Source organism: Culex pipiens, chromosome 3, assembly GCF_016801865.2.
Source record: "Culex pipiens pallens isolate TS chromosome 3, TS_CPP_V2, whole genome shotgun sequence".
Taxonomy (NCBI): Eukaryota; Metazoa; Arthropoda; class Insecta; order Diptera; family Culicidae; genus Culex; species Culex pipiens.
Genome location: NC_068939.1, coordinates 11,610,348 through 11,677,706, shown reverse-complemented (window position 1 = coordinate 11,677,706; position 67,359 = coordinate 11,610,348). Strand labels below are relative to the sequence as shown.

General features: G+C 34.1%; 1 protein-coding gene and 1 non-coding gene across 2 annotated transcripts; one reads left to right on the top strand and one right to left on the bottom strand.

Annotated features, from left to right (window-relative positions):
• Positions 1 to 8,095: 8,095 nt before the first annotated feature.
• On the top strand, positions 8,096 to 55,606 carry LOC120432611 (uncharacterized). The gene is made up of 10 exons (XM_052711292.1): positions 8,096 to 8,772; positions 49,844 to 50,237; positions 50,332 to 50,742; positions 50,933 to 51,169; positions 51,430 to 51,578; positions 53,373 to 53,571; positions 53,684 to 54,469; positions 54,524 to 54,750; positions 54,808 to 54,991; positions 55,050 to 55,606. Exons 1-10 carry the CDS (start codon positions 8,661 to 8,663, stop codon positions 55,357 to 55,359), a joined length of 3,009 nt encoding a protein of 1,002 aa, XP_052567252.1. The 5' UTR covers positions 8,096 to 8,660; the 3' UTR covers positions 55,360 to 55,606.
• On the bottom strand, positions 22,271 to 22,342 carry Trnap-ugg (transfer RNA proline (anticodon UGG)). The gene has a single exon. It is a non-coding gene; the product is annotated as a tRNA-Pro (tRNA).
• Positions 55,607 to 67,359: the final 11,753 nt, after the last annotated feature.

Genomic DNA, 67,359 nt, shown 5'->3' with positions numbered 1-67,359 from the left:
TGGTCCATACTTCTAAAAGGCTTGAAAGATGCGGATTTTTGTCAACTAAAAATATGAAAATATTCTATAATTAAAAAATACGTATTTTGGGAATAAAGTTATTGTGAAAAAAGGCTATTAAAACAATTTTTTTCCAGAGTCCTCATCAATACCTACAATTTTGCCGAGGACACCAAATTAATCGAAAAATTCCTTGAAAAATTACAGATTTTCGAATATTCACGGTTCATTTTTGTATGAACAACTACCAAAATTGTATGGAGATTTGTAGGGGAGAACCAATGACACAAAATGGCTTCTTTGGTGATAGGAAAGGTCCCTAAAAAGTTTGAGTAAAATAATAATAAAAAAAAAAACAGAAAAATAGAAATGGTCGAAATCGGCCGATTTCGTAAAGGATTGCTAAGGGTTAATTTTTGTTATCTGACAGAATCGTCCCCGCCGAACTTGATCACAATAACTTGAGAAGACTCTCGGCTGCAGCAGCACACTTGGAAAAGCGAAAAATTAAGATTTAATAAGCCAAACGTTCGTCCTCCTCCTCGACGATGGTGGGATTAAGGTGCCCGGTGCCGCGGAGTTTGCCTCACTTTCACCCTTGGCCATAATTGCCAAGTATTAGATGTAATGAAAGATGGAGTTGGTTGATAAATAATTTATCAAATTAATTTGGAATTAAGTTTCCATCGCGCTTGGTTTGCGAGGCCCCGATTATGATAAACTGGCCCCGAACCGTTTGAGCTTCATTAGGCTGCAAAAACAACAGCAAAATCCAGAAAGAGGAGTAGAAGAATTGGGGAGTCATCTTCATCATTCCAGGTTCAGAAGGGTAAAGATTTAGCCCTCTGGGGGGGAAACAAACGCGAAATAAAGAAGCTTTTGGACTACTCGAGTCGGGGATCTACCCGAGATGATAATGAGATTTTCCAACGAATTTTCAATTCATTTTCCTCGAAAAAGGGGATTTTAGTTGGTTTTGTTTGCTTGATGAATGAAGGACTGGTTTTGCTGCTAATGATGTCTTGAGATTTTGGGTAAATTAAATCAACAACCTTCAAATTTCACTGAAATAATATTAAAGGTTGATGGACTATTCAGAACTGAATCACAAAAAACAGCAATCAATTTATTTTCAAGTTCCGTTATGTACAAGTCAAATATGGGCCAAATCTCGACTTCGAACTTCGAACAACGTGGAAAAGTGCAAACAGCATCACGCCAACATAACAATCAACGTGTCCGAAATACACCCGCCTGGACTGAGTCGCTGTCAGCATGAATGAACGTTGCAAAATTTAGCATAAACACCGTGCCGCAATCCAAACTGGGTGACACACTTTGCATTCCAACATAAACTGTGTGAGATTCACACATGCATGTTTCTAAACTTACGAAAAATCCAACACACGCAACAGCTTGAACAGTTTGGCGATTAATAGTGGGATTATTTTGAGCATAATATTTGCATCATGTAAACAAACTAAAACACACACACATTTGCACAACATCAAAGTCATTGTACGCGAGCATAGCTTTTCCAGAACGAAATCAGTTCGAAAAAGAGCGGAGCGGTGTGGAGGAGGAAAATAAAGACTTCACATTCCGGACAGCAATTCGATGATCTCGAGAGGTATCAAACGCGCACACACTAACGTACGACATACTTTGCATACGCCACGTTCCGAAGGAGGAGGGAAAACAAAACTATGCGCTTGTATTTTTGTGGTGGTGCCATGAATGAGGGGAGGGAGGGGGTGTTTGTCGATGTTGTTGCGATGTTTTTTTTTGCTTTTTTTTTCTCAGGTGCATTTGTTTTGGCTCGTTTTGTACGTAGTTTACGAGGAGGGTTCAGCTTGGTGTACACTGGCTAGGGGTTTTCATTAGTGATGTGGTCACGTAGAAACAGTTTTACTTTACTTTAAAACTTTTGTTATAACATGAAATGTAATAAAAGATATTTTTGCAATAATAATCTTATTGTTCAAATTGAATTTATGATATTTCTATTAAAACCTAGAAGAATCGCCCAAAAGTGACTCGTAAACTTTACCCGATTGGCTTAAAATCGGCACATATACATTATTTTACGCTCAGCATCGCAAAGGAAAATAGTGTACTCAATTTTTTTTCTGTCACCCTAATATCACAATATATCCTTTGACAAATTTAAAACCATTACCTTGGAAAAATGTCTTCCCGTACTTCTTAGACCTAGACTTAAAGAGAAAAAAAAAACACTCCAAAACATATTTGCTACGGGTTTTATTATATTTAAAAAACATAATTTAAAACTGATTTGTAACAAATTTTAAACAAATAATTTTCTACCCTTATTTCAGGGATTTTTCACAGTTGAAATAAAGAATGAAACAAATAAATGATTGATTTTATGAAATCTGTCTTAATTTAATACAAACTAAAATGAATGACTGCCAAGTCTGGATCTACATTCTCGCTAGTTTTTTTTTATAATAAAAATTCCACAATGTTATCATGTTTTAATATTGAAAATTTACCCAACAGCCTTCGAGACACGACCAATTGAATAATGAAGGCTCATTTTTCTAAAAAAGATTTTTAGTAGGTTGATGAAAATCTGTTATTTGAAAGTATTTTTCAAAATGAGTCAATCTCCACCAACTCAAACAAAAACGTAAAAACTTGCCATGACCCAACAAAGATTTGCGTGAAGCTTGCTGAAATTTCGGTCCATAAAATCCGTTATAAATTATTAGCCTGATTTTCGATCTATTGTACAGATTTTTACCATACATACCAATTTTTGGTTTTAACCAGCCTTCAACATTGTATAGCATGGTGAATACATGGACAAAGGTTTATCCAAATAACTTATAGAGCCGACAAAAATAATAAAAAAAACGTTTCAAAATTCAGTCTTAAGCGAAATTTGATCAACTTTTTTTATTTTTTTTTAAAAGCTAAAAATTGATTTTTAAAGGAGAAAACTTCAAGAAACTGGTCAAATTGGCTCAAATTATTTTTGTAATGAAAATTCGGAAAAATCGTTACACATTAGTAACAAAAAATAAAATCTGAAATGAAAATAGATGTTGAGTATTATCTATGATACGAAAAATAAAATTGAATTTCCCATATACTTACATGTCATTCGATTTATTTTTACAGTTTAAAAAAGGAAATAGCACAAGTTTTAAAACTATTTTTGTATTTTTTTTATTCAAAATACGGCTTTTTCGATATTTTACGAACGCTATGAAATGAAACGCAATTTTAGCATTAGCATTAGCAATAAAGGTCGCACAATTCCGGATGGCTGCACAACGCTTATCTTGCTGTTTAACTGTAATTAAACGTATAATAGCACTAGACTCTCATCCGGTTACAATATTCCAACACGGGAGATACCATGTTTTCATCTTTAGATGAGCGTGTAATACTATCCAGTAAGATAAGGGGCTCCTGGCCGGTACCTTGCTAACCTCGGGGATTGGAAGGCATGTTAGTAAACATCTATCTAGAATGCGCAGAGATCTCTACGTCACCTAGTGGTATAGATGTTTGTAGGGAGGTTTTGGACTCAATGTTAGTAAATTGAATGTTCTTATTATTTTACACCATCACCACCACCACCAAAAACAATTCCATCACCACAAAGAACCAAGCTAGATTTTAACACAAATACATTACAAAACGAACACGACAATAAAACCATCATCCTGGTACTGCTGCTCACACGATCCTGACGCGCATTAATATTCATTAGCACAATGATCCCCCACCGCATGCATGGCATGAACATGAACACGAACACGAACACAGCACAAAGAGAACACCACAAAAATCCATCTCCCCATCACCACTGCTTGCACGATACTCCGCTATGAAATGAAACGCAATTGTTCATAAAAATCTTTTTGACACACAATTTTGGGATATCAATCATTAAAAACCATTAGGGCATCTAATGTGTGGGTTTGAATTTCTCGCGAAACAGGAATAATATTTTTTGAATCCGGGGATATTTTAAAATAATAATAAAAAAACATTTTTTAATCCATGTGTATGGATTTTAATGCTTAAAATCATAGAAATAGTGATAATCTAGACTACAGTCATCCCTCATATTCGGAACAGTTTACAGATCGGCCAATGTTCAAAAAATCATAGAAAATCGATAATTGAACTCAATGATTCGCTTTAACCTTCATTTGAAAGCTTTTCTTGCGATCTTTCGAATGCTGTATCAAACAACTGCAAATTTTACCTTTTATATCAACTTTTTGAAGAAAAACTTTGACCCTTGAAATCCACAAATTCGGAACACTTTTTTCTTACGGATGTAAACAAACTTTGATTCTCTCCATAAGTACATATTTTTTACAAAATAATGACTTCACGCACTGAAACCAACGAAACTCAAGCTGAGTAATGTTTTATGAATGGTCTGATAACTTTTTGCCTTCCTCACCTTACTGAGGAAAGGCTATAAAATCACTCGAAAAATGAACTTTTTAATTTGACCTTGTAGACCCACCTTCACGTATACATATCGACTCAGAATCACCAGCTGAGCAAATGTCTGTGTGGATGTGTGTAGGTGGGTGGACAAAAAATGTCACTCGATTATCTCCGGACTGGATGAACGGATTTTGACCGTATTAGTCTCATTCGATCCGTCTTGGGGTCCCATAGGTCTCTATTTAAAATCAGCAAGTTTAGTTAAGTTCTTCAAAAGTTATGCTAAAAAAACGATTTTGGTGTATGTCCGGAAGATTGTAAAAAGGGTGGTTTTTCAAGAAAACTTATCATGTTATACATTTTCAGAAAGGTATTAAAAAGACCTTTCCAATGAGCCCAAAACATCGAAGATCTGACAACCCTATCAAAAGTTATTAGCACTTAAGTGTTATTTATACACTTTTTGGAGGCCGGATCTCAGATATTTCAATGAAAATGATGTCCGGGTCTCTTATGCAAACAGTCGTTAGTTAAATAATACAAATACCTTTCAAATGAGCCTAAAACATCGAAGATCTGACAACCCTGTCAAAAGTTATTAGCACTTAAGTGTGATTTATACACTTTTTGGAGGCCGGATCTCAGACATTTCAATAAAAATGATGTCCGGGTCCATCATGCGACCCATCGTTAGTTAGACAATCGAAAGACCTTTCAAAATAGCCTAAAACATCGAAGATCTGACAACCCTATCAAAAGTTATCAGCACTTAAGTGTTATTTATACACTTTTTGGAGGCTGGATTTCAGATATTGTGATAGAAATATTGTCTGAATCTTCCATGCGAACTATCGTTGGTTAGGTTTTTACCAGACCTTGCCGATGAGCCAGAAATATTGAAGGTCTGCGAACCCTATCAAAAGAAATGAGTAATAAAGTTGATTTGTGAAACATGTTAAGGGGGAATGTTGCTATTTTTACTGAATGTATTGACTTTATGAATGTGAGGAAGGCACCAACCACCTAAAGGTGAATAAAGTAACATTTTTCAAAAATATCAGTTAAATTTAGGTGTTCCACAATTGTGGGAGGCACAATAACATCCCACAATTATGGAACAGGCAATTTGGAGGCAGTGTTTTGCTGCTCTGAATAAAATAATCTCAAAATGCAGTTTTTTGTTCAAAAAGAACTACTTTTACTAGTGAAATAGCAAGAGAATGTCCAAATAAAGGTCCTAAAAATAGTAGGGTCGACAGAAAAGATGCATTTGGCATGCTATTGACAAATTATCACAAAAGTGTTCCGAATTTGTGGGTGTTCCGAATATGTGGGATGACTGTACAATCTGAACATAGACAACAGTTTTAGACAGCTTAAGATCATTCAAATGTATTGTATTGTAGCATTGAAATAAGTTTCTTGTAAATGAATTTCTTTTCTTCATTCAATCATAATTTAATTGATGTCTTTGATAGTGAAAAATAAATATAATAAAATAAAGATTTATATAAATTTGATGTTTGGAACAACACATACTTTTCAAATTATCTTAAACATTAATTTAAGTGACTAATACCAACTGGGGCCATTCGAGACATCAGTCTAAATAAAGACAGGCAAATCAGTATAATTATTTTGTTGTATTCTTCCTGTTTCTGCCTTAATCAATCAAAAATAACACAACAAAAAATATATCTTCAACAACTGTCCCAATTTGTTAAGTTTGACCTGATTCCACCAAGATGCCGGTTTTTAAGGAAGGTTCCTTTTACGATTTTTTTTGGCCCGCCCGTGTGGATAGATCGGACCGCGCACTGGACCCACAATCCAGAGGTCGCCGGTTCGAATCCCGCGGCGGGCGCTCTAAAATTCTTTGTGTAAATATGGGTATTCGGCGCCGTCGCTCCGTGCCATACTTTCATACACTTAGGAGCCCAGGGCGGCGAAGTCCTTGTAGATAAAAAGGAAGACACTAGTGGTTGGTACTAGCAATGGTGGCCGACAGCTATAAAGTCAACTTCGTTTTTCCTTTTACGAATTAAACAAAAATTATACTGAAATATAATACCCAATCTACTCAAATTTTAAAATAAACATTGAAAATATTTAAAAAGCTATGTAATAAGCTAGACTAAAATTGAAAAAAAAAACAAGTTAATGCCCATATAGGCTCAAAACATTGTCCCGGATTATTTCAAAAGGACGCATGAGCCATTGGTCAAAAAAAGCCCTTTTTGCATCGGTATTAGATCAACTTACAAAAAAAAAAAAAAAATCAAAAATGCTTGGTATTGTTCATAAACACGTCCTTCAAACTAAACTGAACCCTAAACTGAAAATAAATGAAATTTTGATTCAATTTAAAGATACATGAAAACTAGTGTTGGGGTCAGGGTGGCGCTAACGACCTTTTGAAAACTAACCTGAGATTTGCCCAATTTTATTGCTTTAAAAGTTCACTCAATTACTTAGTATTCAAATGTTGCACAATTTTAACAACCAAATCTTTAATTTCAGACCAAAAAATCATATTTTTTCATTTTCGGGAGAACAGGGACAAAATCTTTAAAATTTACAATTTCTCGGTTTAAGAAAATCATGGGAATAATGTTTACTTTCATCCATTTTATCCCTTTTAAAAATTAAAGTTAAAAAATTTTTAGATGCTGCTCTTCTTCTGGTGACATCCAGTATCCTTGGAAACGAACTTGATTTTCAATAAATGTGATTCGAAGATTTTTTTAAAAATATGTTTTTTATGTTTTTTTTTAATTTTTTAAGGGGTTAAAATAAATGAAAATAAACCGTTTTATGCATGTTTCTATTGTAAAATTGACTCAGGAGCACGAATATGATAAAATTATCGCCAGAAAATGAGATCTAAGGGGTCTCCCGAAAGAAAAAGTATCTATTTTATGTGATAAACTGCCTTACCCAAAGCGTTCTTGGTCTCAGATGGTAGTTCCAGACGCTCCCTTCAAGCTCCAGGTCGAATCGAGTAGATATCTGGATGAAATACTTTTTTATTTGAGTTTCAAAATTGTGCTATTTTTCACTAAAATGCCAATAACTCCCTTTAGATTTAACCAATTTGGATGTACCACCCCGCATTTTGTTGTATTTTTAAGCCCGTTCAGATGCATTTTGAATTTTGAAATTTTGACTCACTTCCCGTTGAAATAGAGTGCTCATATTTTTACCAAATGCTAGTTTTATATGTGAAAACAAGCTCTGAAAATTTCAGGCAAATGTTAGTTAAAGGGTTTCAATAAGTACAATTACAATATTTGTCATCTAACAGAAAAGTAAACTAACAATAATTTGTATAACACCGTAACATAACATTATCATAACACACTCACACACACCGACATCAAAAACCCATCATGTTATTCATGTAACGCACCTTCCAACACTCGTCGTTGAGCCGGTCCCGTCCGTAGATGGTGGGTGTTGTTAACCCTGCCTGTGTACTATCGCTCGCTACCATGACAACAATTGAATTAAACAACACAAACAAAGCCAAACTTTGAATCGCAATGGAAACCTGAATGGCGAACGATGGGGGGGTACGGGGAAAAGAACCATTCATTAGAACATACAGGTGAAATTTGGTTTGGTTGTGTTCAGAGCGTTTTTCCCGTGTTGCAATTGATGAGTCGCGTTCTACAACTTGATGTGTGTGGAGGAGGTTCAGTTTTTTTTTTCGCGATATTTCAAACTCTTGTTTGAAGTTTTGGGACGGCCGTCAGTAGGTTCTGGTAGTTCGGCGTAGATTAGTCGTTCCGTGAGTACTCGGCTGGAAGGTTTGTTCGGCAAGAATCGAGGCAAGATTAATCTGTTTACCTGAAATCAAGCTAGATTGGGGGTGTATGTGTGTGCGTATTTGTGCATTAATCAGAGTAACGAGTGTTGACTAACTAAGACTCCGGCTCCTGTTCCGGATTGTCGCGTAGCAAGTGGTTCCAAAAGAGTGTCCTTTTTTTCTCTCGTGAATCTTCCGCCGAAAAAGTGATCTCTCACCCTGTTAATTGGATTAATTGAGAGTGAACAAGTGTCTATCGACTCAGCTTCGCCGTGAATGTCGTGGCCATCGAGTTGGAAGATTCCGTTCCATCTACCGGAGGAAAGCAACTAGGAGATGCATCCGGCTCGGGATGGTCAACAAGGACGCCGCTGAAGTCGGACCAAATTGATGACGAAAGCAAACAGGAATAATGAAGCACAATTTGGGCGCAGTCCGGACGATGGCCACCTTGGCGGGTCTGGTCCTTGCCGGAATGGCGACGGCCGGGTACGGCAGTGATCCGCATTTGTTCGAGAATAGAGGTAATTTTTTAACACCCTCGTGGGGTGGAGTTGAGAGAGTGTAGTGCCGGGACACGTGTTTGACCGGCAAACAGGTGAAATTAGGGAGGGGGTGGTCTTTGTTTTCCCAAATGAAGCGCAGATTGGACGCCGAAAGGATTTTGCTGGGACTGTTGATATGCAGCGCGTGGGTGTGGGTGTGGATATGTAGTACAGATTGGACGAACTTGATGACGATGTATCCCTAGGCAGAGAGAGGTGTTGTTTACATTTCGACGTGACGGAATAATATTTGATGAACATATCGCACCCCCACGTGCTGTCGTGTGCTATCCAGTTGTGATAATCTGATTAAATTTCACTGTAAATTGTAATTTTAAATTTGCTGACGATTATGAATGAGTTAATTCAATTGGTTTCTGGTTTGGTTGTTTACTGACCTCTAAATATTTAGTTTGATGCATGCACTTTGTTTCTTCAATATTGTTTTTAGAATATTTGTGGTTACTTTTTTTAATGTCTCCATTCCATTCTAATTTTAATAAAAATTCAGAGCATAATTAACAAATTTGTGTTTCAAAACATGACCAAATTTTGCTTTATTATTGAAAATAATTTGCAATTAATTTGTTTCTCTTTGTTTTTCAAGGTTAATCTGTCACTTTTAAATCAAATTTGTTTAACTTTTGTCATTTTAAAAATAAAGAAATTTCAGTTGGCAGATTGTAAACTGAAGTAAAACCTGATGATTTTTTTATAATCTCCGAGACACTTTGCAAACATATGGCAAGTGTTAAATTAATTTATTTCTAAGGTAATTTGTGACAGTTTGGCTTTATTTTTTTTACTAAACCCTGACTTTTTTAAAGTTTTGAATCATTAGGCATTGGAAACAGTCACTTGTTTTTTTTCCTGAAAAACTAAAATTCTTTTTAAATTTAAATAAGCCTTTTTCTATGTTCATAATTTTTGGTAACCTGGACTTTAATCAATGCTTTCTTAATTATGTTTTGGAATAATTATTGATTTCAATAAAACCTTCAACCCTTTCAAGCCTGATGGGTCATATGACCCGAAAATCAAAATCAAAAAGCCTATAATTTTCGTATTGTCCTCTGAATCATTTTCCCATCATTGAAGATTTTTTTTTTGAAAATTCAGGCCTGAAAGGGTTCATGGAAATTGTAATGAAATTATTTTCTATTGTATATTTCCTATTCATTATTGAAAAAGAATTCCAAAATTTAAATGAGAAATGAGAGCAGACATGACATTTGATTATTATTAGTTTTTTTGCTTTGTTTTTTTCCTTAGCAAAACGACTTAAAGGGTAATGTTTCCTTGGGGTCAAGCGAAAATTAAAAAAAAATTCATCACACAGAGGTTGGATCAAATGACAGGGAAATTTCTGTAAAAATTCAAATGCTCATAAGTTTGCGAATATTTAACTAACGAATATTTATTTGAATGGAAAATTAGAATAATTTTGGAATATGGTTATTTGTTGAATGCTTATTAAAATATTTTAATTTATTTTTAAAAATTCAGCACTTTATTTCTATTGAAATAACACTTTTGAATTTACCTACATATCTGGAGTAACACGATAAAGGGTAGATAAGCGTTTTGACAGTTTAAACCATTTTGCTAACTCTCAAGCTTTATGTAACTCTCTTAAAAAAAAAAAAAAAAAAATACCATTCAACTTTGAGGGATTCTTATTTGTCTTGGAATTTGGAAAGCAGTTCTAGCTGTCAAAATGTTATGCGTCCTTTTCAATTACTGCCCCAGAGTTGTAAATCTTCACCTTTTGTTGTTATTATCGTGAATTTTTACATAGTCAAATAAGGTCTATGTTTATTTAATTTTCAACTTTGTGACTTCACTGAAAAGTAATGGGGTCAAAAACTTGAAAACTTCTTTTGCAATAAATTGAAACATTCATTGAGTTAAATAACTTTTTTTAAACATTACATTTTGATAGTGAAATGCAAAAAATAGGGGTTTTAGTTTATTAAGTTAATGTTGCTTCAAAATGTAGAAAATTATGATTAAAATCATTTAAAGTTTTTTTTTTCATAGCTAATAATTTGAAGCCTGTGTGCTCTCTTGAGCAAAACATTAAATTTCACGGTATTCTAAAATCTGCATGAAAAAAGGCAAAAAATATTTCAGAATAATATCGTACAGAACAGTCACTGAAAAAATTAGCAGTAGTCCAAGCAGTAGTTCATGATACAGAATTTAACCACTTGACACAAAATATTCATCGTAAAAAATCCTTTATGAGAGTTCAATTTTGTGAAATTTCATTCAGCTATCCTTATTTTACTGAGATTTTAGACAATTAATTTGCTTATATATCTCCTAAACAAAGAGTCACATCCTAAACAAAATAGTAGTTTATGCAACAAGTTGCAAAAAGAAGATTTTTTCAGCACGAGTTGTACATTTATCCAACGAGGTTTACCGAGTTGGATAAATACGACGAGTGCTGAAAAAATCAAGTTTTGCAACGAGTTGCTTACAACATTTTTGATAATTCCGAAAAGCGCTTCATGTGTTTAGTAAATTCACCGTTCAAAACTAAAACATATTGAAAAATGTAACTTTTCGATACTAGTGTTGAAAAGTTCAACTTTTCAGCACCCATTTCAGTGCTGAAAAGTAGAACTTTTCAGTACTGTTATCGAAAGGTATTAATTTTCCATTCTGTTATTTTTGGTAAGGAAAAGTAGGCCGTTTCGGTTCTCCAGAAAGACAGGAAAAGTTGACAGTTTCACAGTGGAATTGCAAAAATAAAATTGTGTTTGTTGTCATGGTTTACAGCAAACGGGAAATTTGAGTATTGCAAAAGCTAAGACAAAAAAAAATAATGATTGCAAAATCCTCAACAAATTACATAAAAGAAAATTTGTTGTATGTTTTTTTTTCTAAATCATAAGTAACACACATATATTTATTTTACTTTCCTTGAATTTTATTTAAATTGTTCCTCCCATTTTAATAATTTTTAAACTTAAATATCTCAAACTTTGCGTTTTCTCTCGCTGATGTTTGGAATAACGTTTTTACACATTATTTTGGATTTTTTTTGGAGGGCCTCGTGGCACGGTGGTTAGCGGCTTCGGATGGGGAAGTAAAACGTCGGTCCATTTGCGTAAAAGAGGTTTTGGTTGACTCACCACACATAACCTTCGGAAGCCTAGAAATGAGCAGAAACTTGCAACAGAGACCACTAAAGACTCGGGGTCGTGAAAGTGGATTGCTTTGCTTTTTTTGATTTTTTTAGTAATAAAGAAAAAAAAAAATGTCATGTGTTTTGAAATGCTGGAAACTGCACATTTTATAATCCATGGCATGAACATTCAGCGCTATGTTCACTAGAAATTTGCAATCAATTATCTGCATATCGTAAAATATTGAAAGTAGTTAACAATGTCTTCAAAAATAAGTTTTAAATATGCCATACACTTTTTACAACTTCTTCAAAAACTCGTCTTGTGAATCTTGTAAAGTGTTTCAATCAAAATATAAAATGTTAAATACACTGAGGAGCAATTTGACAGCAATTTGATAGCAAATTTCATGGCGACGAGCAAGGTTACCAGGTCAAAATTTTAAAAATCTTGCAAAGTATCGATCAAAAATCTGGAAAAATCTGGCAGACGAAAATCTAACATTTCGCTTGTGTGCTATCCTCAATGGTGAAGGGTAGAGAGGATATGAATTGATTCAAAAGCTTGTAGAATTCAATTGGTTTAATGAATTTTATGGCCTCAAAAATGCTGAATATACGTTCTCTTAAAGAAAAACATATTTTTTTTTGTTTTCAATCAAATTCGTTCATTTTAATCAAAAAGTTGTTCAAATTTGGGCCGAAAGTGAAAAATCTGGCAAAATCTGTCGATATCTGGCACTGAGAAGGATGAATCTTTATTCTGGCTGACACTTGAAAAATCTGGCATTCCCAGATTTATCCGGCAACCTGGCAACCCTGGCGACGAGCAAATTTGACGAGAAATCGTGGAAAATCACTAGTCCTAATTATCAAGTGTAATGTTAACTAATGATCAATAATAAAAAATGTGTAAGACAATCAAGTTGAGCATCTTTAAAGTTTATTGCCCTCAAAATGATGTAAAGATGTAATTTAATTTCAATAGCCGTGTCGGAATGTCACTGGCATTATTATTTTTGCAATTCTGTCAGTGCCATAGAGGCATTTTCGTGTCATTTTGTCTGTTTGTTATCGCGCCACCACGGGTTCGGTGCCATCGATGCTGACTGTGACAGATGAAACGACACCCAGATATGGAGGTACCATCCACAGGTGACCCACCCACACACACCCTAACAATAGTAGCGGCCAGATCAGATCAGATCGAATCACACACAAACACACACACACACACGTGAGCAGACACAATGGCGATGAGTTTTATTTATGAAGAGATCTAAATAGAATAATAATGTTAAAAATAATGCCCCGGAACGCCGCTGCTGCCATTTCCAGCCAGCACACCTGGAACCGATTGTCGAGCCCTCGTGTGTGGTGGCATCACGTGGCAATTTTGGCGGTTATTTGGTTTCCGAACAGATTTTTCTGGTGCCTCTCTTTTTTTAAAGGTCAATCTGTTTTTGCAGTGACAGTTTTCTCTTTTCACACACTCACAGTGACAGTGTCGCGAGCACATTTGGACGGAAAGTTTTCGTTATGCTTCGTTAAGCCGAATAATTTGGAGGTTTTCACTTTTTTGTTTGCGGATTTTATAGCAGTAATGAACTTTAATGAAGTTCACGTGGCCATCAAATTTGGGGCAGGGCCGTTTGGGAGCTGTTTTTACTTTCGGATTTGGTGTTTATGACTAGAATTGGAAGAGACTACTTTCTGATGATTATTTTATATAAAAATCAATTTAATCTTTTACTCATAGTTTTTGATTACAAAGTTTTTTGATTCAACTTTTGATCAGTATTAATTGAACTTGTTTATTTGATTAAACTAACCTTTTTTTGAAATTTTTTATATCCCCTGTATAAAACAACAACGTAATTAAATCCAAAAATATTGTAATAGGGATGTTCAAAACAGATGTTAGGGTATACTTTCCCTTAATGTACCCTCTGAAAGTGTTTTGCTGAAAAATTCAATAAAATCACAATTTCAAGCAGATATTTGTCTACAAATCTTTTATTTGGCTTTTCCGCATAATTTAAAACAATATTGATTGACATTTAACCCTCTACTGCCCAATTTTCATTTCGATTTTTTTTATTTTTCCCAGGTTCAGGAGGTCATTTTGAACAACTTTTGTTCTACGAAAAACTTTACTTCTCTTTTTTTTTATATTTTTCTTGTTTTATTTTTAGTATTTTAATTTGCATTTATCTAGAATAGTTTATCTTTGTTTTTGGTAGTATTTGGCTTATGCTATCACCTCCTATCATTACATTTTGCCTTTTTTTTTTCGTGTTTTTAAAGTCACTTTTTCAATGTTTTGCTTGTTTTTCATAATTTATGCTCTAGAATGGCACCATTGTCATTTAAATTTTAAAAAAATGCGTAGAGGCTGGGACACTGCATAAGTTGCTGCATACTTCTTTTTACTTTAAATATAGAAAATGTTAGTGAAATACACAGCCAAAATTGACCCTTAAAAATGACATTTTTTAAAAAATTGGAAAGGTCACATAAAACAAGTAAAACTTCCAACCCATGAATTTTCTAAAATTTTAAGAGTAATTCTTTCCAATGCTTTTAAAGATCAAAAATTGGTAAAAAAATAGATTTTTGGCGATTTTTTAAATCGAAACCCTTTTACAGGCGGGGTTGGGTTTTCGAAGGTTAATTGTCCTTTTCGCCAAATTAACTGCATTTTATTTTTATGATAATTTTTGGACTTATTATTTCACACCAATAAGTCGAAATAGTGAAATAACACCAGGAACTGCACACTTTCGAGCAAAATTAAGGGGGTCCAGTATAGGACAACGAAAATGACGGATTTTTCTAAAGCTTCCAAAAGTCCAAAACCCTAACATTTTCTAAAATTTTAAGAGTTCTTCTATCCGGAGCTTTTAACCATCAAAAATTTGTTGAAAAATGATTTTTTGGCGATTTTTTAGATCGAAGCCCGTCTAAAGGCGGGGTTGTTCTGTAAAGGGTTAATTGTCCTTTTCGCCAAAATAACTGCATTTTATTTTTAAGATAATTTTTTGCCTAATTATTTCACACCAAGAAGTCGAAATAGTGTAAATTAAAAAAAAAAACATTACTGAAATAACACCAGGAAGTGCTAACTTTCGAGCAAAATTAAGGGGGTTCAATAAAGGACAACGAAAATGATGGATTTTCCAAAAGAGGACAAGAATTTAACCTACAAAAATGAAAAATAAATGTTTTTTTTTGCAATTTTAACAGCAACCTATAAATAATTATGAACAACCTAATTGCAATTTTTTTTAATCAAGAGTATAATGTAACTGTTTTTTTCACGTTAAAAGTACCAAAGGTGATGAAACCATAACAATTTATAATGAATCAAAACAACAGTTTATTGTACTTAACTGAAACATCATAATTGATGTTTAAAATTATTTTATAACAATACATTAATAACATGACTAAAATATGTTGTTTTTTCAGTAACTGTAAACAAATTTATTGTTATTGTGTTAACATGTGTTTAAAAGTCTGTAAATTTGTTTTAAATATTTTTTAGCCATGTTTGTTAACAAAATTTTTTTTTTCAACGAAAAGAGAGCAAAAGCTCTCATTTATTGATTATATGTTATCATAAAAGGGCAAAAAAAACTTTATTTTTAATTTGCAATTTTTCTGCATAAAAGCAATAAATTGATGAAAAAATAGTCAGAACTGTTGAAAAGATTTCAGATTTCATTTCTTTGCAAAGAGTTATGAAATAGTGCTTAAAATATTGAAAACTTGTGAAAAATGCCCGTGAACTCTTCTAGGGTGTCCAATAATGGTTAAAAATAATACCGTAAACTGGGGTGACTTTGATAGCCCGGGGTGACATTGATAGAAATTTGATTTGGCCACAAATTTCGATACATCCAATGTAATAGTCACATTTTTGCATATATGTTTGATAATAAGCTATCCCTTAATGCTTACATACCCAAAATTCTCAAAAATGTTTAGATATTAATTTGACAGGCATTTGAAAAACCTATCAAAGTCACCCCGGGCTATCAAAGTCACCCCAGTTTACGGTAAATGGATAAAATTGTGCTTGGATTTATCCGAGTCGTTCAAAAATGTTTATTTTGGAAAAATTGTAACTTAGGCCGATGCAAATATTTAAAAAAGTTTTTGTCCCTCGGCCCTGGCAGAGGTCAGGGGGGGGGGGGCAAAAAAAAAAAATAAAAATTTAAATAACAAGCCATAGTCTTTACATTTAAATGAAAAAAGTGTTTTAAAATGCATTTTACACTAGTTCAGTTGTTTTGCAATCATTAGTTTTCAAAAAATCTAAGATCTGACAAAAACAAAAATTGTATCGAAAAAAAAGATTTTGCATCGAAAATTTTCAAAAAATCTTAAGATTTTTTAATAAACCCAAACATGCTAAAAATGATTTTAAACGCAGGAGAATGTTTTTTAATTTGATTTCAGCTGGTTGCACTTGAATTTTCATTGAAATTTTGAAGTTTATTGCAAAAATATGTTTTTTGCCCCCTGATTTTTCGGGACAATTTTGAAGGGGGGGGGGGGGGGGGGGTGACAAAAACTTTTAAAAATATTTGTACCAGCCTTATTTAAATTTTGTGATTTCATTTATCAATACAACAATGCGTCAACGAACAATAAAAATCAATCAACTGAACTACTTATTTTAAAAGATTTTAGTTGAGTGGACTTTGATTCCAATAAATTTTGTAATCGCTTGAAAAACGCAATCACTGTTATCTTGGAGATTATAAAATTAATTAAATAAAAGGAAACCTTAGCTTTTTAAAATAATTTTCATGAATAACAAAAAACACTATAATTATAATATTTTGTTCTGATCTCATAAACATTTCTAATTTTTCAAATAAAAATTATTCTATTTTTTTTAATGAATTTTAGGAAGTGTAAACTTGATTTTTGAATTTTATTTGAAAAGGCTGAGCTTAGCATGCAAGTATTATTATTTCTCTTTTCAGATATAATCTTGTTGGATTAAAAAACATTACTCATTTAGAGAGTATATTTAAAAAAATTTGATGATTCTTAATCACATTTTGAAATTCATGATATACTTACACTGCCCATGTTCGCATAAATGTCCCATATGCAAAAACAGCAAGCTGAGAAAAACGCAAGGGAAGTTTGTCCCACACATAAGGCTACGTGTTAAGTTTTCACGAAAAAACAGGATTTCCTCCTGATTTCTAGAACAAAGTACTGGATGTTATATGCTCTTTTGAAAGAGCACACGATTTTTAACCAAACTGCATCAATAACTCAAAAGTGATGAAAATGCATATGGGACATTTATGCGATCATGGGCAGTACATAGGTTTGAAGTTTCTTCCAATTATAATTTTTCTTCTATTTGATTTGGATGAAATTGGATATTTAACATTGATTTGACTAGGAATGGAACAAAACACTTTAAAAATCCATTTTATAATTGATTTTGCTTTTTTTTTTTTTCAATAATATTGAATAATTGTAATCGATCAGAACATTAGCAAATAATTCTGTTAAAAAAATTTAAAATCTGTAGTAGTCACAAAAACATCTATTTGCTTACAGCTTTTCAAAAGACATTTAAAAAACAATGTTTTTGGGGCCACCGAATCTTTGACATTGTGGAAAACTAGTTTCGACTCCCCGTAAACATCACCGGAGCAACACATACACGCTCATTTGGCGAATCAGGAAAAAAGTTTTTCTTTTTGAGCTCCCAGATGTGCACGCTAAAAAGATGTTGTTCTTTTTTTGTTTAAAAATTATTTTTGGTTGGTTTGGTTTTTATGTCCAATTTTTACTAATTTTTTTTCAAGGAAAGTTGTAAAGATTTAAAAACACTTTTTTAAATATTTTCTGTTATTTTCGGGAGGGGAAGGTGCCCTTTAAAAACCCCGGAAAGAGGGGGGAGTCCCAGCCGCATCACGACGGAATTTTGTTTACTTCCCTAAAACAAATAGCAAAATCACGGTGGAAATGGTGGCTTTGCGTTGGGGCGTTGAGTCTGCAGCCAAAAAGCAATTCTTCATTTCGGCCCAAATCGGCCGGAACCATCTCCGGGTGGGGGCCAAAGTAGAAGACTAAGGAAAAGAAGACGAAGAAAGAAGTTCAAACAACAAAAACTCCAACGCAACCAACCCCCGAAAGTTGCCATGGGGAGGAGGTTGGTGGCAGCGGGGGTGCAGAAATGAGTTTTGTGACAATAGCCCATAAATAAGCACATAAATGAATTTCCAACCCCCCCTGAAAAGCGCGAGTTGGGTGGTGAATTTTCCGCGGGTAGATATGATATCCGCGCACGGGGAAGTCATCAGTTGAATGGATCTCGCCCCAGCCTATATAGGGGAACTATACCCTTTCTCAGCCTATTTCTATTATCGGCCTATCAGCACTTTGATCATGAATTACAGCTTTCATAAAGTGTTTTTGACTGTTTCAAAGTAATAAATAGCTCAAATAAAAGTGAGCAAGCAACTCTCCATTGTTGGTACATCTGAAAATGTTGATTTAATAGCGGAAAATGGCAAAAGTGATGATAATTGGTCGAACGGCTTAGAGTGATTAAAATGGGTATATTTCCCCTACTGAAGAGTTTGGGTGGGGGTGGTTGTAAAAAGGCAAGGAATCACTCTGAGGGTCGTCCCGCGGGCCGCCAAAATTGGGATTGATTCGGGGCAATAAAGCAATGTAAGCGGTTGCGCGGAAATTCCACCAAACTTGTTTATGTTTATTAGGTCAAAGGCAAACTTTGAGATTGGGAACGCGGGACCACAATTTGGAGCGAGGATTTCGCCGGATTCAACAATTGTGTTATTTTGCAGGAAATTGCTGGAAGTTTTGCCAACAGTTGAACAACGTAAACAAATGAAATAATTGGACTGATTTATTGTTAGCTTATTTTTAAAGTTTTATCTCATAAACTGATTTCATCGTTCTAAAGCTACAAGTTTTCTTTTACATAAACTTGATGTCATTTTCTAATTGATGAATTTGTTGTTTTTGTTGAAGAGCAAATCTGAAGAGTGTGAATGTCATCGTTTTTTTTTTATTTTGACCAAAAACTTTTGGGAACTTTATATGTTCTAGGAGACTTAAAAGACATATTTTGCGCAAGAGTTTAGCATGGTACAAAACTGGTACTGGAGATTAGTCTGAAATAATTTTTGAAAAAAGTGATTTTGATAAAAAAATTGTCAAACCGAATATCAAAAAATAAATTTTCAGTTGCAAAATCAGATTTTCAATCAAAAATTACTTAATTTTGTTTAATAAAAAGATCCCTTTTATAGTTATAGGCTTTTTTCATAAAGGATAAATTTTCTGAAACTAAAAATTTTTCGTGGAGAAAAAGTATCAATTATGATGTCAATTATGAAAAAAAAAAACACTTTTTAAGGGTTAAATCCCATTTCAAATTCGAATGCAAAACGCTAGCTTCCACAGGCCAATCAAATGGCGTCTATGGCGTCGCGAGGCGCGACGCATATCTTTTTTGCCGGGGCCGATTTTTCGAAAAAATGACAAACTTTGAAGGTCTGTACCAAGCTCCAGGGTGCTCCAAATTTCAATGTTATATATACCAAAAGATGCGCAAGGTTCAGGCCTACACGCCAATGATGTTGAAAAAAAAAACGCTTCAGTGGCCAAAATGCCTCAAAAAGTGACATTTTTGAAAAAAATCTTTTTTAACGGGTTAAATCCCATTTAAAATTCAAATGCAAAGCGCCAGCTCCTGTTACGTCCAATTAAGCTCATATTTTGGCTCAATACGCCCACCGGAACAAACCCTTGAATGCCCGCCAAAAAGTCATTTTTGTTACATCCTAGTGTACATCTTTTATGTCAGAAAAAATCTATAATTTCACATTTGAAAATGTGTAATTTTGCTACCGGTGTAATTTATTTTTTTCAGTCAAAATTTTGGTAAAATTACATAAAAAAGATGTTATTTTTTTTACTGTGTAGGCTAACATTTTGTCCAAAGTGTCCAAAATCAGTTTTTCAAAAAGGGTTCAAAAAACCTTTAAAAAATTTACAAAAGTTTGATTTTCAACATTGAAAATCAAACTGATAGTTTTTGAGATAGCGTGAGTTGATTATATAAAGAAGTACTCATTTTCATAATCTAATCTAATCTAATCAGACCCTAGCGCAGCCAATCTTTCGAAGGGATCCTGGAGAGTGCCTTAGGTTAAATGACGCCTAGCACTCTTCTTGTCATTTATTAACATTTGTAGTGCGCCATTGCATCGGAAGTCTATTTGCAAAAATGTATAGAATCACTCAATCAAAAAAATTACAATGTGTACCTCATTTTGAGATGAATACTTTAATTTGAAACGAAACTTGACTTGACTCTGATTGCAGAAAAAATGTTACAAAAGAAAAAAAAAACATGAAAAATGGGTTTTTGTTTATTAATTAAATTTTTCAACTTTTTCATGAGGATACCTCAGCGACTATTTAATATTTTTACAATTTAATAAACCTAAAACTTGTGAGAAATTTTCTGATTTTCCTTTCAAAATTTGAAATTTTAGGTCCGCATTTGAAAATTGCTAAAATTGCAAAAAGGCTGACCTCATAAAAAATATAAGAATACAGTATCATTTTCTTTTTTTTTAATGAACTGATCCTACTAGAGAGAATGATTTTTTTTTCATAAAATTTGAAGAATGATTTTTTTTCATAAAATTTTTGAAAAACATGTTTTAATTTTTATTTATTGTTTTTTTTTTCGGAAAAGTTTTAATGCCACCATACTTATTTGTTGAAAATATTATTCTTTTCAAGTAATTTACCAATAACTGCTAATTTTTTTTAAATAGAATTCAACTCATAGATAACAGAATCTTCACTCCTAAAATATAAAAACTTGCATGTTCTCTGATGTTTTTTGTATAAATATTTTATTTTTTAAATAATGATATCAAAGCTGTTGAGTCGAACAGCTTTTCAAACAACTCCAAGATTTTGACCATTTTTGGCCACATTTTTGACCTCTTAAATTCAACCGTGTACTTTTACATTCATTTTTTTTTCGGAAAGTTCAGCAAATTTTGCATAACAGTGACGCTTCGGATATTTGTTGTGGGTCGTGCACTGCTTGAATGTGGGGATTTTTCTAAAATAAAGTAAAAAAAAAAGATAGGTACTGTCACTTACCATAAAATATTTTTAGAAAAAACCCTCTCATTCTAGCATAACGTAAACGTTCAAAAGAGCCATCTCCTTATGCAAAATTGGCAGAACTAAAAAAATATCTTTTAAAAGTACACAATTGAATTGAAGGGGTAAAAACTTAAAAATCATCACTTTTTTAGAAAATATTTTCTTAGAATTTTTATTACTCGCGAAGATTACATGCAAACCCCTTATTTTTTAAAAAACTGATACCTTCTGAAAAGTATTGCAGGGTTACATAAAACACGAAATTTTAAAATGAAAAAATGTTTTTATTGCAGATTCGAGAAGTAACGGAAAATGGTATCGAATTTACAACAATTTTTCAACTTTTTTACATGAAAATACACCCAACTGGCAGTCGCATGATTGTGATGCATGGTGGCATGAAAGTATATCAGAATCTGCATGAAAACTGTCCTCATGCATTTTTTGCGATATAGGAGTATGACATTTTTGCCCGTTACCGACAATTTTCGACATTACCGACGGCTTTTTGGTTGTATTTCACAAAAAAAACACTTTGCAGTACGAGGATTGAACAACCAACTTCTTGATTATTGATCCGACACGCTACCACCGCGCCATGGACGCTTGATGAAAAGTTAGTGAAAGAGCACCAACATATGCTTCTCTTTGGAGTGTTGCTCGGGGACGGGCCAGCATTATATGTGTTGGTGAGAACTGCAGATCGCTGATTTTTTTACACGCGGGCAAAAATGATCTACGGGCTTGCTGCAAAAAATGTTATAAAATGTGACATTTTCTGCAGCAAATCCAATGTTGCAGATTTTGAGATATATTTTTCCTTTGGGTGTACAATACGGAATTTTTAGTTCGTCATTGAATCGGTCGTCAAATTTTACACAAAAATTCCATTGACACCACATTTCTATCTTTTTACGGTTTCGAGCTACAAATCAATAAAAACGTGTATTAGTAATCCAAAAATATCCTAGAAGTCGTACCACCCCCCGTCACGAGATATAGAAAAATGGACCTTGGATTCGTGATTAGGAATCAAAATTGCCCCTTAAAGCAAAGTTTCACGGAAATCGAAAAGGGGTGTACAATTAATGTTTAGTAAATCATAGTCAAACGAAAAAAAAAGAAATAAAAAAAAAGAAATCCGGGCTCAACCGGGATTTGAACCCGGGACCTCTCGCACCCAAAGCGAGAATCATACCCCTAGACCATTGAGCCGCTCATGCTGGTTCAATTTAGTTAGTCACTCATAAATTTCAAGTTTGGCCCCCAAAAGCTCCCACCATGGCATGTGCGCTGCAGTCGGTTCGGTTCGATTCAAAAGTGAAAGTAAACTTGAACGCGACCACTTTTGCCTTCGTGCTTTCGTGGTCTCTCCAAGAGATTTGACCCGTTGTAATAGACCAGTCATTTCGATTGAAACCGTTATGACTTTGGTTGCAAGAAAAGAAAAGTGAATGTGAAATGTTGTCGATCGGTAAGGTAGGTTTATTTTAGTGACGGTTAATGCACTGTTGTTTGCAAATTGAAACGATTTGTAGTGATTTAAATCTGCCTATTGTGTGCAAATTAAGCTCGGGAAACCGATACCTGCTAATGAGTTTCAATCACGCAATAGAGTCAATCCCGCAGCAGATGTCGTGAAATGAGTTTTTCCATTTCCACATTAGAACAGGCCTCAGTCATAGTATTTTTAAGTTTGCTCCTAACACAAATTCGTGCATAGAAGCTTTGTTGTTCGCAAAACCACATTGAAGCGTGGCTTTGAAAAACTTTGTTTTTCCACTCTCAACGTGGCCAAAACCACAATTTCGCTTCACTTAGTATACCACGTGCTTCCACAGCAGACAAAAAAACAAAAGTTCGCCTCAAAAGCGTCGATTCGTCATAAATTTTAAACCAGACCACCGCCATCATGAATGATGAAAAATGTCACAAAGCGTTTTTTACCCGCTCTCTCTCTAAAATTTGTGTGTGGTCAAATTAACTTCCGGCTGGAAAAGTACCACCCACCCCGGTCCAAAATCTGGTACGGTTCCGGTCCACAAAGCCACCGGACTATGTTTGGCTCATTAATACATTAATCCGCGGTGTGTGTTTGGTCGCGCCGTGGCGTGCAGCAGCATCATAAAACGACCTAGAACCACTTTAGAACGCCCGGAATCGATGCTGGATATAGGCACTCGAAAAAGGGCACACACACACACAAAGCCTCATCCGCTCGCACACAGCATCCGTATGGTGCATTTCAAGCTTGCAGTTGCAGTGGGTTGTGGTGGTGGTAGTGCAATTGGAGCACACTCGTGGTTTTCCCAGAGTGTGAGGGAGGAGAAAAAAATATTGTGACACAGTGGGATGAGATTCGATTAATTGTAAATGTATTTTTACCCGATTTTAGCCGTTTTGGTCGCAAATAAAAAGTGATAAGTATGACTTACAGAAAAATAGTTTGTTTCTCGCCTAACGTTTGAAAAAATCATATGAAAACTACAAATGCCATTTTGGCGGTGCCTGGATCAAAGAGCCTTTGTCTGAAATATGTTTATCGGATCCTTTAAAATTATTTATCACAGCTCGAGGAGAAGGGAGAATTTCCTTACGAATTCCCCATTTTTCATACTCTCAACTAGGTGTTAAACGCCATGCTTTCACGTGATTCAATTTGAAGTGTTTTTTTCTCACATTTTGTTGCATCCCTTAGAAATGCTCTACGTTTTCGAATTCTGATCTAACAAAGGTTTTCTTTTGTAAATTTTCTCAGCTATTCGATCACATTGTTCTGTGGTTTCGCTAGATTTAACTTTATATCAAGGTTGTTAATCGATAGAATTATCGTCGATAATATTATCGTCTAACGATAACGATAATTTTCAAGCTTCCTATTAGGCTTCATCCATAAAGTACGTCACGCTAAAATCAGCCAAAATTTACCCCCCCTCCCCCCCTTTGTCACGCTTTCCCTATACTTATAACACGCAATGTCACACTTTCTCAGACCCCCCCTCCCCCCCTAGAGCGTGACATACTTTATGGATGACGCCTTAGTATTTTTTTGATATTAAGGTATGTTTCAAAGTATAAATACTAACAATAATCATAATATACCGTATTTTTTGAAAGTACTCATTTTATTATAATTTGCAATATGGGTATCAAACGATTCGAAATTTTGCATGCATTTTCACTGTTTCAGAGTTTTTTGAATGAAACACTAAAATTTTCTCAAAATACCTTATTTTCTTAATATTCTTTTTTTTTAATTCAAACGATTTGAAATTTTGCATGCATTTTCACTGTTTTAGAGTTTTTTGAATGAAATACTTAAATTTTTACAAAATACCGTATTTTCTCGAAAAAACTAAAAAATTATAATTCGCAATATGGATATCAAACGATTTGAATTTTGCATGCATTTTGACTGTTTTAGAGTTTTTTTTGAATGAAATACTAGAATTTTCACAAAATACCGTATTTTTTGAAAGTACTCAATTTTTTTATAATTTGTAATATGGGTATCAAACAATTAAAAATTTTGCATGAATTTTCAATGTTTTAGAGTTTTTGAATGAAATACTCAAATTTTCACAAAATACCGTATTTTCTCGAATATACTCAAATTATTATAATTCGCAATATGGGTATCAAACGATTCGAAATTTTGCATGTATTTGAACTGTTTTAGAGTTTTTGAATGAAATACTAAAATTTTCACAAATTTTCGCTTTTTTTCGTAAATTCTCAAATTTTCATAATTGGGTAATTCTCTACCAACTCACACGAAATCGGGAAAAGTTGCCCCGACCCCTCTTCGATTTGCGTGAAACTTTGTCCTAAGGGGTAACTTTTGTCCCTGATCACGAATCAGAGGTCCATTTTTTGATATCACGTGACGGAGGGGCGGTACGACCCCTTCCATTTTTGAACATGCGAAAAAAGAGGTGTTTTTCAATAATTTGCAGCCTGAAACGGTGATGAGATAGAAATTTGGTGTCAAAGGGACTTTTATGTAAAATTAGACGCCCGATTTGATGGCGTACTCAGAATTCCGAAAAAACGTATTTTTCATCGAAAAAAACACTAAAAAAGTTTTAAAAATTCTCCCATTTCCCGTTACTCGACTGTAAAAAATTTTGGAACGTGTCATTTTATGGGAAATTTAATGTACTTTTCGAATCTACATTGACTCAGAAGGGTCATTTTTTCATTTAGAACAAAATTTTTCATTTTAAAATTTCGTGTTTTTTCTAACTTTGAAGGGTTATTTTTTAGAGTGTAACAATGTTCTACAAAGTTGTAGAGCAGACAATTACAAAAATTTTGATATATAGACATAAGGGGTTTGCTTATAAACATCACGAGTTATCGCGATTTTACGAAAAAAAGTTTTGAAAAAGTTACTTTTTGCGTTTCTCTTTGTTTCGTCGTCCGTATCTGCCGCGGGTGACCATGAACGGCCTTGATCGATGACGACCAACTTTTTCAAAACTTTTTTTCGTAAAATCGCGTAAAATTTTGTAATTGTCTGCTCTGCAACTTTGTAGAACATTGTTACACTCTAAAAAATAACCCTGCAAAGTTAGAAAAAACACGAAATTTTAAAATGAAAAATTTTGTTCTAAATGAAAAAATGACCCTTCTGGGTCAATATAGATTCGAAAAGTACATTAAATTTCCCATTAAATGACATGTTCCAAAAAATGTTACAGTCGAGTAACGGAAAATGGGAGAATTTTTAAAACTTTTTTAGTGTTTTTTTCGATGAAAAATACGTTTTTTCGGAATTCTGAGTACGCCATCAAATCGGGCGTCTAATTTTACATAAAAGTCCCTTTGACACCAAATTTCTATCTCATCACCGTTTCAGGCTGCAAATTATTGAAAAACACCTATTTTTTCGCATGTTCAAAAATGGAAGGGGTCGTACCGCCCCTCCGTCACGAGATATCAAAAAATGGACCTCGGATTCGTGATCAGGGACAAAAGTTACCCCTTAGGACAAAGTTTCACGCAAATCGAAGAGGGGTCGGGGCAACTTTTCCCGATTTCGTGTGAGTTGGTAGAGAAAAACCCCTATACTTATAACACGCAATGTCACACTTTCTCAGACCCCCCCCCCCCTCCCCCTCTAGTGCGTGACATACTTTATGGATGACGCCATTAGTATTTTTTTGATGTTATGGTAAGTTTCAAAGTATAAATACTAACAATAATCACAAAATACCGTATTTTTTGAAAGTACTCATTTTATTATAATTTGCAATATGGGTATCAAACGATTCGAAATTTTGCATGCATTTTCACTGTTTCAGAGTTTTTTGAATGAAACACTAAAATTTTCTCAAAATACCTTATTTTCTCGAATATACTATTTTTTTTAATTCAAACGATTTGAAATTTTGCATACATTTTCACTGTTTTAGAGTTTTTTGAATGAAATACTTAAATTTTTACAAAATACCGTATATTCTCGAAAAAACTAAAAAATTATAATTCGCAATATGGATATCAAACGATTTGAATTTTGCATGCATTTTGACTGTTTTAGAGTTTTTTTGAATGAAATACTAAAATTTTCTCAAAATACCGTATTTTTTGAAAATACTCAAATTTTCATAATTCGCAATATGGGTATCAAACGATTCGAAATTTTGCATGCATTTTTACTGTTTCATAGTTTTTTTTATGAAATACTCAAATTTTCACAAAATACCGTATTTTTTTAAAGTACTAAAATTTTCATGGTTTGCAATACGGGTATCAAATGATGCAAAATTTTACCTGTTTTTTCATTCAAAAACTCTAAAACAGTTAAAGCCCATGCAAAATTTTGAATGTTAGATATTTTCCAAAATTCATATTTTTTGACATTGAGAGTCAAGGTGACTTTGACATGCTTAAGATTTTTTTTTTGCAAAATAAAAAATAAAAAAAAATAATTCAAATGGAATCGTATTGAACCAGGCTGGCTAAAGCGTGACAATTCTGGACATTTTCTTATTCTCGGGAAATGCGAGTTGAATTTTGTTATTTCCCGGGAATTCCCGGGACCCAAGAGTTTTAGGTTCTATGCGATGTTATTGATAAGCTGGGAATAATTTAAAAGACATTTTAAACATTTATAACAATGAAACAAGCAATGAAATGATTTTCATTAGTTTATGGTTTTCTTCATACTTGTTTTGAAAACTTTCAGCTAATTTTCATTCCATAGCCTGCAAAGTTCATTTTAAAGCCTGTTGGGATTCAAAACTGTACTGCGTTTTTTTTTTGCGATTCATTATCCTCACTCCTCAATTAATTTTTTTTTGCAATTTTTAATGGATCTGTCTTTTCGTAGTTCGTGATAGACATAATGTTGTTTTTGTCCAAAAGTTTTGTCCACACACAAATAAAAACAGTTTAATTTGGTTTTAAGTTACAAGTTTTGATTATTTTTGAAACAGAATTCTTAAAAAATCTTAAGATTTACAGGCATTTTCAGTTGTGTGTGTGTGTGTGTGTGGTCCAATCCAATACCCGCTAACCGGTAGCGATATTATGGGAAAGTATAGTTTGTATCAGACTTTGTATATGCCGAATGCTGATACAACTTATCTCAGTCCCGGGTATTAAGGTGATGATAGCCCTCGCGCTGCTTCCAACGACCCGTTTCAGAATGACAGAGCTCCTTGCGGTCCAATTCCGAGGTCGCTGGGCATTGTTCGGCCCCGCCTAAACATAAAACAAGCATCTGAAGGAAACTCGATCTATATTTAGACTTCCAATCCCCTCAGGCAAATCAGGGATCAGCGCGTATTTATGAGAAGATAACATGTTTCAACACTACGGATTATTTCACTGCTAGAGTGTTAACCTTCTGATGGCCGACTGCTTAGCGTCCCAGACCACCAATCCAAAGGTGTGAGTTCGAATCCCACCTAATTTATCATCGTTTTTGTTCATATTCAAAGTTCAAATTCCTGATTCCAAATTTCAAAGGTACCGACTGGGATTTGATCCCTGAACCTTCTGCTTGTGAGGCAGATGCCGTAACCATTAAGCCACGGAGCCGGTTGAGATTTATAGGCATTTTCAGTTTGTAGTAAATTTATATAATTTTATTAATGCTTCAAAATTGGTTTTAGTGACAACAAAATTAGATCTTTTTATGAAAAAAAAAAATGTTGTTAATTTTAATAAAGGTAAGTAAATCTTTCCCAGTTCCTGAGAGTAACACTCGTGAAGAGTATCGGAGCCGGCATTTACAAAGCGGATTCAGTGGCAGTTTTTCACTCAACTAATGTTAACATGTTTAGGTTAATGTTAACATTCCATAGGTCGCCTCCCTAAGGTGTCGTGATAAGGTCCAGTTTGTGACGATACACTACCTTCCCTTTACTAAGCAATCGAATCCAGAAGGGAAAAGATCACCAGTTGTGTTGGTCCGAGCCGGGATTTGAACCCCGATCTACCGCTTACGAGGTGAAAGCGTTACCATGAGGCTACGTGGCTCGGTCAATTTTAATAAAAGCTTTTTATTTACTCGACCAACAATGTATAAAAATTCTTAGAAAGTATTTTTTTTCAAGTGAAATAGATACGCTTAAAATTTGTATTTCAAAACTGGTGTGGCTTGACAGTTATTTTAGCCTAGAAGAGTGCAGTGTTTTAAAAATGCCCCTAACATTAACATCATTTTCTCTAAAACTTAACCCTTAATAGCCACAACATCCTTCTAGAAGACAAAAAAAAAACCAAAAATATTCCTGAAAAGTTGGTTTTTTAAAATCACCCTAATCGTTAACAACCCTAATTTGCAACAAACCCTAATATTGCTCCTTTCTATTTGCAACAAGTTTTCTGAAGACAACAAAGCTCCAAAACAAAAAAAAATCGGAAAAATTATTTAAAACTTTATTTTGCGATCTGGACAAGTCTTACCGTTCCAAAAATATTCGAAAATTAATTGAAATCCTATCAATAACTCCTCGGTTACTAAAATTTACAACATCTTCGACATATATGCACTTTCATGCTGGATTTTAGTAAACTGGATGAAAATTGAAGCCAAATCTATTATCGTTCATCGTTGGACAGGAAATTGAGAGAACATTCCCGAGAACATTGAAAGATATGGTCATACTGACAAGGGCCCTGTTTCAAGTTATTGCCAGTAAAGTGATATTCATGTACTTTTTTGAAGCTAAATCTTATAATTTCATGAAAATTACGGCTGATTTAGACATTTGACCCGTAATTTTCTGGTATTATACATTAAATAAGTTTTGTAATAACCTTGAATGCATTTGTAAACATTACATTATTCAATTCAATTCAATTCGGTTTTATTAGTGAATAATCATGTTACAATTTGTTCATTCGCAGTACATAACAGAGTTTTGGAGTTCCTTTCAGCTGTGTGTTAAATCTCAATCCATTTTGGCACGTTTATTGCTTATCACTAAGAGATTACCAAGAGTAAGAAAAAAATTAGAAAAAAAACTTACTGAAATTGCAAAGGAAAGGGGATAGAAATAGAAAAAGCTAAACTAGATCACAGTTTTTTTTATCTATTGTAGATGTGCTTAATCATTAGCTCCCCGAGGGCCAGAAATTGCTCCGCCTTGTTACGGCAGGTCCGAAACCGCGTTATCATCTCACCCGCTAGAGCAAAAAACTCCGGCAAGGAGAAGAGATCTTCTCCGGTTACTTCTTGCTGGGCCGCATCGCCGCTACCGGCAGCGACCACGCTGGCGAACGATCGCCCCCATCCAGGAGGGAACGCTGGGTTGTCCGCTGGAACCGTACGCTGTCCAGCTGCAGGAACGGTAGAGCTCGTATTCCGCTGAGAAGGGTGGGATGCTGCTGCGACGCATCCGCGGTAATTACCGGTATGGTTGCCGTCACAATTGGCGCACTTAATGCGCGCCTTGGTTTGCTCTGCCTTGTCCCCCAAGTCCGCCTTGCACGGCAGTGCACACTTCTCCGAGAGGTGTGTTTCACCGCACTTCACGCAGCGGGGCGGGAGGTTGCAGTTCCGCGAGCCGTGGCCGAACTTCTGGCAACGGTGGCATTGCGCTACGTCCATTGGGTTTTTGGAGTAAAACCGCCAGTTTACCCAAAAACCGTCCAACGCCTTAGTCCGTCGCAGGTCTTGGATTTTGACGGTGCCGCGGTCGAAGTACAACAGGTACAGAGTGTGCGTACCTGTGACTGTTGTCTTGCGCGAGAGCACTTTTATCTCCCGTGGCGTTATTCCGGCACCCGAGAGGTGTCCCTTCAGGTCGGCGATTGGGCGGTCTTGGTAGCCCTGCAGGACTACCTTAACAGCGGTCTTCTCAACTGGATCGAATGTGTAGAACTTGAAGTTGCTACGCTTCAGTTCTTTCACCACCAGATCGAAATTCTTTTTGGTGAAAGTAATCACTTGAACTTTCGATTTGCCAATTTTCAGACTATATTGGAGGCCTTCCAGCAACTCGTCAACATCGTCCGCCAACGTATCCAAAACAAAAATTGGAGGTGGTCGCCGTTCCTTCGGAGAATTAACTTTTTTTGTCGTACTACCTTTTTTGCGTGCACGTCCATCGTCGTCGTCGTCGTCGGTAGTGCTGCTACCGTCGGTGTTGTTGTTGTAGCTTTCCTCGTCACTCAGTCTCGCGAACTTGTTACTGGTGGGAATGTTGGCGGATGTTGATGCGCCACCGGTGGACAGATTGCCGGAAGTACCTGAACGGAGTCTGTTTCTTATACACGGATAGAAATCCGGTCCGCAATACCGAAATCAAATTGTGTTGAAATCGAGAACATCGTTTGTTTTCGATTTCGATTCAAATGTTTTCAAAAACGACAACATTTGCATCACTTTCGAAACATTTTGTTTTCGAAAACGCCCCTCGATTTCCTCAAAGTTTTTTCAAGCGTAACAACTGTCAAACGCAACCAAAACCGCAACTCAATTCTACATGGACGACTGTCAGTGCGACAGTTTGTTTATGTTTGTTTTTATTCGAGTGCTGGCCAAAAACTTGGTGCGCGTTGGAACCGGTGGCGAAGGTACCTGCACTGCCCTCCAAAGATTGTTCCGTCGACACTGAAGCCCGTTGTTACCGGCGATTCCGGAGGGCCCCGCGGCGATCGCGATGACCGCAAGAGAGGCTCCTGCAAAGAACGACAGGCGTACCGCCAAACGCAGCTGGCCAGACCGTACAAGACGAGCAATGTCAGTGCCGAAGCTAGCGGCGTTGAGTTCCGCGGAGCCCGGCCCCTAGTAAGCTCACTCTTAAGGCAAAGTGGACACGGACTGCGGAATCAAAAGAGGACGGATTCGGGCCTCGCGACACAAGGAGCGTCCAATGCCGTTAAATCGTGTTTCCAAAAAGTGTGGTAAGTTTGACAGATACTAACTTCCTAAAATCTCACAATTTAATCCACCTTTTCCCTGAATATACAGCGACACTGCCTTTTCCAGATGCCTTTAACCATTGCCCAGGGACATCCTTGAGAAGGCGGACAACGGAATGATTTCTCGCCGTGACAAAGAACAGACTGCCACCGTCGAAAGCAACGAGATTGGATCCTCCTCCTCCTCCTCCTCCTCCTCCTCCTCCTCCTCCTCCTCCTCCTCCTCCTCCTCCTCCTCCTCTTCCTCCTCCTCCTCTTCCTCCTCTTCCTCCTCTTCCTCCTCTTCCTCCTCCTCCTCCTCCTCCTCCTCCTCCTCCTCCTCCTCCTCCTCCTCCTCCTCCTCCTCCTCCTCCTCCTCCTCCTCTTCCTCCTCCTCCTCTTCCTCCTCTTCCTCCTCTTCCTCCTCTTCCTCCTCCTCCTCCTCCTCCTCCTCCTCCTCCTCCTCCTCCTCCTCCTCCTCCTCCTCCTCCTCCTCCTCCTCCTCCTCCTCCTCCTCCTCCTCCTCCTCCTCCTCCTCCTCCTCCTCCTCCTCCTCCTCCTCCTCCTCCTCCTCCTCCTCCTCCTCCTCCTCCTCCTCCTCCTCCTCCTCCTCCTCCTCCTCCTCCACCGCCCCCACCTCCTCCTCCTCCTCCTCCTCCTCCTCCTCCTCCTCCTCCTCCTCCTCCTCCACCGGCCACCGAGGAAGAAGTGGTTGTACAGCGGGAGGAAATCATCAATAAGCGATTAAAATTGGTAAAATTTGAATGAAAAATTCTCTCAACATTCGTTATCGATCGATCTAATCAACCTTCATCCGCCACAGGCTGCGACGCCGACCTCTTCCACCAGATTGGAAGATCATCTACCTCGAATTGAACCACGACGACGGGCCGGGCGGCCAATATCATCCACGTACCAATCTGAGTTGTTCCACGACACACCAATCTGAGTTGTTCCAAGACACATCTACCGAATTCGAGCTTCGTCGGCATCTCGGTCTCGGTCTCGTCGGCCTTCGGTCGTGCGGAAGGCGCTGAAAACCCATACTCACTTTGTTACACTCTACCACCACAAAACACTAAATTTCTTCAATTCTGCCATTTTAATTTCTAAAATTCTATAATTACAAAATCCTAAAATACTCAAACCTAAACTTCGGAAATTCTAAATTCTTAAGTTCTTAAATTTTATATGATTCTTGAATCCTTAAATTATGAACATATAAAATTCCAACATAAACTGAAAATATTAAATTCTAAAATTCCATAATTTTAAAATTCTTAAACTCTAAAACTCCAAATTTTAAAATTCTTATATTCAATAATTCTAAAATTCAACAGTTCTTTTATTCTAAAATTCTTTAACTTTAAAATACTTAAGTTAAAAAAACCCAAAATTCTTAAAATCTTGAATTCTAAAATTTCAAAATTCTAAAAAACTGAATTTTTGAATATCTAAAATTCTAAAATTTCAAAATTTTAAAATTCTGAAATTTAATCTCTAAAATTCTAAAACACTAAAATTCTGATATTCCTTAATGCCTAAAACACTAAATTTCTAAAATTCTAAAATTCTTGAATACCTAAATTCTTTAATTCTTAAATTCCAAAGTTCTAAAATTTCAAAATTCTGAAATTCTAAAATTATAAAATTATAAAATTCTAAATTTCTACAATTCTAAAATTCTTGAATACTTAAATTCTTTAATTCTTAAATTCAAACTTCTAAAATTCTAAAATTTCAAAATTCTGAAATTCCAAGATTCTTAAAATCTTCAATTCTAACATTTCAAAATTGTTGAAATCTGTAATTCTGAAATTCCAAAATTCATGGAGTTCTTTAATTTTAAAATTCTAAAATTAAAAATTCCATAATTTTTAAAATCTTAAATTCTAAAATTTCAAAATTCAGAAATTCCAAAATTCTAAAATTCTCAAACTATAAAATTCTAAAATTTTAAAATTCTTGAATTCTATCATTCTATAATTTGAAAATTCTTAAAATCTACAGTTCTTTTATTCTAACATTCTTTAATTTTAAAATACTTAAAATAAAAACAATCTATACTTCCATTCTAAAATACTGAAATTTTGAAAATCAAAAATTCTAAAATGTCAAAATTTTAAAATTCCAAAATTCTAAACTCTAAAATTCTAAAATATTTAAATTCTGATATTCCTAAATGCCTAAAATTCTAAAATTCTGAAATTCTAAAATTATCAAATATTTTATTTTTTTGATTCGTTAATCCTAAAATTCAAAAATTTTAAAATTCTTAAATTCAATAATTCTATCATTCTATAATTTTAAAATTCTTAAAATCTACAGTTCTTTTATTCTAAGATTCTTTAATTTTAAAATACTAAAATTTAAAAAAAATCCATACTTTCATAATTCGTAAAATCTAAAATTCTAAAATACTGAAATTTTGAAAATCTATAATTCTAAAATGTCAAAATTTTAAAATTCCAAAATTCTTAACACTAAAATTCTAAAATATTGAAATTCTGATATTCCTTAATGCCTAAAATTCTAAAATTATAAAATTCTAAAATTCTAAAATTCTAAAATTCTAAAATTCTAAAATTCTAAAATTCTAAAATTCTAAAATTCTAAAATTCTAAAATTCTAAAATTCTAAAATTCTAAAATTCTAAAATTCTAAAATTCTAAAATTCTAAAATTCTAAAATTCTAAAATTTTAAAATTCTGAAATTCTAAAATTCTAAAATTTCTTAAATTCTAAAATTCTAAAATTCTAAAATTCTTAAATTCTTAAATTCTTAAATTCTAAAATTCTAAAATTCTAAAATTCTAAAATTCTAAAATTCTAAAATTCTAAAATTCTAAAATTCTAAAATTCTAAAATTCTAAAATTCTAAAATTCTAAAATTCTAAAATTCTAAAATTCTAAAATTCTAAAATTTTAAAATTCTAAAATTCTAAAATTCTAAAATTCTAAAATTCTAAAATTCTAAAATTCTAAAATTCTAAAATTCTAAAATTCTAAAATTCTAAAATTCTAAAATTCTAAAATTCTAAAATTCTAAAATTCTAAAATTCTAAAATTCTAAAATTCTAAAATTCTAAAATTCTAAAATTCTAAAATTCTAAAATTCTAAAATTCTAAAATTCTAAAATTCTAAAATTCTAAAATTCTAAAATTCTAAAATTCTAAAATTCTAAAATTCTAAAATTCTAAAATTCTAAAATTCTAAAATTCTAAAATTCTAAAATTCTAAAATTCTAAAATTCTAAAATTCTAAAATTCTAAAATTCTAAAATTCTAAAATTCTAAAATTCTAAAATTCTAAAATTCTAAAATTCTAAAATTCTAAAATTCTAAAATTCTAAAATTCTAAAATTCTAAAATTCTAAAATTCTAAAATTCTAAAATTCTAAAATTCTAAAATTCTAAAATTCTAAAATTCTAAAATTCTAAAATTCTAAAATTCTAAAATTCTAAAATTCTAAAATTCTAAAATTCTTAAATTCTTAAATTCTAAAATTCTAAAATTCTAAAATTCTAAAATTCTAAAATTCTAAAATTCTAAAATTATAAAATTATAAAATTCTGAAATTCTAAAATTCTAAAATTCTAAAATTCTAAAATTCTAAAATTCTAAAATTCTAAAATTCTAAAATTCTAAAATTCTAAAATTCTAAAATTCTAAAATTCTAAAATTCTAAAATTCTAAAATTCTAAAATTCTAAAATTCTAAAATTCTAAAATTCTAAAATTCTAAAATTCTAAAATTCTAAAATTCTAAAATTCTAAAATTCTAAAATTCTAAAATTCTAAAATTCTAAAATTCTAAAATTCTAAAATTCTAAAATTCTAAAATTCTAAAATTATAAAATTCTAAAATTCTAAAATTCTAAAATTCTAAAATTCTAAAATTCTAAAATTCTAAAATTCTAAATTTCTAGAATTCTAGAATTCTAAAATTCTTAAATTCTAAAATTCTAAAATTCTAAAACTCTAAAATTCTAAAATTCTAAAATTCTAAAATTCTAAAATTTTAAAATTCTAAAATTCTAAAATTCTAAAATTCTAAAATTTTAAAATTCTAAAATTCTAAAATTCTAAAATTCTAAAATTCTAAAATTCTAAAATTCTAATATTCTAAAATTCTAAAATTCTAAAATTCTAAAATTCTAAAATTCTAAAATTCTATGATTCTAAAATTCTAAAATTCTAAAATTCTAAAATTCTAAAATTCTAAAATTCTAAAATTCTAAAATTCTAAAATTCTAAAATTCTAAAATTCTAAAATTCTAAAATTCTAAAATTCTAAAATTCTAAAATTCTAAAATTCTAAAATTCTAAAATTCTAAAATTCTAAAATTCTAAAATTCTAAAATTCTAAAATTCTAAAATTCTAAAATTCTAAAATTCTGAAATTCTAAAATTCTAAAATCCTAAAATTCCTAAATTCCTAAATTTCTTTATTCCTAAATTCCTAAATGCCTAAATTCCTTAATTCCTAAATTCCTGAATTCCTAAATTCCTAAATTTCTAAATTTCTTAATTCCTCAATTCCTAAATTCCTAAATTTCTAAATTCCTAAATACCTAAATTTCTAAATTCCTAAATTCCTAAATTCCTAAATTCCTGAATTCCTAAATTTCTAAATTCCTAAATTCCTAAATTCCTAAATTCCTAAATTCCTTAATTCCTTCATTCGTAATTTCCTAAATTCCTAAATTTCTAAATTCCTAAATTCCTTCATTCGTAATTTCCTAAATTCCTCAATTCCTAAATTTCTAAATTCCTAAATTTCTAAATTCCGAAATTCCTAAATTCCTAAATTCCTGAATTCCTAAATTTCTAAATTTGTAAATTCCTAAATTCCTCAATTCCTAAATTCCAAAATTCCAAAATTCAAAAATTCCCAAATTCCTTAATTCCTAAATTCTTAAATTCCTAAATTCCTAAATTCCTAAATTCCTAAATTCCTAAATTCCTAAATTCCTAAATTCCTAAATTCCTAAATTCCTAAATTCCTAAATTCCTAAATTCCTAAATTCCTAAATTCCTAAATTCCTAAATTCCTAAATTCCTAAATTCCTGAATTCCTAAATTTCTAAATTTCTAAATTCCTAAATTCCTAAATTCCTAAATTCCTAAATTCCTAAATTCCTAAATTCCTAAATTCCTAAATTTCTAAATTCCTAAATTCCTAAATTTCTAAATTCCTAAATTCCTAAATTCCTAAATTCCTAAATTCCTAAATTCCTTAATTCCTAAATTCCTAAATTCCTAAATTCCTAAATTCCTAAATTCCTAAATTCTTAAATTCTTAAATTCCTAAATTTCTAAATTCCTAAATTCCTAAATTCCTTAGTTCCTAAATTTCTAAATTCCTAAATTCCTTAATTCTTAAATTCCTAAATTCCTAAAACTTTAAAATTCCTAAATTCTAAATTTTTAAAATTCTAAAATTCTCAAAATCCCACATTATCAGGTTCTTGAATCTCTAATTTTTCTAATTCCCATATTCCCAAATTTGTCAAATAACATAATACCGAGTTCCTAAAATCATTAATTCCCTAATTTGGATTCGGGATTCCCAGATTCAGAAAATCTCAAATTCCCAAAAACTCCACATTCTTTAAATCCCAGATTTCCATATTTCCTGATTCTCATAACACTTATTTCTTTTATTCCCATATTTCCAACACACACACACACACACACACACACACACACACACACACACACACACACACACACACACACACACACACACACACACACACACACACACACACACACACACACACACACACACACACACACACACACACACACACACACTCAAAGATTAGTTTTTTAATTAATGATGTATTTTTTGCTTCAATAAATAAAAATAACGAATAAACTTGAATGCTTTTACTGAACCAAAAGAAATATCCAACGGTCAATTTAAAAACCAAATCCAACGGTCAATTCAAAATCCGAATAAACCGCAACCCGGATGGCTGCGTGCTTTTTGTTTTGTTTTGAGCCAGGCGTCACCAAACCGTAACCACTCAAAATCGACAACATTGTTCTCGATTTTGTTGCAAATGTTACCGGACGACTGGTCGACAACATTCTGAAACGAATTTCAGAACGAATCGAGAACAATGTTGTCGATTTCCCGGACAGGATTTCTATCCGTGTAGGGTTGCGATCCTGGACACGGTAATTAGCGTGTAATAATTCCGGATTGAATCCATCAGCGCACACGCTTCCCTGCGCGATGGCGGACGACGCGGCGGCGTTGTTTTGTTTACCTTTTTGCACTCGACCGGTAGACGAACTTCGCGGGTTTTTCGAGGCCGCACTCGAACTGCCACGGCCACGGCCGGCCTTCGGCATGCTGGTGAAGCAAACTCGCGGGTAATCACGGTCGATTGCGGCGGAAAATTCGAAAAAACTTTTAGAGCTCTGAGCACTTCACTGCTGCTTGCTCTGGAGGATACACGCAGAATGAACATTACATTATTTTAAAAGAATTTTAAAACAGTTTAAATTGAGGTACACTCACTGTGATTTTCGAAGTCACTCGACCATCACTGACACGTGCGAGACGGTCGCGCTTAGCTAATATATACACACATTCAATCGCACACCATCACACATTGGCGTGCGCGCCATGTTATTGCCACTTGGGTGATGCTGCGCAGCATATCAGCATAGAATTCCACCACTGCATATAAATATGCTACAGATTTTTGTTATCGCTGTTGTTGATGTGGGCGTGTGTGTGTGCACGCAGTGCGCTTTAGAATTCAATTGAGGCAGTGTGTGTGCGGTGAAACTGCGAAAAACTCTGCAATTCCTGGCTGGCGTCGTTGTGCGTCAATATTGTATGCAAAATGCCGCCCAACATCCCAGAAAACCGGGTATGAATGTTCGCTGAAGCATAATTACATGCATGTGGTGGCGGCGGCCTTCAATTCACACGAGTGCCAGTGCTCGCGCCTCGGTGTCAGCGCAAAAACATACCGCCACCAAACATGACAGCGCAGCAGATTTAGCCACTCTGCTGAAATAGCTGTATGGTGTAGAGTCGCACAGTCAATGCAGTTTAGGTTAGTGGAAATAGGTTTTGGTAATGTTTAAAATTTCATATATTTTGTAGGAAATTTACCAAGTTTAATTACAGTAACAAAAAGATTACTAGTGATCTGATAATTTTGAAAAAAATCAAGTAGTTGATTTTGACTAGACTTCAAGTCTTTAAAATAGAGTTTGATCTGAAAAATAAAAACCTAAAACCATCTTAAATCACCCATCTCCACGTGTACCGATTAAGCCTGTAACTCTCGCAAATCACGAATGGCAGTTCCGCCAACTTTCAAACCGTTCTCACACGTGTCTGGCTCGCCCCGCCGAAAGTAAATTTGTAACCAGTGTCGAAGACACCGCTCGTCGTCGTCGAAAATGAGTTTGTTGAATCGATAATCGCGTAACATGCGGAAGTTAAGTTATTGCACCCAGGTACTACATTGAACGCAAAACTTACGCGTATCCTCCCACACCGGGGCCAAGTTTGGATTTGTAACTGGGTGGTGTAGGGTGGTTATTTGTATTTTTTACGATTTTTTTTCCTGGGAAATAAAATTACCTAAAATCACCAAAACAACGCAAATTTGTAGCTTCATGCGTATCCAACTGGGAAAAACAAATTCGTCCCTAAAAGTAACGCCAACCCAATTCTAGAGGGACCTCCCTCTCTGAGCAGTTCGCGAAAAAAAAAGATGCGTCGCGACGTCCCGATCAAAAACACCGTGCGTGCATGTTTTACGAGGCCAGCCCTCGGGGCTCACCAGTTGGGAAGTAAAATTTTCTGATTGCTGCTATCTGGGGAAATCGTAGCCAAATCAACAGGGGTAGGATTGGCAGCCGAGAGAGAGAAAACGAAAACTTTGACAAAGTTGGGAGGGAAAAAGTTTTTCCCGCCGGCAGACAGGTGATACCTGGATCTGGGCGTTTGCTGGTTCAATTCGCGTGTGTATAACAATTATAGGGCTGTATTTTTGTATTTTTGTATTTTTGTATTTTTGTATTTTTGTATTTTTGTATTTTTGTATTTTTGTATTTTTGTATTTTTGTATTTTTGTATTTTTGTATTTTTGTATTTTTGTATTTTTGTATTTTTGTATTTTTGTATTTTTGTATTTTTGTATTTTTGTATTTTTGTATTTTTGTATTTTTGTATTTTTGTATTTTTGTATTTTTGTATTTTTGTATTTTTGTATTTTTGTATTTTTGTATTTTTGTATTTTTGTATTTTTGTATTTTTGTATTTTTGTATTTTTGTATTTTTGTATTTTTGTATTTTTGTATTTTTGTATTTTTGTATTTTTGTATTTTTGTATTTTTGTATTTTTGTATTTTTGTATTTTTGTATTTTTGTATTTTTGTATTTTTGTATTTTTGTATTTTTGTATTTTTGTATTTTTGTATTTTTGTATTTTTGTATTTTTGTATTTTTGTATTTTTGTTTTTTTGTATTTTTGTATTTTTGTATTTTTGTATTTTTGTATTTTTGTATTTTTGTATTTTTGTATTTTTGTATTTTTGTATTTTTGTATTTTTGTATTTTTGTATTTTTGTATTTTTGTATTTTTGTATTTTTGTATTTTTGTATTTTTGTATTTTTGTATTTTTGTATTTTTGTATTTTTGTATTTTTGTATTTTTGTATTTTTGTATTTTTGTATTTTTGTAATTTTGTATTTTTGTATTTTTGTATTTTTGTATTTTTGTATTTTTGTATTTTTGAATTTTTGTATTTTTGTATTTTTGTATTTTTGTATTTTTGTATTTTTGTATTTTTGTATTTTTGTATTTTTGTATTTTTGTATTTTTGTATTTTTGTATTTTTGTATTTTTGTATTTTTGTATTTTTGTATTTTTGTATTTTGTATTTTTGTATTTTTGTATTTTTGTATTTTTGTATTTTTGTATTTTTGTATTTTTGTATTTTTGTATTTTGTATTTTTGTATTTTTGTATTTTTGTATTTTTGTATTTTTGTATTTTTGTATTTTTGTATTTTTGTATTTTTGTATTTTTGTATTTTTGTATTTTTGTATTTTTGTATTTTTGTATTTTTGTATTTTTGTATTTTTGTATTTTTGTATTTTTGTATTTTTGTAATTTTGTATTTTTGTATTTTTGTATTTTAGTATTTTTGTATTTTTGTATTTTTGTATTTTTGTAGTTTGTTTTGCAACCCTGCCACTAAAACTAGTAAAAACTTTTCCTCTTTTCCTCCCGAAACTACACATTATAGTTCGTGATGGCCCGACTCGGTTATCCGTCTGCCGATATGCCGAAAGAGATACGCAAGAAACCCCTTTTCCCCTTTTCCCGAAGACGAATTGTTGTTTACCTTAGTGATTCGATTTTAAATAAATCAAGCAGCGTGCGCGGAAAAACTTTTAGCCTCGGACTCGTGTCGGGCATCTTGGCGTGGGAAAACTCCCGCGTTTTCCTCGTCGTTTTTCGATGCCGGCAATGAATGATTGCCGGGAAAGTGCGTGAGCTGTTTACGGGTGCGGAGTTTGTTCCCCACTTGGAAACTTGTTTCGCCGTTGTTGTTATACAACTTGGGAAAATCCTTCGAAACCGGGGGTGGTGTGTGGCACGTGGATTCCTAGCAAAAGAAAACTTTCTGACAACTGAAAGATGGTTATAGACTTTATGGCGGAGGATTTCCAATTGATTCCGTGTACGTGACAGATTGGGTAATGATACCTTTTTTTGCGAGCAGATTGGGAAAGCGAAAGGATTCCGGAGTTTGTTGGAGTTCTTGGAATAATGTATAAAAGATTCAATCAAATCGTTAATTTATAGTTCAACAATAAACGAATTTTGCCAATTTTTAGGTTATGGTAAATTATAAATTTGTGGTTTTCGAGGTATAGAAGGCCGATAATGTCGATTAAAATAATCTTCAGCGAATGTAATAACATACTGTATTTCTCTCGTTTTATGGCTTTTATCTTCACTTTTTTCTTTAAGTACATAATTCGCTTGTTTTTGTAGTATTTTACAAAGTGTATAATATTTTATTTTAAGTTTTTTGTTTTTACAGTACTGTTTTTAGGAATTTGAAAGACTGCACTGACCTACAAAGAAAAAAAAAAGACAAAAATGACTTCGCAGGCTCAACTCGAAGCATGAACTTTGGGGTTCTCAAAAAACACGTGCTCTTTGAATTTTTCAAAAATATTTAGACAGGGCCGAATGGTTTTTCTCCAAAATTTTTGGATGGAGAATTAGGGCTGTTTGTCGCTCTTGCATACAACTAAAAATTCTAAAAATACAAGTCGTGTCTCGTAAATGAAAACGTTAACAGTAGGGGAGAGTGGGGAGACTTGATCCCCTTTTTTTGTATCGCACATAACTCTGTCAATTTCTCACAAAACTATGATCTTTTTGCATGAATTGAAAGCTTAAACATTCAACTATGTTTGGCGGATAAGGGTACTTCATCAGATAAACTCTTCGAATCATGCCAAGCGTTTTAAAAAAATATTTTAAACCGGCACTTTCAAAATGTTGGGGGTAACTTGATCCCCCTTTCAACATTTTGAAGAAATCTTAAGCAAAATGTTTCTTATTCATCCAAACTTTTAATTTTCTATAAGTTACACAATTTCACATTAAACCTGTACGTTTGTGTTCAAAATATAACAAGTTTAGCATGTAAAATATTTAAAAACTTAAAATTTTCTTTTTTAGACCAAAATTGAGCATATTTACAAAAGCTGGTAATTTTTGTTTACAAAACTTTTGAAAAATGGTTCAAACTGCAGTAAGTGTACAACTATATTAAAGGAAACAATGTACGAAAACCCAGCCCAATTATTTAATCTTGAGGCTGATTCCAGTGACTGTAAAAATGCAGGGATCAAGTCTCCCTGAACGCACTTTTTTAAACAATTGATTGTAAAAATAGTATGACGATAAATTTAACGTCAAATGCGTAAGGGTTTTGAAGTTTATATGTTTATCAAACAATTCAGGCATAAAAAATATTTTTTTGAATAATTTTTGAGTGTTTTCTATACTTATCAAAACAAAGAAAAAAGATCTCTCGGATGTTTTTTGCAGCACTTCTTAGAAAAATGTGTGTAACTCAATCTAAACATTTTTTAATTTTTTTCTTTGTTTTCTACAATGAGTTTTAGTCAATTTCGCACAACTTTCTAGAATAAAGCTAATTGTTTTACCCACATGCTGACGAGATACAGGCTTGGGATCAAGTCTCCCCGGGGATCAAGTCTCCCCACTCTCCCCTATTCAGTATATGTTCGAAAAGTATGAATTTTGCAAACTTTTGTTTTAAAAAGTGGTGAAAAATACAACCAAAGGAAAACTTTATCTCAAAATCTGCAACAGTGGATTTGCTGCAGAAAATGTCACATTTTATAACATTTTTTTGCAGCAAGCCCGTAGATCATTTTTGCCCGCGTGTAAACATTTCATCGATCTGCAGTTCTCACCAACACATATAATGCTGGCCCGTCCCCGAGCAACACTCCAAAGAGAAGCATATGTTGGTGCTCTTTCACTCTCATTTCATCAAGCGTCCATGGCGCGGTGGCAGCGTGTCGGATCAATAACCAAAAAAATGGTGGTTCAATCCTCGATCTGTTAAGGGTTTTTTTTGTGAAATACAACCAAAAAGCCGTCGGTAATGTCGATAATAGGGGGATGGCGTCGCTATTTTTAGATCACGTTTTCCACTTTTCTACTTTATCGACTTCATTTTGCTGGCAGCACGATGTAACACCACGTCCTTACTGCCATCTGGTTTTTTTAAGTGCAAGAGTGGAAATGTGCTTAGTCATCGTCTAAAAAAAGACGGCGTCCTATCTCGCCCAGCAAATGAAGTCGAAAAAGTGGAAAACGTGGTCTTAAAATAGCGACGCCATCCCCCTATGCATCACAATCATGCGACCGCCGTTTGGGTGTAGAAATAATCGATAGTACAAAAATAAATATGTCCTCTCCTCCTCACAATTCTAATGTAATATAGAAATATTGGAAAACCTGTAACTTTTCAAGGATTTCTTTTTGATTGAAGAAGACACCAACTTCGGCAATGTTGTAGATATTGATGAGGACTTTTCAGAAAAAAATAGGTACACGGATTTTTTTTTGGGGTTTTTTAATTAACTTTTATTCTTAAAAATTAAATTTCTTAAATTCTGTATTATTTTATTTTTGATTTTTTTATATGTATTTTTGTATTGGAGCAGTTCTCTAGGATTTCGGTCATTCGATTTTTTTTGTAATTTTTAATCCAACTGAAACTTTTTTGGTGCCTTCGGTATGCCCAAAGAAGCCATTTTGCATCATTAGTTTGTCCATATAACTTTCCATACAAATTTCTCTTTCAAAAATCTGTATCTTTTGAAGGAATTTTTTGATCGATTTGGTGTCTTCGGCAAAGTTGTAGGTATGAATACGGACTACACTGAAAAAAAATGATACACGGTAAAAATTTTTTTGGTGATTTTTAATTTAACTTTTTGTCACTAAAACCTGATTTGCAAAAAAACACTATTTTTAATTTTATTTATTTTTTGATATGTTTTAGAGGACATAAAATGCCAACTTTTCAGAAATTTCCAGAATGGGCAAAAAATCTTTGACCGAGTTATGATTTTTTGAATCAATACAGATTTTTTCAAAAAATCGAAATATTGGTCGCAAAAATTTTTCAACTTCATTTTTCGATGTAAAATCGAATTTGCAATCAAAAAGTACTTTAGTGATTTTTTGATAAACTGCACCGTTTTCAAGTTATAACCCTTTTTATGTAACTTTTTTGAAAATAGTCGCAGTTTTTCATTTTTTAAAATTAGTGCCCATGTTTGCCCACCTTTATAAAAAAATATTTTTGAAAAGCTGAGAAAATTCTCTTTATTTTGCTTTATTGAACTTTGTTGATACGACCCATAGTTGCTGAGATATTGCCATGCAAACATTCAAAAACAGGAAAATTCATGTTTTCTAAGTCTCACCCAAACAACCCACCAGTTTCTCATGTCGATATCTCAGCAACTATAAATCCGATTTACAATGTTAAAACATGAAACATTCGTGAAATTTTCCGATCTTTTCGAAAAAAATACTTTCAAAAATTTTAAATCAGGACTAACATTTCAAACGGGCCAAACATTCAATATTACGCCCATTTAAAATGTTAGTCTTGTCCTATGTCCTCTAAAACATATCAAAAAATAAAAAAAAAATAAAAATTGTGTTTTTTTGCAAATCAAGTTTTAATGATAAAAAGTTAAATAAAAAAATCACCAAATTTTTTTTACCGTGTATTATTTTTTTCCAGTGTAGTCCGTAACCATACCTACAACTTTGCAGAAGACACCAAATCGATCAAAAAATTCCTTCAAAAGATACAGATTTTTTAATTTTCACATATCATTTTTGTATGGACAGCTGCCAAATTTGTATGGAAAATTATATGGACAAACTAATGATGCAAAATAACTTCTTTGTGGCATACCGAAGGCACCAAAAAAGTTTCAGCCGGATTAAATAATACAAAAAAAATCGAATGACCGAAATCTCAGAGAATTGCTCAGCTGCCAGTGACTGTATCAGCTTTGCAGCGAATTTACAGGACAGTTTCCGATCGTTTCTTACTCTCAAACCTATCACAATCCCATTCGGGTCAGTTAAAATCTATCACAAAAAGGAAGCACTCGCATAATCGAATCGCACACGGTTCATCTGGCCGGCGGCCCCTGCTGCTCAGGTAAACTGTACATTACGGTTCCAGCTTCAATCTACCTGTTTGCGATGATGGCTCCGAGAATGAACAACTTCCTCCCTGGTGATTGTAAAGTAATCAGATAAAAGTGTTTTTCCACCTCCTCGATGCAATCTGGTGAATGGATTCTCGCAAAAGTTGCGCAACTGCTCGAATTATGAAATCCACACCCACACCACGGCAAAACGTCAATCCCATCGGTGATTGCGCCCCCACGTGACACACCGGGTGATGCCTTTGCTGATGCCATAAAGCGATGATCTAGATTTGATGAGCTGCAAACGGATATTAATGCGTTTCCCGAAAAATTCACACCTTTTCGTCATTCTGAGTTGAGCGCAGTGATTGAGTTTTATTTCGCACCCAGTTCGAGTCCCTGGCTGGGGAAGCAGTTAAATCATATTTTACAGTCCAAGTTCGGTGGAAAATTGCAGCCCGTCAAATATTTTCCATCATTCATCCATGGAAAAATAAGCGAAGAGTGCCAAATTTCCGCCGGCAGATGGCAAAAAGCGCACGCGGAAAATGGCGCGGATTTAATGCTGATTGAATTTTGCTGGGCTGCTACTCTTTTTTTATTCATGGGAAATTGTTATCACCGGCTGGAAAGCCCAAAAGTTCACCGAATTCACCTGGAAGTGCAAAATGAACATTGCTTGGCATGATAATACTTGGAAAATGGCTCAGTTACCATATCTTTCACAACCTGGAAAAGTAGAACTTTGCGAACTCGACTCTTGATGCGCTTAGACTCAAACGCTGCACAAAGAGCAGCTATTCACTTCATCCTTGAGCAGATACTAGCTTAGAGAATCCATCCCACTCCCACTCAAACGAGAATAAGGACGTAGAGGAAGCTGTCGATGAACTGAAAAATCTTTTATGTGCACACTTTTCCACCCACATGGGCCGGGCAGGCAGGCTCGAGAGCAGTCTTAATCCGCTGATAAGTGTTTTATTGTTACGGTCGGCTTCAATGAGTTTTCTATGATGTCTATGGACGGGATGGGCTATGCGGAGTCATCTTTTGTGTTGCAATGTGGAGTTATGGGGAGAGGGGGGGTAAAAAAGGGATGAATGCATTGATCTCGCGTGATAAATCGATCAATTTCCCGCCTTTGAGCACGCAGGAAGCGGTGTTTACGATAAGTCGATATGAATTGACTATGTGTAGCCGCATATGGGGAGCACACTTTGGGGGGCTTAGTTTATGACGGAGTGATGGAAGCTACTCATTGTTGGGGTTTATAAGTCCCTTAAACTTTGTTCATGTTTATTACACTTGCTTTTAACAGGAAATTAGATGTAATATGCTTGAGATGGTGAACAGTTAGAACCTTTAAAAAGTCAGTTCAATGCTTTAAAAATTTATTAGTCTTAGTGGTTAAAAGTCGTTTGCTAAATTATTATTTGTTTGCAATAGTTTTGTAATGATTTATATTATTTTGAAGTTTTTTCACACAAGAATGCCCTTTTGAATGTTTAACTTTAGTGTCTAGCTTTAAATGAGACAATACAAACGTTAAATGATTAATTCGTATGCCAAATATCCTGTGCTTTATGGTTGAGTTTAAGTGGTTAAAATAACATAACATAACATTTGTCAAAACATTATAAAGTCTACATTTGAAAAAATGCATACATTAAAAAAATTAAAAATACAAAGCGAAATACAAAGGTTTCCAACAAGGCCTCAGACTGGAAAATAATTATAAATAATTTTGATTTTCACTGCTCCTGATTGCATAAATGTCCCATATGCATTAATATTGTCCCACCCACTAAAAAATATGTTGAATGTTACATCATTTATGAAGTAACAACAATTCAGTCTACTCTTCTTGATATTGAGAGCTGAATGATTATAAACTAGAAATAAACTGACTTTTTATTCAATATACAAGCAATAAAAAGCTTAAAAAAAAATCCAATCATGTATATAATTGCATAAATCCAATGACCCAATATGTTGCTAAATAAAAAAGATTAATTGATTAAAGTCGTCGGAAATATTTTTCAAACTTTATGTCGTTGAACGTTAAAAAAGAGGGAAAATCGAAAAGCTTCCAAATCTCCTGAAAAAATAAGTAAAATTAACTAAAGTTAATTCAAAATTCTTCTTTCACGATGCTTTACTTATATTCAAAATAATTTAATGCTAAAAATGAAACTTATTTAAATTTTGCAACGATTCGAAAACATTTTTAAAACTTTTAAACCAAAACATACATTCAGAAGCTGTAATTAAAGTCAGCGTGAAAAACGCATTTTTCTGCCTTTTTTCACTTGTTGATTTTAACTTTTTTTTAGATTTTGTTTTATTTTGATGAAACATTGTCTATACGTTCCTTATGTTAGGTACTCGGAAAAAAAATCTGATTTATTATTGGCTTTTTATCACCAAAAGTTTAATTGACAAAATATCTTGTACCAATCCTATGAATTAAAAAACAATCAAAAAAATAAACGAGAAAATCGTCAACAAACATTTTCAAATTCATTCTTAGATGCCAAATCAAATAAGAATAAAAAAAGATTTTTTTTTATTTCGCCGTTTTCAAGAAAGGCCGTTGCGAATTTTTCATTAACATTTATGTTTGGCTCGAAAAATTTTGCGACAATTTTTTTTTTGCAAAGACTTTAAAATTTTCAATGGAATTTGACTCGCAATGAGCTTAAAACAATATAAAATTCATTTTATTGCTTTGATATTCATTTTGATCATGATGGAACAAAATGTCAAAATGTAGTTTTTGAAAAACTAATGGCTATTTGTTAAACTAAATTAATCTAGCAAAACTTCGAAAAAAAAATAAATATATATATTTTCAGTTCTTCTCTTGATTGTCAATGTGTTTTGAATTTATAGTTTAATTTTTGAAAAATCCATATCATACTTGGTTTAAAGCCATTTAAAGAAATACTTTAATTAATTTAATATTTATCAATATGTTTTATTAACGTGAAAAGTAATTAAGTTATTAAAGAAATTGATCATTTTTACTCAGTAATTTGAGTAATTAATTGGCGCACTGGCAAGTAATAAATTCGTCTGGAAACCCTTACGATTTTACATGTTTTTTTTAATAAAAAATTACTTTAAGTCATTTTTTTTTGCTCCTCGATATTTTGATCTAATTTGAAATAAAATTGGCAATAGCTTAAATTGATGAAAAATTGAATAAATCGATTAAATAATAAATTAATAGCCAATTTTTTATTAAAATGATCAATTGATTATTTAAATAAATAAAAATATTAATTGATACATTGATAAATTGATAAATTGATAAATTGATAAATTGATAAATTGATAAATTGATAAATTGATAAATTGATAAATTGATAAATTGATAAATTGATAAATTGATAAATTGATAAATTGATAAATTGATAAATTGATAAATTGATAAATTGATAAATTGATAAATTGATAAATTGATGAATAGATAAATTGATGAATAGATAAATTGATAAATTGATAAATGGATAAATTGATAAATTGATAAATTGATAAATTGATAAATTGATAAATTGATAAATTGATAAATTGATAAATTGATAAATTGATAAATTGATAAATTGATAAATTGATAAATTGATAAATTGATAAATTGATAAATTGATAAATTGATAAATTGATAAATTGATAAATTGATAAATTGATAAATTGATAAATTGATAAATTGATAAATTGATAAATTGATAAATTGATAAATTGATAAATTGATAAATTGATTAATTGATTAATTGATAAATTGATTAATTGATTAATTGATTAATTGATAAATTGATAAATTGATAAATTGATAAATTGATAAATTGATAAATTGATAAATTGATAAATTGATAAATTGATAAATTGATAAATTGATAAATTGATAAATTGATAAATTGATAAATTGATAAATTGATAAATTGATAAATTGATAAATTGATAAATTGATAAATTGATAAATGGATAAATTGATAAATTGATAAATTGATAAATTGATAAATTGATAAATTGATAAATTGATAAATTGATAAATTGATAAATTGATAAATTGATAAATTGATAAATTGATAAATTGATAAATTGATAAATTGATAAATTGATAAATTGATAAATTGATAAATTGATAAATTGATAAAATGATAAATTTATAAATTTATAAATTGACAAATTGATAAATTGATAAATTGATAAATTGATAAATTGATAAATTGATAAATTGATAAATTGATAAATTGATAAATTGATAAATTGATAAATTGATAAATTGATAAATTGATAAATTGATAAATTGATAAATTGATAAATTGATAAATTGATAAATTGATAAATTGATAAATTGATAAATTAAAAATGTACGAGTACTGTTATTGTTTTAAGACCTTCATAAAAAGATTCTAGCGAAAAAAATGTCAAAAAAGCATATTGCAGTCCATCATAATCCCTCAGAATCGATTCCACACAAATCTGCTCAGAGTCTGCCAAATCGGATTCCGTAAAACCTAATAACTAACGCCCTCCTCCCTCTTTACTTTCTCCTTTCTCCGTTTATTCCAGATGGCTACATAATTGGCAATTATCTGCACGCTTCGGAGCAGGACATCCGGGACTTTTTCTGGACCGGTTCGGGGGACGGCCCGGCCGCGCTAAATCCCTTCGACCGGTTTCCAATCAGTGAAGATGCAATCATTAAAACGGCCACCGTCGTGGCCACGGTCTACATTGACCGGAGCAACGAAGGTGGCGGTGGCGGCCATGGCCCGGGGGATGATTTGTGCATCTTCGATTGTCCTCCGGGGGGTGGTGACGGATTGGATGACACCATCGACAATGTCACCCCCACCGATCGGCGCTTCTGGCTGATGACGGTCGTCGGGGGACTCTTTGGGCGGAAGGATTATCCCGAGTTGGAGGGGAAGCTGGCCCGACTGTACCGGGTGGCGTTCACCAGGTAAGAGCGGGGCACTTCTTGAGCTTCTTGAGGAACGTGGGAGTATAATCCGTCAAGGGAAACAATTTCCTGGCTAACAGTTTCCAATTTCCAGACAACAGGCCTTACATCTGGGCATCAACAACAACACACTTCACGGTGGTCGGCAATCTTCGTCTTCTTCCTCGCTGGCATCGGCCAGAACCATGAAACTGTTGGCTAAGCGACGGGCCAAACGGAGGGCTTCGTACGACGGAGCAGTTGGTTTGAGGATCAGTGACGGCCACCGTCAGGCAGTGAGCGACGTTTCAAGAGGCGGCGGCAGGAATGTCCTGGTGAATGAACATGTCCAAACGTACGAGCAGCAGTTCCGGCGACGAAGGCGTAGGAAAAAACTCCACAAGAGGGATGCCGACGATGATGGGTCATCCGGTGAGGAAGACGAGGACGACGGCCAGAAGGTGGTGGTCGTGTCCGAGAGCGGGTTGAAGGAGGACCGGGATGAACACATGCAGCAGCTGCAACGGTAGGTTAAAAAGGGGTGACTTTTGATGAGGATTAATTTCTACTGGAAGATTCAGTTGGCATTCCAAAAAGGCGTTCATTGAAAAAAGAAAAAAAAATTTGTTGAAAAAATAATTTATTCATTTAATCTTCAAAATTGAACACCGACTCTCCTCCATATGTCACACACTCGATCCATCAATCATCGCTGTTTTCAGCACACCCGGCGACGGTGACGATGCACCTCCGAACCAGCAGGACGACTTCACCGTGGACCAGAACGACGGTGGAACGGGACCACTTACGCGTAATTATGACAAGGATGCTTACTCGTCGTCGGGCAAGCGTCGGGTCCGGATTCTGATACACAACACCAGCCACTTGCGCGACGACGATGACAATGACGAGGACCTGCCGGCATCGATGACTGTCGACTCGCCGAGATCAAAGTGAGTATCCGGGAACCGGAGATTTTTTATCCCCACTTTTCCTTGCAGAACGCAATTATGACCAATTTTGAGGAGTACGAGAACCCACAGTCCCATTCGCTGACAATATGATGCTGTCCAAGTGCGGACACTCGACTGAGGTCGTCATCGAAGTCCCACTTCACAGAGATGTACAGTTTTGAAGAGTTTTATATTTATTTTTTCCATCCACATGTGCGGCCCTCTCTGTTCTGTGGTTCGTCGTGATGTTCCGCAAACAGCCAATTACTGAACCAGACCGAAATCATCTACTCGGTGTTCGTCGGAGGTCAACCGGTGCTGGCGACGACGGCCGCCGAAGATATGAAACTTATGTCCCAGGAAGAGGTCGAGCACGTCATGGAGGCGATGGTTTACTTGAAAGCGGATCGTACGTATTGCTCTTGAAATGACTATTTTTTGTCTACTTGTGCAGTGTGTTCTTTAGAGTTGCAGTGGTTATCAACTAATCAACTTCGGCAACGTGCTTTTTTGTTTTTGTTTTTGTTTTTGTTTTTGTTTTTGTTTTTGTTTTTGTTTTTGTTTTTGTTTTTGTTTTTGTTTTTGTTTTTGTTTTTGTTTTTGTTTTTGTTTTTGTTTTTGTTTTTGTTTTTGTTTTTGTTTTTGTTTTTGTTTTTGTTTTTGTTTTTGTTTTTGTTTTTGTTTTTGTTTTTGTTTTTGTTTTTGTTTTTGTTTTTGTTTTTGTTTTTGTTTTTGTTTTTGTTTTTGTTTTTTGTTTTTGTTTTTGTTTTTGTTTTTGTTTTTGTTTTTGTTTTTGTTTTTGTTTTTGTTTTTGTTTTTGTTTTTGTTTTTGTTTTTGTTTTTGTTTTTGTTTTTGTTTTTGTTTTTGTTTTTGTTTTTGTTTTTGTTTTTGTTTTTGTTTTTGTTTTTGTTTTTGTTTTTGTTTTTGTTTTTGTTTTTGTTTTTGTTTTTGTTTTTGTTTTTGTTTTTGTTTTTGTTTTTGTTTTTGTTTTTGTTTTTGTTTTGTTTTTGTTTTTGTTTTTGTTTTTGTTTTTGTTTTTGTTTTTGTTTTTGTTTTTGTTTTTGTTTTTGTTTTTGTTTTTGTTTTTGTTTTTGTTTTTGTTTTTGTTTTTGTTTTTGTTTTTGTTTTTGTTTTTGTTTTTGTTTTTGTTTTTGTTTTTGTTTTTGTTTTTGTTTTTGTTTTTGTTTTTGTTTTTGTTTTTGTTTTTGTTTTTGTTTTTGTTTTTGTTTTTGTTTTTGTTTTTGTTTTTGTTTTTGTTTTTGTTTTTGTTTTTGTTTTTGTTTTTGTTTTTGTTTTTGTTTTTGTTTTTGTTTTTGTTTTTGTTTTTGTTTTTGTTTTTGTTTTTGTTTTTGTTTTTGTTTTTGTTTTTGTTTTTGTTTTTGTTTTTGTTTTTGTTTTTGTTTTTGTTTTTGTTTTTGTTTTTGTTTTTGTTTTTGTTTTTGTTTTTGTTTTTGTTTTTGTTTTTGTTTTTGTTTTTGTTTTTGTTTTTGTTTTTGTTTTTGTTTTTGTTTTTGTTTTTGTTTTTGTTTTTGTTTTTGTTTTTGTTTTTGTTTTTGTTTTTGTTTTTGTTTTTGTTTTTGTTTTTGTTTTTGTTTTTGTTTTTGTTTTTGTTTTGTTTTTGTTTTTGTTTTTGTTTTTGTTTTTGTTTTTGTTTTTGTTTTTGTTTTTGTTTTTGTTTTTGTTTTTGTTTTTGTTTTTGTTTTTGTTTTTGTTTTTGTTTTTGTTTTTGTTTTTGTTTTTGTTTTTGTTTTTGTTTTTGTTTTTGTTTTTGTTTTTGTTTTTGTTTTTGTTTTTGTTTTTGTTTTTGTTTTTGTTTTTGTTTTTGTTTTTGTTTTTGTTTTTGTTTTTGTTTTTGTTTTTGTTTTTGTTTTTGTTTTTGTTTTTGTTTTTGTTTTTGTTTTTGTTTTTGTTTTTGTTTTTGTTTTTGTTTTTGTTTTTGTTTTTGTTTTTGTTTTTGTTTTTGTTTTTGTTTTTTATAAAAAAATAGCTTGATAATTGTTGTGTTAAAAAAAAAATCGGCTTGTCTAGAATCACTGACTAAGACCTTTTTTCTGCTCGTCTCCTATCAGACTAGATCCCGGAACCGGCTCCGCAAGGCCGGAAGCCATGTTGGCCGGAGATTTGAACAGTGGGGACTGGGAAATTTAAACCGATTGTTTGCTTATTTGCGTCTTTTCTTCGTCTGTCCCACCTCTATCGCAGCCTACCTGAAGGAACCCCAGGCCACACCGCTCATCCCGTCAACGTACAACGGCAACTCCTCGAACGTGATTGCCCTGATCGGCCAGAATCCGACGCTGTTTGTGGTGTCGTGCGTGGCGGCCGCCCTGTTTCTGGTGCTGCTGATTGGCATATTCCTGGTGGCCCGCGGCAAACGGAAGCATGTGACGGAGCTCAAGAAGTAAGAGTCGGTTTTTTTTTGTGCGTCTTATGAAATGGATTAGAATTGTCCTTTTGTTGGCTTGTGAAAAGAATGGGATTCTTTTAACGTTCATTCATTTTTTATTTTTTAGACTGGAGTCAACGCAAGCCCTAGTCATGCCTGGTAGCTCCGGTGGAGATGACCTCAACACGGTCCGCTCGGAAAGTGGCAGTAGTCATGCCTCTCCGCTAACTCGTGACCCATCGGCGGTCAGCGTAATCGGATCCGTCCCGACAACGCAGAAGCCATCTCCAACGATCCACTTTCCACTGCCACCGATGTCCAGACCAACATCGTCCTCCAGCTATTCGTCGGACTCGTCGGTTTACTACCCGAAACGGAAGCTGAAGCATCACACCCAGGAACTGCTGGACGAGCGGGCGGTCACGTTGACGAACAAGCTTCAGAAGCAGTTTGGATCGCTGGCCGGAGCTGAAAACGTGTACGCTTCGGTTCAGAAACCTAAGAAGGAACATCCGCACAAGCGGCGTCGGAAATACTTGGGCGAGAATCGGGTGGGTTCCTTCGAGGGAGCGATGCTGCACGCCCCGGGAAGTCCCATAACGAGCAGTGAGACGCAAAGCGGCAGTGGTTCCAGCGAACAGTCGTACGACCCGCAAGCGGTGGCCAAGTCTCCGCCGTACCAACACAACGAAACCTACAACACGGACGTGATCATGAAGCACTACCTGAAGAAGAAGGTCCAGCACGGTCACTACAACGCTGGGTTCACGATGGAGCAGCAGCAGCACGCGGGTCCGATCGAGGCGTTCAACAAGGACAAGATCCGGTGCATGGAGATGGGCGGTCGCGCTTCGGTTGACACTGGAAGTATTGGGTCGTACCTGAGCATGGCGTCGGTGAAGAGTTTTCCGAGGTAAGTAACTCAGAGTAGAATTTGTCAACTTCTTACGATCCTCTTTTCTTTCAGATGCTTCGTCCCGGAACCATTGAGTCGCGTGCTGGAGCCTGTCACGATGACCCACCTAGATCAATCGGAGGGTGGTTACGGGGATAAGTCCACAGCGCCAGGGACGGCCTCCACTAGTCAGTACAACACCGATACGGAAGCGCATTTGTCGCGATCTCAGAGTGATGGCGCGGATCCCGGGGTGGTCGGACCAATCGTGTGGCAAATGCACAAGAAGGAGATGGAAGGTACGAGGAATTGCAATTTTCATTAGCTAATCCTAATCCAACTCTCCCCCACTCCAGAAATGACTAGTCCCCTGCGTGACCCGGTGGTCACGAGGAATCGCTTCGAAGGCCTCCTCGAGGGTGCCATCCAACTCTACTCGGAACCGGCGGACAAGGAGGAAGCCAACAAACACTCGATCCCGCTACCCGGTGTGATCCGGCCACCGGTGGAAACCCGCGGCAAGTCGGCGGCCGTTGTAAGGTAACCTGCTCGTAACCACTTGCTCCAACTTTTAACCCGTCGCTGTTCTCACCTCAAGATCACCCCGCAGGGAGTCGTCCCGGGCGTGCTCGGCCACGGTTCGGCCCGTCACGGCGGCCGGCCAGGCGGCCCGTAACAAGCTGGAAAGCTCCGGTCCACCTTCACCCGGACGGGGTGCCTGGGGCAGCGGAGCTCACTCGCCGCTGGTGCGACCCATGAGTGCCGGACCGTTCCACACCCCGCTGGCCCCCCAAATCGACATCACCCGCGTTGTGGCACCGCGGACGGTGCTCCAGTCGACGGAACTGTCCACGGCACCGCTGCTGCAGAACATCATGCACGAACTGAAACGGTTCCGGAACGAGTGAACTTAAATTAACCTAATCCAGCAAAGGTGAAACACTGCCAATTTTGTGGTAGCCTGCGTTTTACTATTCCTATCCTAATTTACTACTCCTAGCTATCGTGCAGGTTTTTTCATGTAGAACAACTTTACACTTGTAAGACCTAGACCTAAGAACAAACCTTTATACATTTAAGAAACGGTAGAAAAAATTACACAATGAATGTAAACTAGTTTTTTCTCCCCCCAAGAGCAATAAACGGAATAAGCTGTGAAAAGTGTGTTCTAATCTGGATTATAAATCCCCGCAAAAATCGAACCAATCGTACCTATGAGGGTGGGAGGTTTTGACGAGCGGATGGGAGAGGGGGTCAGCAATTTTTCAATTCGCTTCCATGTCGTATGAGGGATAATAAAAGTCATGCTCGGAATGGTTCGCGTTCTTGGCGCGCTTCTCGTGGACGGGGACTTGGACGGGATTTCGCGTTGACAGTTAGTGGTGGGTGGCGGGATCTAGAGTTTGAGATTTTATGAGAAACTTATTTTTAGTCTGACATTTTTTTTCTAAAATAAAGTAAAACATTCCTCAATCATTCATACTCAGTAAACATTCAATATTTAGTATTTATTTTTAAAAAACCTCAAAACACTTTTAAATTTAGAAAAAAAAATCAAAAATAGTTCTGATCGCTTTCTTTACGGAGGTTCGATCGTAGCAACCGGTGCTGATGGTTGGAAAACTTTTTCACTCCTCGTCATTTTTGCCAAATTTTATTTTTTCCCTTTATATGCATTCTTTTATAAGGATTTTTTGTGTTAAATGGGAATTTTGTTTCTAATTGTCGTTGTCGAAGTAAATTTCGTTGAAAATTCAATAAATCGTTTGGAACTGCCAAGGATTAGGAACACGAAAAGTAAGTGGAAGGGCTCAACCAAACTGGAGGAGGATATTTACATTTACGGAGGATATGGCGGATGCTGTTTCAAGAGGCATTTGTACCAGCGAAACATCCGGAAATATTTGTTGAGAGTGGAGATATTCGGTACTAAAGGAACACTTCCACTTCATCCTACCGGCCTGTGTCCTGTCAAGATCCTGGGGTCAGACTATCGGGACACCACCACCGCCTAGCTGTGTTTTTGAAGTTTTGCTGTTTCTTGGTGAGAGTTTTCCATCATTATTTAATATTTGATTATATTCCCCTGTATTATAATATTATAAATTAAATTACCCTCCTACCCCTTTCCCATTTTTCTATTTCCCAATCTCGATTTCCCCAACCCCAATTTTCCTATTTCCACTTCCCCCTAAAAATATAATAATTTGCCAATTTACTCTAACACACCACACCCAACTGATTCGGAGCGTTTGGTATGGTGTGTCCACGCATCCTTCCTCCCCTGATGATTCTGTGAAATGTGATCCGTTCACAGAATCTGTCTCTGTGGTTAATGCAACGGTTAATGGCCGCTTTAATTTTTGCTATACATTTTCGGGGTAACTCGGATGTACTGCAATTATTAATACTGACAAGAAAGGACTTGGGGCGTAATCTAACCGCAAGTTCGTCCAGGATACTTTCTTCGGACTGGCTGCGCTTGTGTTCGATTAGATTTGATTAGATTAGATTAAATAGTTCTGATCACTTTCTTTACACAAATGCAATCTTTGCAATATTGCAATATTGACATGAAGCTTAACCCAGTAGTCGACTCCCTTCTCTCTTAACTGCGTTACATAATTTAACAAAAAATGCATCTTCCTCAAATGTTTGTAATACCGTCAATAGGGGTGACTATGGGTAAAAAAACTGCATTTAGGTACTTTGCGAGCAATTAAAAAAATGGATATTTATTTATTAAAAGGTTGCTTTTTCGATGGGTCATTTTTTGCCAAAAACGTACCTCAATTGAACAGCTCAATTTTAAAATCACTTGAAACCAATCTCACCACACTGACCGTAAATAAGTAAATAAAAATAATGCAATTATTGAGATTTTTCATGATTTTTGATATTTTTTTTAAATTTATGTTCGAAATGATTTATAATTATTCAAAAACTTTGAAAATAAAATTAAAATAAAAAGAATTTTAAAAGGTTAACTTAATTTCGACAAAGATCTTTTGTTAGAAAATCTATATTTCAATAACTACAGTACAATATCAGATTAATTTTAATCCCTAGTATCGGAACTCACTCTGTTTTGCAGATTTTATTGTTTTGTGACACTGCAAATGAATTCAACTGATAAATATGAAAAAATGAGAAACACGAGAAATTCCACAAAAATATTGTTAAGAGTTTAATTAAATTCAAAGATATTTTTATCTTTGATCTAGATATTTTTTTTCTATTTATTTTCTTTTTTTCCAATTTCTTCAAACGTGACCAAATATCTAAAAAATAATGAATTTTGTTTCAAAAAGAAAAGATAATTTCAAACGATGTCAACATATTTTTTTCATTCTTTGAAATAAGAGCACTGCCGTTCTACGCATAATTGTCCCATGTTTAAAAAAGTACAATTGAGATTTTTTGAAAAGTATACGTCAAACTTAACACAAAAATGTTAAAAAGTCAGAATTGTTCAGAAATTTTTCCATCTTCGGAAAATTCACGAATGTTTCATATTTTAACATTGAAAATCGGACCATTAGTTGCTAAGATATCGACATTAGAAAATGGTGAGTTGTATGGGTGAGACTTGGAAAACTTTTTAAATCATTGCATGGCAATATCTCAGCAACTAAAGGTCGTACCAACAAAGTTCACAAACGCAAAATATAGAGAATTTCTCAGCTTTTCTAAAATAGTTTTTTTAAAATTAGGTGAACATGGGAACTAGTTTTAAAAAAAAATAACTGCGACTATTTTCAAAAAAACTTACCTTAAAATGGCTATAACTTAAAAACGCTACACTTTATCAAAATTTTACTAAAGTTCTTTTTGATTGCAAATTTGATTTTACATCGAAAAATTAAGTTGAGCAATTTTTGCAACCAATAATTTGATTTTTTGAAAAAGATTTTTTGCCCGTTCTGGAAATTTCTGAAAAGTTGACATTTGATGTTCCCTAAAACATCTCAGAAAATATAAAAAATAAAAAAAAGTGTTTTTTGCAAATCAAGACACCAAATTGATCAAAAATTCTTTTAAAAGATACAGATTTTTGAATTTTTATTTATCATTTTTGTATGGATAGCTGTCAAATTTGTATGGAAAATTATATGGACAAACTAATGTTGTAAAATGGCTTCTTTGTGCATACCGAAGGCACCAAAAAAGTTTAAGCGGGATTCAAAAATAAAAAAAAATCGAATGACCGAAATCTCAGAGAATTGCTCTTCAACATTGTTTGTTTTTTATCATTTTTTATTGATGAAATCAAGCAAAAATATTCTTATTTGCTATTTTTTTTAATGAAATTTGGAATCATCAAAAATTATTGAAAAAAAAGATTTCTTAAATTTAAGAATCTGTTGGATTTTACAATTTTACTTGTTTCATGTATATAACCCGAATAACCCAAATTAATTTTTGAAAACAAAAGTAATTTCTGGGGTATTTTTAACTAATACCCCCTACTTTTTGTGTCACTATAAAAATGCAGTAATTTTTGTAATGTTTTAGATTATGTTTTGCCTCTATTAATTGTGACATAAGAGTTTATGGTTTAAGTTCATTTCAAACATTTAAAATCGTTGAAATTTGTAGAATATGCCTTAACCTTTTAATAAAAACAAAAACTTAAAAAATACACATATTAATATTACAAAATTGTTAAGTAAAAAAAATATATAAAAAAATATATTAAAAGGTTGTTTTATCAGAATAATAGATTTTCTAAGCAGTAATACAAGTACTATCTCTTTCAAAAGAATATCAATGAAAAATCACATAGAATGAAATTTTGAAGAGGCTGAATCTTTTTTCTTTCTTGGGTAATTCTCTACCAACTCACACGAAATCGGGAAAAGTTGCTCCGACCCCTCTTCGATTTGCGTGAAACTTTGTCCTAAGGGGTAACTTTTGCCCCTGATCATGAATCCGAGGTCCGTTTATTGATATCTCGTGACGGAGGGGTGATACGACCCCTTCCATTTTTGAACTTGCGAAAAAAGAGGTCCTTTTCAATAATTTGCAGCCTGAAACGGTGATGAGATTGAAATTTGGAGGCGAAGGAATTTTTTGGTAAAATTGGACGCCTGAAAAATGTATTTTTCATCAAAAAACACTTAAAAAAGTTTTAAAACTCTGCCATTTTCCGTAACTCGACTGTAAAGTTTTTTGGAACATGTCATTTTAAGGAAAATTTAATGCACTTTTTGAATCTACATTGACTCAGAAGGGTAATTTTTTTCATTTAGAATCAAAATTTTCCTTTTAAAATTTCGTGTTTTTTCTAACTTTGCAGGCACAAAAATAACCCTTCTGGGTCAATGTAGATTCGAAAAGTACATTAAATTTCCCTTAATATGACATGTTCCAAAATTATTTTTCACAGTCGAGTAACGGAAAATGGCAGAGTTTTAAAAACTGGTTTAGTGTTTTGTTTCGATGAAAAATACGTTTTTTTTCAGAATTCTGATTTTTAATGAATCCATACTTGCTTTTTTTTCATAATTCAAACCACATTTTCTCCACCGTCACCCCCACCATCCAATGACGACCGGCACCAGCTGAGCGAGCCGGGCAATATTTTCACTTCGGGAACATAATCTTTTCTCGCACAAAAACATCGAATCGAATTTTATTTTTGTAATTTATTTCTTTTTAATCCAATAAATCATATCGCTAGCAGCACCAGCACACACACACTCACTTTCTTCAGTCAGGAGGACTCTCTTGCTTTCCCTTTGGTTGGGGGGGTATCAATGCAGCAAGTTCTCCAGTCCCGGGCGAATGAAGATGGAAAAACCATGTGAATTGAAGTGCATTGCTCGGTTGGGAGGAAAAGCGATGCGGGGTGAGGTGGTGTCAGTAACGGTTTGAATTTTCCATCTTTTCTGCTCAGGAAAACGCTAGTAAGTGGCGGGAATCCTGTTTGGAGAATGGCCAATTGTTACTGTTTGAAGGGGTTTGGAGGGGGGGATGGGATGGTTTCCCAGTCTATTTTTTAGTGTCTTACAGCGAGAATTCTCGTTTATGATTAATTTCATCACACTGGATGCAGAGCAGTGCTTCGTTTCAAAAGCATAAGCTTGCTATCTGAGCTTTGTAAGTTTGTCGAGTATTTTTTTTGTTTCCTCTTTATTCCTTTCAGAAACGAGCTCACATACCATTGTGCCATTGTGTCTTTTTCGAGTGAGAGCATAAAACAATAAAGTCGGATTAGTGGTCAACATGAGAAGGTAAAAACTGGGTAGATTTTGCACAAAAGTAAAGTAAAGCTAAGATGATGCATTGCTTTGTTCAATGTTTCGTTGTTTTTGGCAAGTTTGTGCGATTCTTCGCCTGTGAACAGGTGCAACTGGGTGCACAAAGATTCCTGGAGGGATTTGGCTTTGCTGAGTTGTCAAGTTTGGTTTTTGCCTGGCCGATTTTCTATTTATTGTGGTTTGATAGAAGAAACATTGCTTCAAATGTTACAGATTTATGTTTTTGTGAGTGTACTTTGCTGTACTTTTTGGATAATCCCACACAAAGTGTCCGTTACTGATGGTACCGGAAGGTAGCTCTCTGCGTAAATAATGCAACGATTTCTTGATATGATTTCACTTGTCTTCGCAGCAACAAATCAAGAGTGCATTCGGTGTGGATTTCACCAACGTTCCAATGGAAGAAGGATGCTTCCAGCAGGAATAAATTGCCGTCGAAATCGAATTCGGGTCGTGAATCACTGCTGCCTTCCATCTATCGATCCGGCATGAAAGTGAAGAACTCATCGGGAAGCGATTCTGTGCCACAGTTCCACTTTATTTTTGTAATTTTGTGAATTGAGATTTTCGTCAGGGATGCCAACTTCGAGCATCCCCGGCATCATGCATTTTTCATCCTGATGGAATTATATTGTGATGCATCAGGCTCCGTTGGAACCACCACCGACTGTGGTCGAGGTTGCCGGGGACATCAGTCGATCAGCTGAAGGAATGGCAGTGAGAGTATTGATTCTGAATTTGATACGAATTCTGGTTCTGGAACCAGACCAGAGAGCAATATATATGCAGCAGAAGGATGTTTAATAAGTTTAGAGACCACCCAGCAATGACATCGCTCACTAGGAAGCTTGGAGAAGGAAGTTTGCTTTTTTTTTCACCCCCTGAAATGGAGAACACACACGGCCGGAGATCTCCCCCGGGGGCATCACATTTGAACTCGAACTTTGTCTTCCGGGGTCTGCCGTAAAAGGGGCGATAACTCTTGGAAATCGCTCTATTGCGGTGCGGTGGCTTTGACGATTTTGGAATCGATTCTTCGCACCGGTGTGTGATATGAGTTCAGAGGAAAATTTCATTCTCAGGCTCAGGTTTAGATGTTTTTAAAAATGAGTAAGGCCATTGCGAATATTTTTCAAAGTTTATGTCACCCCCCCCCCCTCTTCAAAATTGGTCTGAAAAATCAGGGGGCAAAAAAAATATTTTTTCAAAAAACTCCAAAATTTCCATGGAAATGGAAGTCTAATCAACTGAAAACAATCTAAAATGCATTTTTCTGCAGTGATAATCGTACTTAGCATGTTTGGGCTTGTTTAAAAATGTTTTGAATTTTTATAAAATTCCAATGTACAACAACGCAAAAATTTTATTTTTCGCAAAAAATAAAATTTCGTCAGTACTTGGATATTTTGGAAACTAATGATGGCAAAACAACTGGACAGGTGTATAATGCATTTTAAAACACTTTTTTTTGTTGAAATCATGGCTCGTTATTTCAATTTTTATACTTTTTTTTATGTTTTTGCCACCCCCCCCCCTCGACTTTGGTCAGAGTCGAGGGACATAAACTTCAAAAAATATTTGCAGCGGCCTAATGGTGTTAAAAAAAAGAAAAAAATATATTTACATTTTAAAATATGGGATTGTTTCTCTTGTTGTTTTTTTTTCAACCAAATAAAACATTATGCCATGCTTAGCTTTTGCATGGAATTATAGAAAAAATTGTCAATCACTAGCCGACCCCTTCCAATTTTGAACATTCGAAAAAGACGTGTTTTTTTCAATAATTTGCCGCCTGAAATGGTTATGATATGGAAAATTTGTGTCAAAAGAACTTTTATGTAAAATTATCGAGGTTCGACAACGATAACAATAGTTCTATCGTTATTGTAGGGACGATAACGACAATCTATCGCTATCGTTATAGTTATTCCAATAATTCTATCGGCGATAATTTTATCCTCTTAGTATTTTTTTTTTTTGATAATATGGTATGATTCAAAGAATAAATACTAAAAAATATCACAAAATACCGTATTTTTTGAAAGTACTCAATTTTTAATAATTTGCAATATTGATACCCATATTCAATTCAGAATTTTGCATGAATTTTCACTGTTTTAGAGTTTTTTGAATGAAATACTAAAATTTTCACAAAATACCGTATTTTCTCGAAAATACTAAAAATTTTATAATTCGCAATATGGGTATCAAACGATTCGAAATTTTGCATGTATTTTAACTGTTTAGAGTTTTTTGAATGAAATACTTAAATTTTCATAAAATACCGTATTTTCTCGAAAATACTCAAATTTTTATAATTCGCAATATGGGTATTAAACGATTCGAAATTTTGCATGTATTTTAACTGTTTTAGAGTTTTTTTAAATTAAATACTAAAATTTTCACAAAATACCGTATTTTCTCAATAATACTCAAATTTATAAGATTCGCAATATGGTTATCAAACGATTCAAAAATTTTCATGTATTGCAACTAATTAAGAGTTTTTTGAATGAAAAAGCAGGTGAAATTTCACTTCGTTTGACACCTATTTTGCAAATCATGAAAATTTGAGTACTTTCAAAAAACGGTATTATGTGATAATTTGAGTACTTCATTAAAAAATTCTAGAACAGTGAAAATGTATGCAAAATTTCAAATCGTTTGATACCCATATTGCGAATTATTAGATTGAGTATTTTCGAGAAAACACGATATTTTGTGAAAATTTGAGTATTTCATTCCATAAAGTATGTCACGCTAAAATCGGCCAAAATTTTCAGTATTCAGGAAATAATCTAGCGTGACGTCACGGTCTCACGGACCTCCCTCTCCCCTTTGTCACACTTTGTCACGCTTGCGACCACCCCCCTCCCCCTAGAGCGTGACGTACTTTATGGATGACGCCATACTCATATTGCAAATTATAAAAATTAGAGCACTTTCAAAAAAATACGGTATTTTGTGATTTTTTAGTACTTACCATATTATCAAAATAATATTTACTAACAGGATGCTTGAACATTCAACATAATTTAGTTGGTTTAAGTCAATTTTAGAAATATATTAAATATAAGTTATCGTCTGTTATCGACGATACAATTATCGCCGATATAATTATCGGAATAACGATAACGATAGCATATCGTTATCGTCCCGACGATAACGATAACCATCATCGTTATTGCATCGAAAAAAAAATACAAAAATAGTTTTATAAATTCTGCAATTAAGTGTAAAAATATTTGAAATACGTCATTTTATGAGAAATTTAATGTACTTTTCGAATCTGCAATACTTTAGAAGGTATTTTATTCATTTTTAGCAAAAATTTCCATTTAAAATTTCGTATTTTTTCAAATTTTGCAGGGTTATTTTTTAGAGTGTAACAATGATCTACAAAGTTACAGAGATAAGATTTTTGTTTGATAAATGATGTTTTTACGAAAATCGACAAAAACGCTTCTTTTGGAACACCATATTTTGGATAGAACCACCCTCAGTTTCAAAATTATTACTTTTCTGGCATTTTCGCTGATTTAGTATCCGTCCTTTTCAATTTTCTTCTAAAGCACTAGTCTCAAATTCACCTGTCAGTTTCATTTCTTTTCTTTTATTATTTGAGAGTTTAATTTCACTTAGAAATATCGATAATGTCGCAAAATGATAATGTTTATGATAAATGGTAATGTTTGTACAAAAATTTTGTTTAAAATAGATACAAAATATTGATTTTAATCAAATGAATGTAAATAAAATGTTATTTTTTTTTCATTCTGCGTTAATCATCCGATAGATCAGATACAGAAAAGATCATAGATAAACTCTGGAGCAACATTCGAAAGAGGCGGTACGACATTGCTCTTACGGTCTTTCATCCCATTTAAACGCGTGTAATGAAAGGCCGTAAGAGCAATGTCGTACCGCCCATTTCAAATGTTGCTCCAGAACTGATTGAAAGATTTCATGATAAAAGTTGGCAGAAAAGGGAGTTGACCAATCACGATTCTTCAGAACACATGTTTATTTTTCATAATTTTCATCGTTTCATCATTAGTGCTACAACTAGCAGAACAATTTGACAATCACATTTATGAAACATTTCAAAAGCAATGTTCCAAGAACCTCATAAAAAGCTTCTCAACATCAAATTATCTTGGTAGTGAACGTAAATAAATGTCTACAGCCCAAAGTCCCCACTTTTCCTGGCAAATCATTTCCATTTACAAACCCTTTCACTTTTTAAACTGCAAATTGCCATGTTCACGATGATGTGGAAAATTAATTCGGAGAAATATTTTAACGCCCGTGCCATTCTCCGAGCCGGCTTAAAATTCCCCCCTCTTATTTTTCAAGCTATTCAAGTCACAAAGAACCAGAGGTGTTCCCGTTCCGCCATAGCTGTCATCTTGAAGAGCACCTAGCGAGAGGGCGGGGTTGGCAAAACTTTACCGACGTTTTATATTTAAATCTGCGCATAATTTCGCTCAGTGCAAACAATGGCCACCCTAATGGCCCCTTTGGTGGGGTGTGGCTCGGCGCTAAATGAAAAGTCAAGGAAATGGGAGACTTTCCAGGGTGGTTAATTTGTGAAGAGATAATTAAACACGCCACCTTTTTTACGCTAATCATCGTGGTCGCACCGGTTGGAATTGGACTGGACGGGCTGAGAATATTCCCGCGAGGTCATCCCTTAATTCCTTCGACTTCCGACCGAAAATCGCTTAAGCCAGTTAAGGACCCCGCCGCCGGCCACCACGGATGCATCGGCTTGCCACCACTCACACTCGGTCGTGGATATCAAATCCGGGATTATTCAGTTCATCGTTTCCACCGCCACCCTCCGCCGTCCAAAAGGTATTAAATATTCACATAAATTATTGAAAACCTTATCACATCCTTTGCCGCAAGGCAAAAAGCACCCACTGCCAATCCCTTGAATCCTTTTGGTCCAACGCCCGCCGCTGCAAAACTCCACGTGTCCACACAGTGCCGCCAATCCTGGGGACATCATCCGACCGGACCTGGTCCCAGCCAGCCAGAGTAGGTAAGTATGTGAAACTTTCATAATACGGTCTCCATTTCTATAATCTGTTTACCAGCATTCGGGATCAGCTTCCGGGGATTCATTTTTTTTTTATTTTCGGTGGTTCATGGTTCGCCTCTTCTCTTACTGGCGTACTTTTGAGTGCCCACTAACGGTTGGATTTGAATTTGGGAATGGTTTTGCGAGGGGGGATACCGTAAAGGTGAGTGATTTTGTCCTTGATAGTTTTTGTTTGCGGATTTTCAATCCCTTAAAAGATAAAAATACAAATGAACAAAAAAAAAAAAAACAAAACAAAAAAAAAACAATGTGAATTAAGGTAATTAAGCAGACAAAAATTACTCTACAAAAAATTAAAAATCATTTATCACATTTGAAAAATTATGATAATATTACATCTGAGAATGTTGACAGAACTTCTGTCAGAGGAAATGTGTAATATTACCCTCAAAAATGCGTTAACAATTTAAAAAAAAAAACTGCATATTGAGCTATAACATCTACAAAGAGGTGAAGGAATTTTCTGATCGATTTGGTGTCTTCGGCAAAATTGTAGGTATTGATGAGAACTTTTAAAAATATATAGGCACACGAAAAAATTCCGATTTTTTTAATATCTTTTTTGAAGTTTTATTTTTATGTATGATTTTGATTTTTTTGGTTTTATATTTGGGTAATTCTCTACCAACTCACACGAAATCGGGAAAAGTTGCCCCGACCCCTCTTCGATTTGCGTGAAACTTTGTCCTAAGGGGTAACTTTTGTCCCTGATCACGAATCCGAGGTCCGTTTTTTGATATCTCGTGACGGAGGGGCGGTACGACCCCTTCCATTTTTGAATATGCGAAAAAAGAGGTGTTTTTCAATAATTTGCAGCCTGAAACGGTGATGAGATAGAAATTTGGTGTCAAAGGGACTTTTATGTAAAATTAGACGCCCGATTTGATAGCGTACTCAGAATTCCGAAAAAACGTATTTTTCATCGAAAAAGACACTAAAAAAGTTTTAAAAATTCTCCCATTTTCCGTTACTCGACTGTAAAAAATTTTGGAACATGTCATTTTATGGGAAATTTAATGTACTTTTCGAATCTACATTGAACCAGAAGGGTCATTTTTTCATTTAGAACAAAAATTTTCATTTTAAAATTTCGTGTTTTTTCTAACTTTGCAGGGTTATTTTTTCGAGTGTAACAATGTTCTACAAAGTTGTAGAGCAGACAATAACAAAAAAAAATGATATATAGACATAAGGGGTTTGCTTATAAACATTACGAGTTATCGCAATTTTACGAAAAAAAGTTTTGAAAAAGTTACTTTTTGCGTTTCTCTTTGTTTCGTCGTCCGTGTCTGTCGCGGGTGACCATGAACGGCCATGATCGATGACGACCAACTTTTTCAAAACTTTTTTTCGTAAAATCGCGATAACTCGTGATGTTTATGAGCAAACCCCTTATGTCTATATATCAAAAATTTTGTAATTGTCTGCTCTACAACTTTGTAGAACATTGTTACACTCTAAAAAATAACCCTGCAAAGTTAGAAAAAACACGAAATTTTAAAATGAAAAATTTTGTTCTAAATGAAAAAATTACCCTT

Coding starts and splice junctions, on each gene's coding strand:
- LOC120432611 (XM_052711292.1), top strand. CDS start 8,661: ATGAAGCACAATTTGGGCGCAGTCCGGACGATGGCCACCTTGGCGGGT. Junction 51,579..53,372: donor GGTTTACTTGAAAGCGGATC/GTACGTATTGCT, acceptor CCTCTATCGCAG/CCTACCTGAAGGAACCCCAG. Junction 54,751..54,807: donor GCACAAGAAGGAGATGGAAG/GTACGAGGAATT, acceptor CCCCCACTCCAG/AAATGACTAGTCCCCTGCGT.